General features: G+C 37.8%; 5 protein-coding genes across 8 annotated transcripts in view; 3 read left to right on the top strand and 2 right to left on the bottom strand.

The window, feature by feature from the left end:
- Positions 1–281: 281 nt before the first annotated feature.
- LOC140940686 (uncharacterized) lies at positions 282–2,396 on the bottom strand. Its single transcript, XM_073389668.1, has one exon. It carries the CDS (start codon positions 2,280–2,282, stop codon positions 921–923), a length of 1,362 nt encoding a protein of 453 aa, XP_073245769.1. The 5' UTR covers positions 2,283–2,396; the 3' UTR covers positions 282–920.
- A 7,450-nt stretch (positions 2,397–9,846) lies between these two features.
- Positions 9,847–26,479, top strand: LOC140923612 (moesin-like). Its single transcript, XM_073373688.1, has 17 exons — positions 9,847–9,981; positions 10,320–10,425; positions 10,593–10,676; positions 10,826–10,921; positions 14,610–14,714; positions 15,402–15,491; positions 16,293–16,372; positions 16,663–16,740; positions 18,565–18,711; positions 18,942–19,038; positions 19,160–19,323; positions 20,414–20,523; positions 21,489–21,649; positions 21,749–21,841; positions 22,565–22,774; positions 23,498–23,689; positions 25,528–26,479. Exons 2-16 carry the CDS (start codon positions 10,414–10,416, stop codon positions 23,654–23,656), a joined length of 1,686 nt encoding a protein of 561 aa, XP_073229789.1. The 5' UTR covers positions 9,847–9,981; positions 10,320–10,413; the 3' UTR covers positions 23,657–23,689; positions 25,528–26,479.
- Positions 26,480–34,081: 7,602 nt separating this feature from the next.
- On the top strand, positions 34,082–46,924 carry LOC140923602 (eukaryotic translation initiation factor 2 subunit 3, Y-linked). The gene is made up of 14 exons (XM_073373678.1): positions 34,082–34,258; positions 34,372–34,435; positions 34,559–34,620; positions 35,325–35,390; positions 36,076–36,197; positions 38,457–38,551; positions 39,445–39,603; positions 40,706–40,840; positions 41,266–41,360; positions 42,012–42,156; positions 43,212–43,267; positions 43,785–43,898; positions 44,505–44,677; positions 46,024–46,924. Exons 1-14 carry the CDS (start codon positions 34,184–34,186, stop codon positions 46,076–46,078), a joined length of 1,416 nt encoding a protein of 471 aa, XP_073229779.1. The 5' UTR covers positions 34,082–34,183; the 3' UTR covers positions 46,079–46,924.
- Positions 46,925–50,370: 3,446 nt separating this feature from the next.
- LOC140923580 (uncharacterized) lies at positions 50,371–65,256 on the top strand. Its single transcript, XM_073373659.1, has 21 exons — positions 50,371–50,563; positions 50,635–50,707; positions 50,791–50,926; positions 51,036–51,054; positions 51,199–51,401; positions 52,687–52,969; positions 53,339–53,506; positions 54,490–54,609; positions 55,605–55,702; positions 56,742–56,783; positions 56,936–57,001; positions 57,704–57,910; positions 58,616–58,652; positions 59,248–59,274; positions 59,714–59,775; positions 60,144–60,243; positions 61,547–61,591; positions 62,144–62,173; positions 62,566–63,486; positions 63,823–63,980; positions 64,391–65,256. Exons 1-21 carry the CDS (start codon positions 50,507–50,509, stop codon positions 64,812–64,814), a joined length of 3,276 nt encoding a protein of 1,091 aa, XP_073229760.1. The 5' UTR covers positions 50,371–50,506; the 3' UTR covers positions 64,815–65,256.
- Positions 65,257–67,547: 2,291 nt separating this feature from the next.
- Positions 67,548–67,751, bottom strand: part of LOC140923550 (uncharacterized) — a 64,804-nt gene continuing 64,600 nt past the window's right edge. For all 4 annotated transcript variants that reach the window (XM_073373634.1, XM_073373627.1, XM_073373649.1 and 1 more), the window contains one exon: positions 67,548–67,751. This exon is cut by the window's right edge and continues 1,972 nt beyond it. In XM_073373634.1, coding sequence (XP_073229735.1) covers positions 67,683–67,751 — 69 coding nt within the window. In that variant the 3' untranslated portion in view covers positions 67,548–67,682.

Here is a 67,751-nt window from a genome sequence, read left to right as displayed (position 1 = left end):
ATTGTATTCCAATCAATATTTGGTAATCAAAAAAGGACTTGAATTCAGAATATGATTTGAGAAATCACTCACATTACAGCGACAGCTGGTTCGAAACTCCTGAAACGCTGCGGGGCACAGAACAGAAAAAATATTACTGAACCCTTTCCTTTCGGACATTCGGTTAAATATACTGAAATGATTATGTCATAACTCCCAGAAAAGCTTCTTTTCCGGGAAAACCGGCGGTGACCCTTGTTCCAAAAATAGTTTCAGTGACACACATGTGGCTTGTTAGGTTTTCTTTCTTTAGCGTAACAGTAGTATGGCATGTAAAACAACATCATTCTCAGTACAAGATTTGTTATGAGAGGACACAACATTTATCAAAAGCACTTCCAACGTACACCCGGAAACCGAATTAAGCTTTTCACTCACGTTCAGGTTCTCCAAGATTGGATTAACCGATAGAAAAAGACAGAAAGTGTACATGATTTTAAGGGAATTAACATTTCAAAGTTTGGCGTTATTTTCATTTTAACTTTTTCACTTTTTATGAAACACACGTGGAATACCTCAAATCACACAAATTCCTCTCCTACTTGATTCTGCACGACAATCATCACAGAAAATGATACTTTCGATCGTTCGTCACTGGCAACACCGTTCTTTTATTAGCAAACTGCATCAGTGAAGATAATTAACATGTGGATGATCCGGTTTTCATTGACTTGAATCTTGACCATACAAAGATTATAAAAAAGGGACTTTGTCTAGCCCCAGCCTTTATGTATGTTACTGATGTACTCTGATATCAAAATTTCCTTTCTTAACTTTAAATCGTTTGCACTAGTATTACATAGCCCCATTGGGTACATATTTCTCACTAACTATAAAAAGAGGAAAATTATAGTTCAGTTCAGTGCCACTCGTATATCGAACTAAAAAATATTCTGACCGTTTGTAAACCTGTACAGCAGTGTGGCAGTCTGTATTCTCTTAATTTTCGAAAGGAAGTTGTCGATATGTTTGTCTAGCTTTTGTCGTGCGCTCTCTTGGTATTCTGGTAATTCAATGTCGGCAAATTCAGCAAGTTTCGTCCAACTTTCTTGTGACATAGCAATAACTTCAATACCAGAAGAAAGCAAGGTTTTCAGGCCCAGTTGAGCATTTATGATGTCTTGTGCAAGAGAAAATTCATGTGGTACGTCCATGTCGACTTTGTACAACTGGCATAGATAGATCTGCAATTTTATGCTGCTAGTCGAGCAATAAACATTAAAGAAGTTAATTAATTCCTGTGCACAGTCTTTTACCTTAAGTGCTATTTTCCCATGACTTGTTGACATACTGCAAGGTTGTTTGTTCATATACATGGTAATATTTCCTCCCATACGACCTCTTAGGAATTTAACAGCTTGTCTGAACTCTTCATCAACCAGCATAAAATATTCAGCATGGGCTGTGTTTGCCATTGGACCTTCGTAACAGTTGCCATATCTTGCATGAAATATCAATCGCCCATTTTTGTCTGTTACTCTCACATAAATGACCACCGTCGCAGCAAATTTTTTCTTATCGCCTCGGTTTCCAATCTTGCACTCCGGTCTGTCAAGACACAGAAATCCAGCATGATTCGTCTCTGTGACGTGATAGAACATGCCACAGAACTGAGCTTTAGTAATAACAAGTGGATTGAAGCCTCCAACCTTATGGTTATCCTTGTGATCTTGAACTGCGCTTACATTGTCACACATTAAACTTTTGCTATACTGCACAAAGCGCCAGTCCATAGGAGAACAGATTTGAGAGCAACCTACCGGGCTCATCTTATTCCAGTTCATATTAATGAGAACAATATCCGTACCACATGTGACAAACAGCTGCGATAGTGGTGCGGGACCTACGACAACATTTTTGGGGATTCGAATGCTGAGACCCCAAAGTAGCCTTGTAGATAATTCCATGTTCATACCATTTATATCCTGTACAAACAAATGACGGTAAGGGTCTTGGCCAATGATCATATGACTTACTTTTTTCGCGTCCCCCTCTAAATTGAAAATCTTGATGGCGTGATCGCCTATGTCTGAAACAACAAGATGGTTATTTGGCGCAAAAAAAACGTCGTAAGGAACAACAAGACCCCTGTAAAGCCTTCTATGCATCCATTGTTGCTCGGGGTTTTCCGTTTCTCCTTTGCCATATATCTCAATGCAATTTTCAGGTTTTTTCAACACAGCCACTTTTCCTTGATCAGACATTGCAATTCTTTTCTCCAGACTCATGATGGCTGGTAACATCCTTGCTGCCACGATTTACAATTCCCCGACGGACACGTTTTCCTAAATATAATGCAACTCTCTCAAAGACGAAATAAACAAAAGCTGGCCTGAGATTTTTGTAAATAGAAATCGAAAAAACTGTTCGATTCAACTTTCTTTTCGTCAAAGTTATAAATAACATTCAGATATTAGATCTATAAAAACATATAGAGGAAATTGCGGTTATTCTCGGAAAATAAGGTTGGTTTCCAAGAATAGATACGTGACGTGACTGGTGTTAATCACCATATAGTGTTTCCGAGCGATGAAAAAATAAATCTATAACAGTTCGAAAATTAGGCAAACCATTGCTCTGGAGGAGCCCATTCACTTAGGATCCTTACAAACTTTCCAGGCAGTTCTCTTATGTTCAATATCAGAAATGGGAGCAGGTACCAGGACTCCTCGGAGACTGCGACTCTCGTTGTCACGTCATGATCTGGAGAGCATATTCTCAGTTTGTCGCATGATTCAGATTGTTTGCATTTGATTTATTGCACTTCCACTGATAAAATATGCAAAAATAGCTTGGAAAACATTCATGCTTAATTTTTGTGACTCATCTGTGTTTTGTTATGTAAAGACTGGTAGATGAATAGACCTTGTCACGGTTTTCGAGGCCATCTTCTGCATCTTGACGAGTAAGCAAACGTGTGAGGAATTACAGCGTTTGTATGAGAATCTAATGTCGAATATTTTCCGTAAAATGGCTGTTCTGAACAAAATATCAATTGTAAACTAAAGCTACAAAGCAAAGGATTGTCCTAAAAAAATTGGGCGGCGTACCTGTACTTAAATTTCTCCAGAGGCTTTCTTTAGATTTTCCATATATTTGTCCGTAATAGACCTTGTCACGGTTTTCGACGCCATCTTGACGAGTAGGCAAACGCGTTAGAAATTACAGTGTTTGTATGAAAATCTAATTTCGAATAATTTCCGCAGAACGGCTGTTCTGAAAAAAAAAAAAGATTTATAAACCAAAGCTTCACTCCTAAGGATTCTACTGAAAAAATTTGAGGGCGTTACATTCTCTAGAAGACCTAGAACCACTTTTTAAATTTCTTATACATTTGTCTGTAAGAAAGTCCCGGGAAAATTACAGACAAATATATGGAAAATCTAAAGTAAGCCTCTGGAGAAATTTAAGCACAGGTAAGCCTCCAAATTTTTTTCGGAGGATCCTTTGCTTTGTAGCTTTAGTTTATAATTGATGTTTTTTTCAGAACAGCCGTCTTAAGGAAATTATTCGACACTAGATTCTCACACAAACACTGTAATTTCTCACGCGTTTGCCTACTCGTCAAGATGGCGTCGAAAACCGTGACAAGGTCTATTGTTCCGGGCTTTTCTTACAGACAAATCTATAGAAAATTTTAAAAAGTGGTTCTAGGTCTTCTAGTACATGTAACGCCCTCAAATTTTTTCAGGAGAATGCTTAGGAGTGAAGTTTTAGTTTACAAATCATTTTTTTTTTCAGAACAGCCGTTCTACGGAAATTATTCGGCATTAGATTCTCACTGACAATCACAATCACTATCACTGTAATTTCTCACGCGCTTGCCTACTCATCAAGATGGCGTCGAAAACCGTGACAAGGTCTATTGATAGTCAGGTATATGTCGGTTGACCGTGAAGTATATCGGTGGCAATCTTATGGTAAGAGAAATCCGAACAAATTATTAGCAGTGATTACCAATATGTCTTTAAGAAAAATCTGCTCCGTGTTTTGGTCACGTGGCTAAATATACCTGATGGGAATTTTGTCATCCATATTTGCTTCTAATGGCCGTCTTTACTTCGTCACCCATCTGGCAATTTACATTCTGAGAAGTTAACCTGCGATCAGATGGTCCTTCTTCCCTTTTTGTTTGGAAGATTATATACCTGCCAACTCTCACGCCGGCGGGTTGAAAACTTCGCTCTCACGCCGGCTCACCCTTGCGGGCCAATTTCTCACGCCTGATTGAAAAATGTGAGTTGTTGCCGTCTTGCTTGACACAATTTCCAAAAATATGTTAACTCAGACCCATGTAAGGAACGAAAACCATGTGTAAAATGAATAAATGACAATACCTTCCTCGCGACCTCTGATTTTTGAAGTGAAAAGCACTGGGAGCGAGCTCGCGTTCATAAGCGTCCTAAGACTCGGACTGGGATAACTTCGATAACTTCGTCTTCGGCAGACTTCGGACGTCTTTGGAAGACTTCGGGCTTTTTCGGGAGACTTCGGAATTCTTCGGGAATCTTCGGAAATGATCGTGTCGTCTTCAAAAATCCCAGCACTCCCAGGATAAAAATCTCACGCTTATATCTCAGAAAAAGGTGGCAGGTATAAGATTAGCCTGCGAATTTAGCCGTTTCTCCTTGCTCCTCGCTGCTTGGGACGTTTCGCCAGGAGAAACGTCTTCCCCTCAGCGACAGAATTCCATATACTGTATACACCGAGACGCGCCGTTCACCGACCCTGTGCTGGATAGTTGTTTTAGTATTTACCAAATGAGTTGGATGAAAATGAAAAAAGTAACATTTTGTAAATTAAAAACGTCACTTAGTATGAACTTTGTTCTCAATTTAAAAACATTTCGTGGATTTTGTCAAGTGCATTAATATGATTTTGTTGCTGATTCAGCAGTAAATAATGACAAGCCAAAGTTCGTCGCTTTCTTGGTATTTGTTTGTACGACTGCTTCAAATTTTCGCTCAAATTTTATCTTTCGAAAATGTCTCGAAACGAGACGCCATCTTGGCTCCGGTCCCCGAAACAGTGAATATCCAAGGATATTCCGAGTTACGGGAGCCAATCAAAACCCGCCAAATTTGCTATTCACTGATTTGGTAAACTGTACTAATTCTAACTGTCAGAATTGCTATTTATGCTGCTCTTAAGCTATTTTTAGTGCTTGTATTCTTCTACATAGCGATCTTATCATACATTTTATAGGTCTAAGTTACACCACTGTATTTATAATCTTAAGCATTTTTTCTGTTTGTTTTTGTTGTGTCTCCAGTTAGCTTGTCAGCTAAATATCCGACACGTAAATAAATCATCATCATCATCATCATTATTATTATTATTGTTATTATTATTATTATCATTATCATTATTATCATTATTATTATTATAGTTTTTTCTTTTTTTCAAGCGAATTAATTGTAAATAGGATTTTAATAGTTAGCATTGTTGTCAATAAAATTAAAAAATATATTATTATTATTATTATTTTTATTATTATCTGATTAAAGAATGCCTACTCCTCCGTCACTATCTTTTTGGATGGGCTTTTCAACAACCACTATGTCAGCCACATTGTTGCTGCCCAGCCTGGTGAGATTCTGAGGAACTAGCCAGGCCATCAAGGTCCTAGATATAGATTCTAGTCTACCACGCTTGGTCATACTAGGTGAATATCAAGGCTTTTCTTAGCTTCTCGATGGCTATCGAGCGACAGGTCACTAAGATTGGTCGGTTAAGAAAATCCAACCCTCTTCTGCTCCAGCAACTGTTCCATAATGTTGCAGTACTGTAATTACTTTTTTAGCGCCTACTTATTTATCGTCTCTCATTTCTCTTAGGCTCCCATCTAAATATAATCTAAGGAATTCTAGTGATAACCTTTTACTTAGTTATCCGCATTTTAAATCGAAAGCTACAGTAGGAGATCGTTCTTTTACCTGTGCTGCACCGAAACCGTGGAATGCGTTACCATTTGACATAAGAAGCGCCAGCACAGTTATTATTTTTAAAGCCAAGCTAAAAACTCACCTTTTCTGTCATGCATTGTTATCATAGTTGTTTTTATTATTGTGAGTTTACTTTTAATTCTAATTTTAGCTTTTTAAATCATTGTAAGTTTACCCTTAATTGTAATTTTAGCTTTTTAGCCTTTTTATTTCCTTGTTAATCTTGTCATGCGTATTTGAACATTTTATGGAATTTGCGCATTATAGATGTTTATTATTATTATTATTATTATTATTATTACTTATCGTCACGCAAATAAAGAGTTTGTTGTTGTAGTTGTTTGTGTGGTGCTGGTCTTGTTGTTTCGAGGTGTGTTTCTTTCGCAAGGGCCACCTTCAATGATTGCCGACTCCGGCCGGGGCTAATGCATCCTCAGCTTGTCCTTCATACGTCACAACACTTCTAAACACTTTGTCGACGATCAAGCCTATTTTGCACAGTAAGTGGACTGACCCAATGTCCCAGACGTTGAAAAAATTTCTCACTAAAAAATTTCATAACGAGCACCGTGCTCTTCCTCAGTTTAGGGACATTGGTGGAAAGACGGCAGACGTAAAAAGAATGAAGTGCTAAAGGACGGATAGGGGCTTTTGATTGGAGGGGAGTATGATACACTTGAATTTACACCCGCGCCGCCGGTGAAGCAGGGTTTTTTTTAAGCCCCTAAAGAAGGTTTGTTTTCAAACCGAAATATTGGGCAATTTGTTTAAACATATATTCTTTGTTTTATTCTTTTGTTTACTTTATCATCGCCTTGCCGCAAGGATCAATTTGCCGCTTCATATTTTTCTACAAGTTTTAATAATTGTACTGATCCCATCCTCGGAGACCCAGGGGTAGTCAGTCGGGTCGGGAGAAAAGGCGCGACGAAAGCCGTTTCAAGTACGGGCGCCCCTTTTATCCCAACCCGACTGACTGCCCCTGGGTCTCCGAGGATGTACTGATCCAGGTCTACAACTGGGAGATCCGGTACCACTCATTGGTTTGTTGCTGTGGACTTGCTGATATTTTATATAACCGGTAATTGCTTGGTTCCCAGGGGACTCTCCTCTCCCTCCCTAGATACACCCCCACTACCTCAGGGTCCAATTGTACCAAACGTCGATTAGCTGGGTAAATTTCTAATCCGGGTTTCTTTTTTCTCTTATAATTTTCTCTATTCTTCTTAGAATCATCAAATTGTAGACAAAAATAATTAAACTAAATTTGATTTTTAAACTTTCATATCTGAAGTCAAATTCCTCTTCTGGGTTATCTTAAGCCAGCTTCGAACAACCCGGCCCTGGCTAAGAATTGATAACAATCGTCGTAATAAACATTTTATCATAGAACGTAGACCAAAACATTATTGTAGCTAATATAACTTCTACAAGGAGGTTCTTCTGTATTCTCTTGCCCGGCTTCAATTGTTCTAGAAGTCTTCTTTTCTCAAATTTTTGTCGCCTGAGTGGCTGGCAGGATTAAAGGTCGCTGTAGTTCTTTGGTGGGCGGCGGAGCCGCGAGAAGGTTGGGAGCTAAACGTCATATTTAAAAAACCTCTCGCTTCGCGTCGGATCGCCGGTATAACAATCCTGAGCAATCCCATTAGGGCCAACTTCGCAGACTATAGTTATTACGGACCGCGGCATGCAGTTCATTAGTGGTTGTCGGTCAAATTGAAAGTTTTCTGTTTAAAAAAATATAACAAAGTGACAACGCTCACCATTCGTTTGTTTGGATAAATAATACAGGTGATTTTCACAAAGAAAGTGCACATTATGCATCAGTCAATTCCAGCTGCGCCCAGCCCTCCCCCCCGGGCATTAACATTTTTTTTACCTTGGATGGCAAATTCCCGGGGATGGGGACTCTTGAGCTGTGAAATCCTCTAGGGTGGGGACGAAAAAAGTGGGTAAATTCACCGTCCCCCTTCAACACTGCAACAATTTTCATTGGTCGCACGGTGGGGTAGTGTTTTAAGCATTTTAATGTGCGATTTTGGGTTAAAATTAACTTCTGCCTTTGTAATGGCGCTATTCTAATTTAGACTCCACGCCGCGAAGACACCAGTTTATTGTTTTAGTGTTGTTATAAATTACTGACATTAAAATTAATAGTGTGATTTAAAGTTATCTGCTCAGAATAGTTTTATAAATATGAAAGTATGGTTCTTTAAATAATATCAACAGAAGTTTGACTCAATAACCATAAAAACGTTGATTCACGTCAATAGCTTCCGATTTCGCTTTGTCATTTTGGCTTGATAAGCAGTGAATAAATGCATGCATAAAATCGAGAATATGTTTTCACAACCCTTTACAATTTTTCCCGTCCTTGACAGATGAGCCAATCTGCTTGCTTCTCCGGTAAACTCCTCTGAGTAGTTATATTCGGATAGGAAACCGCGTGCGTGTCAAAAGCTCGGGAGTGGCCCCGGTGTTGGCAAATGCCCGGACCCCGGGAAGCGCAAAATTTGCTAATGCCCCACTCCCGGGACTGACAAGGCGGGCAAATGCCGCAGTAGCCCGGGCGGGCTACATATACTTATGCAATCTTTGTCTGCATTTGTACTTTAAACGGCTGATTAGCTGTTTGCTCGTGTAGCTGCTGCCTAAGCCTGTCTCAACTTTTATCTAAAGGAATGTCCTGAAATTTTCTGTTTGTAAACTTTAATTGCTAAAGGATGACTTCAAATGTAAGACATTTAAAATATGTCGCCCACAGGTGCTATTAAATTCTAGTTTCATCTGCTATCGTCATGGTATCTTCCAATTGTTTATATTTCTTTTCAATGCAAAATAATATATAATTAAGATGACGTCACGGTTGTTATCTTTTTCCTTTAAATTCCAATCTTTGCACTAACACAACACGGGTACTTTTCCTTCGTCGCTTTCTTTCGCAATTTTCTCATTTAAAAATTGAAACTCTACTTTGCCTTCTTTAAAAAAGCACCTCTGCGTTTGAAGACCTTTACGGCCCGGTAAGTTTCCTTTCTGTTAATATATACGACGACCACAACAAATGAAAGTATAAGTATAGCAGATCAATATATTTATAACTTTAGTGTCTCTTGTTGGCTAGTTGTTTTTTTAAAATTTGTTGCTTTTAGCTTTCGTACAAAATAATATAAACCAGTATAAAGTAAAACAAAGTAAATAAACCGTGACGCTGATTTATGCAAGAATTTTCAACTTAAGTTTGCATGAAAACTGTTGAAATTTTAAAGTTTATGTTTCTTGAAATTATTTTAAGTCAAAAGATTTTTTCGTTTATTATGAAATTGATCATGTTTTTAAAATCGTGAAGTTAAGTTTTCTCAACAGACATGCCATCTTGGTCACGCAACAAGCATGAACATGACTCTTTCGCGAATTTTACGGGCTAATGATTATTAAAAAACACTTTTCTTCTGAAAATTTATCTTTTAGGAGGTTGTATCAGTTGCCGCGATTTCCATTCTTTTACAAAGAAAATAGAACAAAACAGAAACTCTTTTCCTGTTGGCTTAGAAATCATCTCGTGCTTTTAACAATACCACCAATGTATCAAACCCGGCGGGGGTATCAAATCAGAATTCACATAACCACTTGGGGTAGAGGGGAAGCCCTTGGAAAATGCTAGAAAGGCTGTCAGATGTACCATAGGTTGTAGAATCTCCTCATCAACACAAAGTTGTCGATTTTGTGGAGAATTTTCCCATTAGGATCAAATACTTCAAGAAGATTTAGAATTTCTCCAAATTAATGTATTTCCTGTTGGACTGAGACAGCCGGAAATAGAACCCAGTTTTCTTCGCGCGAATAAAGCCAAGAGGGGGTACCAATGTATTGGTCCAATGCAAACATGTTCTAGCGCCCTCAAGTTACGCCCATCCTTACTTTTAGCTGAGTGGTGAGAATCTTGGCGAAATTTGGGTTTATTTCTCCAGCGTTTCCTTTCATTTCGTCACCAGAGGTTAGTGAAGTTGATCAGACAAGCAGTTCGCATTGTCAGATTTATTTTGACTCTTTTGGCATCATTTTTGGCTCAGAAACTCGTGATACTTCATAAGCTTGTCTCCTGGAATATAGCTAAACTGTAGCAGAAATTATAATGCATCGTCGTGGAACGTTGTTTTGTGCATTACCAGTCTATTAAAACGAACTAAGAAACTTTCTTTTCACATAGTCCTTCTCTTGTCATATTTGATGGCAATTCTGTGGGACGGCAGTAGATATCTTCGGCGAGCGTGACTTCTAAAATTATGTAGCTCATTGCCTGGTTAATCTTAATTTTTTGTTCTTCAATTACAGATCGAGGCAAAATAAACCTTTTCCTGTTGGTTAGGATATTTCACCAGTTTGTGTTTAAAGATTTATTTGTAGTGGAAACAGAAAAGGAATCAAAATGCCTAAAGTGGTAAGTTCACTCGAGAATTACTGACGTTGGTTAAGTTTTTAAGCAAGAAACTGAAACTTCGAGCTCAATCTGGATTTCTTGTTTCCTTGCAAGGAATTCGAAAGTACGAATTTGTGTACTTTAGTTTTCGATTTGTTATGAATTAACAAGCTCAAAATATCTCTTAGGTCAACGTTCGAGTAACTACTATGGATGCGGAGTTAGAATTTGCTATTCAACCAAGCACGACTGGAAAGCAACTATTTGACCAGGTTTGTATAATCATAGTATTTATCTTTCTATTCACATGCATATTTTAATTAACCGTGCAATTTGTCAATTCAAGCAGTGTTCAATTCATTTCCCACGAGAAAAGAATCGCTGTAGCATAAATTATCTGTGTATTTTGTGCTTTGCCAAGGTCGTGAAGACGATAGGACTGCGAGAAATCTGGTTCTTTGGTCTCCAGTACACGGATACCAAAGGCTTTGTAACGTGGCTGAAGTTGAACAAGAAGGTAGGCCGGCCTATATTTTTGCCATGTAAAGATTATTTTGACAAAACCCATGATTCAGATAATTTCTATGATCGATGTACTATAAGCTTGCTTTTTTTAGTCTACCCATCTTCATGTACTGTCATGATGAGAGATTTAATATTCATTGTGTGGCTTGGTAATAGAGTCTGACAGGAAGTGTGCAAAATCAATTTAGAAAACTTCCATTGTCTTTTAAGTATTCCATAGTTTGGCAGTCAACTGTGGAAAAAAACTACAAAAGTTTACTATATAATTGCCTGAAGAGGCAAAGCACAGATTTGTTATATGCATGCTTATGTGAGACTAACAAGTTTTGATGGGGCGTTACTTTCTGGGCTGCCTATTGGGTAGTTTTGTGACAAGACAACCTATTTGTTTTTGAAGTGTATGGCTTGATTGTTTTGATCAGTTTGTTTGCCAAGATTAAAAAACAAAACAAAACATGAGTCAGATAAGCACTTGCGATTAATGAAATTTTCATGTCACTTAAATTGCAGTATAGCTGCATGTTCCTCTATGTGATTTATAATTGGAACTGTTGTTTTAAGTTTTCTGCATGCTCCTTTTCACTCATGAATCTATTTACCACGTTATGATGAGCACTATAATTTGGTCAGTCGTTCTATTGGTCCAGAGTTGTAAACTTTTATTGTATGCAAGTGAGTCTCATGATGAGCATGTGCTTGATTTTTGGCGATGATTGAAATGTTGCGCTATTTTAATCATGTTTTGGCACATTGCAAGTGATGTAATTTCCCTTGAGTCGAGGCCCTTGATTTCGTTTATTTATTCAGGCATACTTATTGGTTCAGAGGTGAAGGTTACCATTCTATAGTTTAGTCTAAGAGGTGCAGTAAATACCCTGAAGAACACACAACCATCAGTAAAGCAGAACATGAAAAACTTAAATATAATTATACAGTTAAAATGGACGGCTGAGAAACGGCAGGCAAATGGATATCTAGAGCTTTAATATGGTTTCCCAGGCTTATCGAACTGTTAAGCTAAATTTTCTAGTGTATGGGCTAAAGCATTTTAATGTCAAAGCAAACTGTTAAAACAACTAAGGAAAAGCCAGTTAAATGGATGGTTATTAAAGAATGATTTAATGGCTTTAAACCATACAGCTGCCGTTTTAAATGCTTTCTGAAATCAACTAAATGGTCCAGGATCATGTTTGTCGTTTAAACTGCTTATTAAATTAATCTAACAGATGGGGATTACCGTTTTAACAGAATGGGTTGAAATGAAAATGGTTTGTGTAATGGGTTAACGGTTTGATAAAATGTCTAAATGGATAAAAAACCGATAGCCGTTAGTGTACGTTTTCCCATGCGAGGTCACATATCGGGGAAATCCTGTCAGTGTAGGAGGCCACATTTTTATATATGAAGGCAAAGAGTTTGAAGACCATGCCTTTCTCATATTTGAAGCAATTCGTGGAATTCTACAATGAAACAGATTTAATTGTTCTTTGCAAATGCCCTTTGTTATAGTTATTTATTATTAATGTAAGTCTAAAATGTTTTCGACCATTTTTATCCCTTAACCCTTTTACTGCCAAATTTACCCAAAAGCAAATTTTGACAAAATTTCATCTTGTGAAATTTTCAAAAAACAACTAGCCCCATGTGTAAGTACAGGCAGAGAGATTTTATTTGAATAGTCACATCATAGGATTTGGTCCACAGACTCAAAAGATAGAGTCACCTTACAAAACTCCATCAGGCACTCTGGCAGTGAAAGAGTTAATAAAATCTCCACATCAATTATGCTTAGCACTATCAATTCAGCCCTTATACGACTACAATGAAGACATTGACTACATTTACACTTAAAAAGGGGCAATCTGCTTATTGATCCATGTCGGGTGTATAATCGCGGGTCCCTTGACTATTTGTGTGCTCACAATGGATGCCAACGCATCCTTTGACTCTCTGACTTAGCCTTTGACTCTCTGACTGAAATGTAACTTAAGAAAAGCGATAATTCGAAGCTTCCGCACTACTTTCCTTTATATTAGCAATTGCAATCACTCAACGTGTAAATTATTTTGACTTATATAAAATATTTTAAGGTGTTAAGCCAGGAGAATGTATAGAATGCTAGAAAAACAAATATGAAGTCGAGCAGTTTTGAATTGCGCTCAAAGTTGTTTTCATCTGTATGCAAATTACCTGTCGTTTCCATCAAACTGAATTATCCTGGCTTTTTTACGACTTTTCAATTTGCTCTGTTTCATTTTATATTGTTTTTGTGAAACGGTAATTCTTTCATGTGAATTTATGCTTTCAAAAGGAAAAAAAACTTTGAGGAAATGTTGCGTTTACAGACCCGGAGATACAAGTGTATTTTGCTTCACGTACACTTATATAAAAAATTACCCTTCTTTTGGCAGATTTTGCTGGAGATAAAAATATTGCCTTTGATTTCTCAGATGCTTGCCTTTTTGGGCACCCTGTTTATTTTGACTATCAGGATTTTTTAGGCTTTGCCTCAGACTAATCATTCCAAAGTTTTAATGCAGGAAAGTTATGATAAATGCTGTTACTGAATAAAGTCATGCAACTCATTTTAAGACTGCATAAATTGATCTTTCTGCTATCTTTTGTTTTTCTATTGTCTCCAAAACAATCAAGATGTTTCACCAGTTTTCACTTACAAATAACAGGAGACGTTTGATTGCCCGAAAAATTTGTATTTACTTTCAACACATTTCAATAGGTGCAATTTCATAATGTGTTGGTTACAAGAACAGGTTTACAAAATTGGCTCCACCAATTTCTCAACTAGGAAAGAATTAGTGACTACTGGTGTTAAAAAAAAAGTAAAATGTCTGAGAGCTTTTGAATCATTAAATGTAACGCAGTGCATAAGCGAAAAGTGATTTATAATGCTAGGTACTTTTCACTTTGTCGTGATTGGGCGAGCTGCTTTGGGTTCTTATTAACCCATAGAACTTACCTCTGGAACTGTCACAAGAAGTTCTATTGTTCTTTTTTTTTGCGTATCCATGGAAATTTCCCCCAGGCAATTTTGGGGAAGTTGGTTTCACACAAAAAGTCGCTTCCCCACGGGCAACAGCCATTTGCCAAGAGGGAAAACAGGTTGTATAACTGCACCTATTAAGTATGATCATTTCACTTTGTCAGATCACCTGGAAAAATAGCTTTCAATCCACGTGAATTATTAGGAATTTAATCAATTTGTCTGACAGTGTTTCTTTGATCTACAATTTCCCAAAAAACTTCACTTGCCTGTCAGGCAAGTTATTAGTTAAGAATGCATAAAAATCAACTAGCCCTGGGCGATCAGACATGACTTCCACATTTCCTTGTCACCCAAAGGAAAAAATCACCTTCAGCCACCAGCCCAGGTGCTGCTATACCAGATCCCTTTTGTTTTTTGATTTTCTATGCTCTGTTAAAGTTCTTTTTTCTGTCAGTGCCATAAAGCCTGCCGTGTTGTCTTGTCATATTTTGTTTAAAGTAGACAGTGTGTTAAAGCTGTTGTTAGGGTAGTGTATATTAGAGCCTCACCCTTAACATGACATTTACAGCAGCATCAATATCAGTGTTAATTTTAAGTGAAACTGTATGAAATTGATCTACTGACAAGAATTTTATTAAATTTACTTTGACAATTTCTCAATTTTCTTTTTTATTAGGTTAATAGCCAAGATGTTAAGAAAGAGTCACCACTTCAGTTTAAGTTTCGAGCAAAATTCTACCCAGAAGATGTTTCTGAGGAACTCATTCAGGAAGTCACAAGGGTATGTATATGATTGTTAAGGGCGAGGTACATGGCTTTTAAAAAGCCTGAACCATGACAGATAAGGCCACAGTTAAATGATGAATTATGCATATTATGACTATAAATTATTTAAATAAATTTTTAGAATTATGATGCCATATTTTGACAGCACACTATGAAATGAGTTCAAATGAAGATTTTCCATTTTCGCACCTACATTCTGTGCTGCAATTGGGTCAGTGTCACAACAAACATTAAGAGCAGCAGTTTACAGTCAATTCCCTCTATAGCGGACACCATGGGGACCTCAAGTTAGCAAGAGTCCATAATAATTTTGTGTTTAATTCAGCCAAACGTCTGTAATTTATTTTTGGGCCGGGATTTAGCTGCTGTCCATATTAAGGGACTCTAGCTTAATATACTTGTTTAATTTATATTTTGGAAATTGCTTTTTGAGGAAATACATTTTTGAAAATGACACGTTTATAGCAGGTCTAACACCTTAAGAAGATATTGCACATGTGGAGAGTTATATAGGACAAAGTGTTTGTCTTTGCATTTTCCCATCTTGTATTAAAGTATATTCATTTTAAGATTTTAATAACAACAGTGTCAGAAATTATTAACAGTGACAAAAAGTGTAATTCTTCTTGTTAATTTCATCACTATCTTTCTTTGTGAAAGTTGAAACTGTCTGTTTTTGTAGAGGCTGTTCTTCTTACAAGTTAAGGAAGACATTTTGACGGAAAGAACATATTGTCCTCCAGAAACTGCTGTTTTGCTGGCCTCTTTTGCTGTAAGTTAAAATGATCAGATTTTAATGATTTAATACTAGCTAATTGGGCTGATCATGGAGACAGCACAGGGTAACTGTGCTATCTTATCCTGAGGGTTCGAAGTTAAAAAATCCTCAGGTTGCTTTTTGGTGACCAACTGGAGAAATATAGCCAACAGATGCAAATTGTTAGTTTCCAGTTTGTATAATTTAAATGATGTAGCTTATAGTATGGCGCGATCCATCAGATTTGATTGTTTGAAAATATTTTGGACAGAAGTCAGTATAAATTTGGAGGTAAACTGTCTTTGCTTATGCGATTTGGCACATTTTTTGTGACGAAAGCAAAGAAAAATAAGATAAAATGTTTGTTTTAACTTTATTCTTTGAATTTAAATCTAAATCATAGATAAATCTCGTCGACTAAACCAGAATTTTTAGTCGCCAAGGAGAAAATGTTAGTCACATTGGTGGCCATATCAGTCACAATTTGGTCAGACAAAATAGGTCATCATAATTTGGCCTTGCTTTGAAATGGAGCCTGGGGCAACCTTGGAAATGGCGTATTGAGATCGTGGTTACAGAATGATATCCGGCAGGAGTTGAACCCGACAGTTTTCTGAATATCGATCTATTTTCATATCTGAGCAGTCCTGATCACAAATTAGGCACTTAAGTGCAAAATTAAGGATGTTACCTTCTTCATCAAGGAATAAAAAAGACCAAGACAAGCCACTAAAATAACAGCGTGATTACCCTAGTGGGGCAAAGAGATGGCTGAGAATTCAGACTATAACTATGTGGCTGTTTCCTTATGTACAGTTGCAAGCTAAGCATGGAACAAGAAGTCCAGAGGTGCACAATCAGGAGTTTTTAAAAGCTGAAAGATTATTGGCTGAAAGGTAGAATTTAATTCTTTATTCAATTATTGTTCTTTGATTTTAGTGTTAAAAAATTCTCACTTGTTTTACCCTCTAACAAGCATTCCTAGGAAGATTGAAGATTTGCATTTGACCACCCCCCTTCCCCCCACCTCCTCACCCCCTCCTTACTATTTTGTTTTCACCCCAACAGTCATGACCTACTTAAATAAGACTGTCTTTAATGGGAATGCTTGTTTTGCAGGCTTGCTTTGTCATTTATAGTTTATCTTATGTGCTTTAAAGTTGTTTCTTATATCTTATGCTTGCAGAGTAATGCAAACCCATGCAAAAGACAATCTTCCAGAAAAAGTAGCACAATGGTGGTCTGAACATGCCATGTTGTCAAGGTGAATCATGTAATAGGACATTTTAACCCTTTATATATGTTCCAAGAGTCATGTCTGACTCAAAACATAATCATGTGAAAACAAGGCTACTAATGAGAAAGAGGAAATGCGTCCGTCTTTTATCAAATTCTCCATTTATGTCCAGAAATGCACACAATGGCGGATCTGGCAAAAAATCTCCAGAACGCTGGCAAAAATTTAATTTCAATGTTAAGCCCTAGGGTAGAGGGGCTGGGTATCCCTGGGGAATTTGACTGTATTTCCTTTCCCCTGGGTGGGGAATAATTAAAGATTTGATGTGATGCAAGATCTTGAGGGTGGGGGTGTTTGGCAAGATCTCGCAAATGCCTGGAAATTAGCCTCAGCCTACCATCTTGAAAACATTACCCAGAGTTCCTTGGGATTGCTGTTTTGCGCCTGCTTACCATTTTGGAAGTTGCTTCTCATTGCCCATTCATTGTTGAATATTAATTTGTATGACTAAACAGATTTAAAAGGTGCTTGATTTAAGGAGAAATGCCTCTGTACAAAGCGTGGGACATAACTAGATGGAAATATGCATTGAAATTTATAACCTCTTAAATCAAACAACATTTACTGCCAGGGAAGGGGTATGAGTATGGCCAGCCCACCCTACAATTACTGGTGCATAAATGAGATTACGAGAGGTGCTCCCTGTAAAGTAGAGAAGTTGACGAAAATGGCGAATCTGACGTGAACGGCAAATCTGGCAAAAATTCTCCATGGGTTTGGTGAATATTCAATTTGGATGCAAAACATGGCCCCTTAGAGATTGGCGATTATGACAAAAATGGCGAATGACGAAGACAGTGAAAGCTGGCCAGCAATGGCAAATCCAGTGAAAAAAACACCAGGGCCCAGTTGTTCGAAGGCCGATTAGCGCTTAACCCGGGGTTAACTTTAACCCCTTGGTTTCTTTTTCTTGTGTTCAAAAGCATTTGCTCGGATAATTTTCTCTCTTATTTTTAGAGCTTCCAATTATCAACTTGTGGACAAAAAGAATTAAAACTGAATTGCTTTTTAAGCTTTCAAATCTGAATTCAAATCTCACACTAACCCTGGGTTATCTTAACTCAGCTTTGAACAACTTGGCCCAGAGGGTTGAGAGGGCTATTTTGGCAAAGATGGCATATTTGGCAAAAATGGCAAATATGGCAAACACCCACCAAAGTCTTAGCAAAAATTTAAATGAAATGGCAAAGGGGCCTTTTGAAAGAAAGGGGCAATTTTGAGAAAAAAAAAAATGAAAATGGCTAATATGGCGAAAATTTGTCAAAGCCTTAACTGCATGTCAAATAGGATGGCATAGGGGTCCCTTGAAAAGTTGCGATTTTGTAGAAAATGGCAAAAATGGTGAACGTGGTGAAAATTTCCCCAATTCTCCCAACTAAATTTCTTGTAATAGAAGATCCAAACACATGTGATCAAATTGAGTTCTATGTGTTCCACTTGTGCTTACTGGAAGTGCTAAAGAGTGCTGGCTACATACCAGTACCTTTTGTGTATGTTTTATATCAACCTGGAGATTAGGGTACTAACAGGCTCCTCTGGTCGCCCGCAATTAAGATCACCAAACAAAGTGGCTAAGTGAATTAAAGCAGAGTCCAAATGTCATATTAAAATGTTTGAGTGAAACCAAAGAATTAGCTAAAGTGGTATCGTAAAATAATTTTGTTTCTGGGACCAGAAGGATTTGATTCTACTTGCACTGTGGAAGACTAGCATCTTGAGTTATTTTGAGCCCCAAGGAAGCAGAAGCATTTGATAATCATTAATGCCTGAGAGGTTGTTTTGTTCTTATAGGGAAGATGCTATGATTGAGTATCTTAAGACTGCTCAGGATTTAGAAATGTATGGTGTCAATTACTTTGACATCAAAAACAAGAAAGGGACAGAGCTAAACCTTGGTGTAGATGCATTGGGTTTGAATATTTATGAAAAACAAGACAAGTAAGTTTTAATTTGGTATTAGAACCATTTGAATAGGGTTCAATAGTATTAAAATGATTATTGATGTTATGATCTAGTGCATCCCAGTGAAAATTTTTAATACTGTTGGAGTTTACTAGCGATGGTAAATTCTCCCATTACATATAACATGTCAGCAAAAGAGATATGTTGACTTCTGGCTGTGAAATGTAAAATGGAAATTTTTAATTTTTTTTTTTATCCATTACCAGGCTAACACCAAAGATTGGATTTCCTTGGAGTGAAATAAGAAATATCTCTTTTAATGACAAAAAATTTATCATCAAACCCATAGACAAAAAGGCACCGGTAAGTCATGTTGCTATTTTAATTAAAGAAATCATGTGGAATATGATAATGATTAAGTCTTTTTTGTCTAAGAGAATATTTTATGCAGCCATTAAACTTATTGTTAATTTCGTAATTTTAGGATTTTGTTTTCTATGCATCACGGTTGAGGATAAACAAACGAATTTTGGCCCTTTGCATGGGAAACCATGAACTTTATATGAGGCGCAGGAAGCCAGACACCATTGAAGTTCAACAGATGAAAGCTCAAGCTCTGGAAGAAAGACAAGCAAAATTGAAAGAAAGGTAAGCTTTCTTATCAGTGACTATGTTAATGAAATGTGTGTTGAAAGATTCATTACAGAGAAATTGCCTACACCTTGTACTCATTTACTATAACCAATTTGCCGCTATATCTTGCACTGTAAAATGATGTTCAAAGCAACCTAAGCCATTTAGCGGCCACCAGAGGAAAAGACCTAATCTGCAAACTATGGTTGCTTTCATTCCCATTTCAGATTCCCTCTATTTGACTACTAAACAACCAGATTCACTGAAGTACTTAGGGTGCTTTTTTTTTGGGAGAGTTCCAAAACAGATTTGTTATCTCAGATCATATGGATTCTTCACTTAACCAAAAAAAATTGAATCGGAAAAAGGATCGTTTACCATGACAACGGCATTTCCTCATGCTCCTCGTGATGAGAAAAATAGGGGAAAAAACAACAAACTGATCCTTGTGGCGAAGACAAGAAGGAGAAACAACTTAAGCTATTTATGAATATACAAAATGTATATATTTCAGTTTGAACCCAAATGTCTCTAGAATTCACCGAATTTTGGGGCAGTTCAGGTGTAAGTGGGCTGATACTGTCCTTGATTGGGTGTCCTGTGATGAGAGATCACAGTGGTAGATTGTAGAGTGCAGTGTGTAATAAGACCCTGCTTTTTTATGCCAGTCTCATTCTGACTGCAGCTTGATGTAAAATCCAACTTTGTCCATCACTGATATGAGCTTCTTCAGCTTGTTGTTCAAGGACTATGTGGTGCTTCTCAGACATTCAGCTCCAAAGTTGCTTTGTTTTGCTCTTCCCTTTGACAGTTATTTTCTACTTAGTTGGTTTTTTTTGCTTTTCGTACATTGATCATGACTTCTCTTCGAATAATCGTTTATTTAAATCCAGAATATGCAGAAATAGGTGTAATTCTAAGTGCTGTTGAAGCTATTTTGCCTTTGTGTTGTTGTTGTTGTTGTTAGTTTTTTTAACTCTGTGTTGTATGATCATTGTGATTGCACAGCATGACCATGAAACTGCTATGGACTTGAAAAATTGCCATCTAGGCTATGATAAAATTCTTATCCCATAGTTGACGTTGCATTCTTGTTCTATTTTAGGCAAAAACTGGAGCAAGAAAAGGTGGCCCGCGAGAAAGCTGAAGCAGAAAGAAAGAGATTAGAGGAAGAAATAGCTCAACTTAAGGCTTCACAGGAAAAACAAGCAAGAGGTTGTCATAACCTGTGCAGTTTATTGTTGAGTTTCATGATTATGTTCTGTGCATCATACAGCAATTTACAACTTTAAATATCTCTTCTCCGAACTGCGGTTTTTTAAAGGATAAATTTTGCCAGTTTACAAGGTCAGGAACTTCAGCGTTAATGGGCTGTCTGTATTAAGTGTGTCGTGTTACTTAAGTCAAAATGAACTTTTCATTAAGTGAAACAAAATAAGATAATGTTATTGTCAAAGTATATGAAGTTTTCTACACAAATGTAAGTGAAAAAAGACCAAACTTTGGTCCATTGTCACCATTTCAAGAAGGAATGGGCAAAATTAGTCATCAGAGCAACAAGTTATTTACTTCTTATGGGTTTGTAATGCGGAAAAAATTATCAATATACATTATGATGCAGTTAGATTTAGCAACACTCTACATGAGCAATTTTTTTCTCTTGTGCAGCTGGTTAATTGTGAAATTTCTTTCATTTGGATAGCAGTATTGTGAAAACAAGTAGATGATTCAACTGTTTACCTCAGTTGCATAATGCATTTGCATAAATATTTCTGTTATTTTTGCTGCTTTTGTTTAACTTTTTTCAATTAATACTATTTCAAAAAGAAAAATGCATTATTTAGCAATACTATTGAGATGATATACTCTGGGGAAGCTGTTCAAAGCACTAACCCATGATAAATCACTGCTGTTTGTGTTTTAAACATCACTTAGAGCTGAGATGACAAGGAAGTGTCTATTAGTGAATTGAAAAACAAAACGTAAAAAAAAGTGGGTGTTGTCAGACTTAAAATATGTCTGTATAATGGGGTTGAATTTAGAGAAAATATTAGGGCTATCCCCAAGGACAAAGAAAACTGTCTGTTATAAGTTGCCTGTATTCCCATAAAGCACTGGGTTGACTTTAATCAGTGGTTGTATTATAATTATTTATTGAAATTCTGTGATTTTATCCATAGAAAAGAGAGAGGCAGAGGAGAAAGCTGCAGAGTTGGCCAGGAAAAAAGAAGAACTAGAACAAGAAACCAGAAGGAAAGAAGAAGAGAGCAGAATGCATTTAGCTGAAATAGAGGAAATCAGGAAGAAAAAAGCTGAGGATGAGGAGGAAAAGGAGAAATTGGTATGTCTAGACTGCGAACAACAAGTCAGGACTGTTATTTGTTTTTTGTCTTGTAGTCAACTTTTTGGCTTGATCTGGTTTCTTACTTTTGTCTGCCAGGCAAGAGAGCTGCAGGAAAAGGAAGAAAGATTTACAAAGTTAGAGGAAGAGGAGAAAAGAGTAAAAGAGGAACAGGAACGAATTCAGCAAGAGGTAACAATCACAGAAAAAAAAATTGCTAACTAAATTATTGATGTTTCCAATCCAGTGCCTGCCTTGTTTCTCCTAAATCTAGGGTTTTTAGAACAGTGAATATCACTGAAAATAGAAGGTCAAGTGTTAATGTTTGACTGAGACATGCACACAGCTTGTTCACTTCATTGAAGTTGAATTGTTTCCTTCAAGAAAGTTTCATACTTTGGCCAAACCACTAAATAGATTAAGGTGGTTTTGTCAGAGGGAGCATTCAGTTACCTAGGTAACCACTATTGGAAAACATTTTGGCATCAGAAATCTTTCATATCTTATGGGAAAAGTAGACTATGAGTAGTCCCCCATTTTTCCTCAGGGACAGTAGAGTGAGCAAAACGCAAACGCGCGTGAAAATCACCGCACTTGAGAAAAGGCGGCACGGGGCGGGGATTTTCTCGCGTGGGATGATTTTCCGTGTTTCACTCGCTCTACTATCCCTGAGGAAAAATGGGGGACCACTCGTAGTCTATGGGAAAAGGTCAAGGGTGTTTATTTTGTTAGGCCAAATTATTACAGATGATTGATTGGTTGCTAGGCAATCATCTAGAGAATTTTAGAAGTGCAAACATTAACAAGAAAAAGAACTGTTTCAAGTTTTGCTGAATTTATGAGATTGATGAGAAGATTTCAGGAAAATCACGGTGGGATGTGTTGTTTATCCTTTTTTTAAATGTTGTTTATTAGCTTGAGGCACAAATAGAAGAGAACAAGAAACTTCAGGAGCAAGCCACTGCATTGCAAGAACAGGTTATGGTGCAGGAGAAAGTTGAAATGGAGGAACAACAGACATCCCTGGAAGCTGAGCTCACCATTGAAAATATACAAGGGGACAGGTCAGAAGAGGATCGACTGACAGAGGCGGAAAAGAATGAACGCCAGAGAAAGATGCTTCAGGTATGATACATGAACTATGCAAATTCAGTGACACGTCAAGCGTCATATATAGAGTTTTTCCTTGCTGGCGAATTTGAGGTGTACGATCTTGCCCTTCTCAGGGCGCGAAAAGGGTCTTGTCTGGTCTTCCAGGGCAATTAGATTTTCTTGGTGGGCAAGTAGCTTTTAAAGCTTACTTGCCCAAAGGCCGAAGGTCCAGGCAAGTCATGGTCTAACAAAATCATTAGCTAAGACAAGTAATTGGTGGCCCCAGGCAAGCAAAATGGGACATCTGCTTGGTCAAAGGACAAGCTGGAATTCAATTTTTGTTTTCGAGCTCTGCTTCTACAACATTCCCATCAAGATTTGGTATGGTTTTCAGTATGGAATTTTACGGTATTGTGTGGAACTGTTCGGTGATTCTTCCAAGACTTATACACTCTACCTTTTGAAGTCTACAAGTTTTGGTTAATTAACTCCTTGTTATCTGGCTAAAAATGAACCAAATTCACCACATTTTTTAAAAACAATTATATCTTTGCAGGTATTTAGAGCAGCTTAAAAACCTATACCTCTTTTGAAAGGGCAAAAGATAATCTTTCAGGAAAAAAATATTCACGTTCTGAAACCCATAATATTTCACACAAAAAATAGCAAGATTGGGTGAATACTAATTTGCATACCAGAATTTGACACCTGGAGTAAATAGCTGTAGTTTTCAAATGTTAATATCTTTTCTTGTAGCAACTGCAAGAAGATTTGCAGAAAGAAGAGAAGAACTATTCTAGTTATGATAAGCTTCATATGCAAAACCAGAAAGAAGGACGAGACAAGTACAAAACCCTTAAACAGATAAGACAAGGGAACACTAAACAGAGAGTTGACGAGTTTGAAGCTATGTAAAAACATTATTAGGGAATGCCATGGTAAACAAAGGTGAGAGTCTTTATCTTGTCACTTCCTAAGATTATTTATGGCTGGAGTAAAGTAATTTTACCAATAGCATTGTAAGGACTGTTGGCCAGAATAGTTAGCACTAGACTTGCCTGACATGTAAAGTGCAAAAATTGTACAGCCATCTCCTTTTACGAAAATTAATTAAAGGTTTAGATCCTAAAGAAACGTACGTGGTACATCAGTTTAGACGTAAAAACTGACAATTTGAGTGCCAACCCTTAGAACAATAGGTCATACTTGGCTCTGAGGCTAGTGAAGGGAATACTTAAAGCAAAAGAAATGGCATTAGTATTCAGGGATGAATTGTTCATTACCCCTTGGCCTTAGATATAAATGTTGGGTATTGATTCTGGCCATGGCTGACAGTTGTTACCAGTCCCCTTTATAGTGGCCTGTTCGCGTTCAGTTATGAACTTCTCTACTTTGGAGACATTTTACAGAATTGTCAGTTTTCAAATCAGTTGTGGCTGCACAGAAGCTGTACATGCTGAAATTTGCATGCATTAGCAAAGCCTACTCTTTAGGTACAGTCGAACCGCCCCTTACAGACAACTTTCTATGGCGTCCTCACTGTCCGGGGTATGAACAAAATGCTCTTATGTGCAGAAATGCATGCAGTGGCGAAAATGGCAAATCTAGCAAAAATTCACCCGAGGGTTGGCAAAAATTCAAAGGTGATGTTAAGAGGTGCTACCTGTAAAGTTGCGAATTGACGAAAATTGCAAAAAAGGTGGTCATTTGTCAGAGGGTTGGTGAAAATGCAAATGAGATGTCAAAAGGTGCCCCTTGTAAAGTTGCGGATTTGATGAAAATGGCGAATTTGACAAAAATGGAAAATTTGGCGAACAGTTGTACGTCCTGAACGTCAACAATAACAAGTGGAAGTACATCTTTTCTCTCTTTTACTGGTCTGACTCAATAACATAACAATACAGGAGTAGAAACTAAAGTTTCAAATTTGGTTGTGTGCAACTGAAGCGTTTCATCAAAATCAGAAGAAAACTTCGCCTTCCAGTCTTGACGTCCAAGACGTCAGCGTTCTCGTTGCTCGTCATTAGGGACTTTAAGATTCAACGACGCGGACGGCAACGAGAACGTCCAAAAAACAATAGGTTTTATAAGCAAAACAACAACTTTGCACGTGTATCACGCTTTTTGGTAAAATTCTAAGCCCGTTTTTGCACGACTATGACGTGAAAATGCCTAATTTCGCGTTTTATGAAAGATATAAACAAGCAACGACGAAATTTTATTTCTCTTTTTGAACTTGGATATTGGCCCTAGGATTTCAATTCCAGGAGGGTTCGCCTATATTTGACAAAGTGAGTGGGTAGGAATAATTGCGATAAAGACTGAAAGAACGCAAATTCACTTTTTAAGCAACGTTCTCGTTGACGTCATGTCGTTGGATCTTAAAGTCCCTAATATCTCAAAATGTTGTCCTCCTCTCTCTTTTTTTAGCTTTTCCATACATCTGTAATGTGTTACTGTTGTGTAATTTCTCAACTGTTTCTCAATTTTTTTTTGTCTTATTCTTCCACCTCAATTAGTATTATATGTTTCCTTAGACGATGAACTTTACTCCACTTTGTCTCTCTTGACCAAGGTGTCTAAATGGGTACCAGCCACATACTCCTGGGGGGTAAACCTACGATGGACTACCATCCCGTTAAGGGGGAGTAGCAATACTCCTGGGCGTACTTCATGCCAAGGAAACCGGGATAAGCTCCAGCCATTTATACCTTTGCTTTTGTTACCTTTATCAGTAGTGACAGAGTACCTTGTATGATTCATGCATTCTTTTTTGCCTTTTTTAGATGCTGATACTGTGTCTTTGATATGGGACCATGTCAGTTAGCGTGAATGAGCTGCTGCATTCACTGCTTACTACACTGTTATCCGCTATGGGAACATGATTATTTTGCACATTCGAAAATTTGATATGAGCATATTATTATTAATTAATTATTAGATTTTGTAAGGTTAGGGTATAATAAACGTTAGTAAGATTTTGAATATAAGCACTGCTTATTATTATAGTTACAAACCGTAGACACTATAATCTCTCCTGAAAATAACCCCGGTTGTAAGAGACAAATCCTTTCAGTTATAAACAAACAGTACAAGGTGTTTTTAATCAATGGACAGTATGTTAAAGACCATTTGTACTGTGGAAAGTAAGCACGCTGCCCATTTTATTTTGTTTTGCAATGTTTTTTTTCTTTTAGTTACTTAAAATGCATAGAAAAAATTCCCGGTAGTATAAGTGAATTAACAGGAGTGCGGAGCTTGTATTCGAAATTGTACATTTTGTGTATTCCTGGTTCTTTTCTGGTCCTGTTCCATAGTCTTGAGGCCGCTAAATGGACCTTTGAAATCTCCCTTGATTCTATACCCATGACAAGTTTGGTAGGACCAGTGTCAACTTCAGGTTTGGATTGTGATTTGCCTCAGTTGATGCAAGGTCGATAATTATTTTGTTGATGTAATTCTAAAGTTTACTAAATCTCTTATTATACTATGTATTTCAAGAGTCTTGATTCCTAATGTCACAGACAAGTCAAAAGAAATCAGCAGACGACCTGTAGTTTCATGCAGGTTTTGCCGTTGTTATATTATAATCACATTTTGTTAGTAAATAGTTAGAAGCTATTTTTCTGCATTGGTATAATAAAACAAAGCCCTTTCTCACGGATATGGACTGGAGAACTGCCTTAGTCTTGGCTTCATGGTAAAGGTAATAGACCTTAATAAAATGGAAAAAACTGATCACACTGCCTCTTCTCTTTTAACTCCTTTGCAGAGTTTTTCTGTTTAAAGTTTTTTATAAACAGTCTTGACCAAGTAAATTGGTCTATGAAAAAGATGAAAGGCTAATTGGCTAGTTACCGAGATCATCACGCTACAGTTACCACTAGGGAGGGAAATTTTTCGACGTCTTGAAGTGTTTTATGTATATTTTATAATCCAGTCAAAATGTAACGTTTTTTTAGAAATAGCGGTATTGTGTAGTAGTCGGGTGAGATTTGGCGGCGAAGCCGTCACGAGCGGCATAAGCTAGGGTCTGCCGGATTATGCCGGCATAATTTTGAGCATAATACTATATCTGGAGCATCAGGCATAATGCTGGCATAATACTAATATTTTTGGAGCATAATGCCTCTGTTTCTGAAAACTGTGAGAGGTGTATGCAAATCTTGTCAGCAACTCGCTCTTAGCGACGCTCTAGAATGTACAAAGTTGATAAAAGTGGGAATATTTTAACTTGATACGTTAGACTCGTACCCAGTGCATTTTGCTATAATCCAAGTTCATTGGAGAAAGAAATATAGTAAGCCTTTCAATGCCTCACAATTTCCGTCCTTTTGCTTGCTCATCAAATGTTTAACTGAATAATTATTGTCTAACAATTCTTTCAAAAATGAAAGACTAGGAATGTTTGTTAATAGATACAGGCCTATGGGGGGGGGGGGGGGGGTGGTGGGGTGGAAGTGTCATTTTAGTCCGGCATAATTTGAGTATAATACCTCCAGTCGAGCATAATTTTGAGCATAATACCCTAGTTTCACGGGTGACGCCCGAAAGCATAATACTCTATTTTTCGAGCATAATCCGGCAGACCCTAGCATAAGCCGCGAGATTCAAACGCTTCGTCTCCACTCCCTTTTTTGGATCATGGCTCCGCCTCCAAAATTTTAATCGCTCACTGCCGCCATCTACGCAGGCTAGAAATAGCTTTACAATTTCAAGGTCTTTTAAAAATATTTGCACCAATGTGCCTCCAAAACAATTTGGATTTTAAATGTAAAGAGAATAAAAACGAAAGTAAGTTTTGGCGACTTGAGAACCTATAAAGACAAATAGGCGAAGTAAACTTATAAACGGTTGAAAAGCCCCGTCATACCCAGACTGCCCCTGGGTCTCCGAGGATGCGTCACACCCTGTCCCAGAGGTTCTTTTAGGGTTTTTTTGCTTCCGATTCGTTTTCACCTCTTCCTGAGAAAACTGCCGACATTTCGAGACGCCACCGGTGATTTCCCGCAAATCGACGTCTAAGAGACGAGCGCAAGAAATTCCATGCTGATTTCCCTTCACTATTCAGATCTTGGTAGTGCTTAGAAGTTTGCTTAATCCAATCAGGAGCACTATCCAGATCTGGGTTTTGTCATCCTACCGGTAGCCTCCCACGCAAGCGTTTTTAGGGGAGCTCGTTTTTCATGTGGGGAGGCATGAAAAACGAGCTCCCCTAAAAACGCCTGCGTGGGAGGCTACCCCGCCGGTGGCGTCACGAAGTCGGTTATTGTCTCGGGCTTCCCTTAGCGCGGCTCGTTCTCTCTCACGTGGAGAAAATTTCAAGAAAAACCTTTAGGACCAGGAGAGATCCGTCCACACGTATCCGGATATTTGTGAAAATTTCCTCCAGCCTAGTCCCTAGGCGTTCTCTCTTGACCCGTTTTTCCGCGCGATGTTTGACGGTACAGGGTCCGAAATTAACTTTTTAATACGGGCGCCAACTGGCGATCAAGTATAAATTTTTGGTCGCCAGAGGGCAAATTGTGGTCGCCAAAAATCCCCCCTCCCTTTTTTTTTTAAATAAAAGTTTTAACACGAATAAAAAATGCATGGTATGGACGTTTTTATGATCAAAAATTGCACTACTTTCGCTCCCAATACCACAGGCGGCCAAGACGTAGTATGTGTCACTGAATGAATATATTAATATCCACATGGACAAATTAATGCGATGAGTCGTCGAAACTCCCATGGACTAAAATAGTCTAAAAGTCAAAATATAACAAAACAAAGCTAAGATACCTTCAACTGAACGTATCCTTGTCTTTCCTGGCCGGTTTAAGTGGCATTTTGTTGAGTTTTGAAATTATAGGTACTATCCACTAAAGAAGAATTAAAGGCTGGCTACAAAACAAACAGACCATCTCCACGCGCCTTCACACGAAGCGCTATAAATTCGAGAATAATCGACGAATCCGCTCCAAATAACCATCGGCTAATCTGCAGGTAACGTGTGCTCCTGCTTCTGGCTCGCTTGCTCCACAAAACCCATCACAACTGCACAATAATTGCTCGCTCATCAACAACCACTGTTGACCTTTACGCTTCGATATGACCGCATACGACCAGGTTTAATACGCGACGTGAATATTCAAGCTCAGCGACCGCGTTCGCGCAACAATGCAGCACTTGCTATGGGAGGGATGGTACTATTGCTTCCAGGTCAATCGACTGACCGAAGGTTCGCTGCGTTAGTTTTGACCAGAAAACAAAAGGCGATCGCGGGACCGTCCGTAAGTTTTCAACAGGGCAGCCCTGGTTTTCATGTTCGAATTCTTCTAACGTTCGCTGTCTCAGCTGCTGTCACATTGTTCGTCCAGCCGCTTGCATAGGTTCTTGACTCTACCAGACTTATTTGCTTAGATTAACAACGTCTTACTCCATAATATGTTGTCCAAACTGGTGAAGGAGGAGGAGAATTTTCCGCCCAGGAAAAAGGCAAAATCTGGCCCCCCGCTATGCAGCTGAATAGAAGATACAGCTGAAGATATCGTAAGGTAAAATTTATGTGCGCGATATCTTTTATTATTATTATTATTATTCTCAAAACTCAGGGGCACCCAACGATGATTTCCCCCTAAATGCATTGAAAACACATTTAAGGCTGTCCAGAGTACTTTTGATCGAAAAATGTATTCTAAACAGCGCTTACATAAATTTAGTCAGGAGGGCTAAAAGCGAAGCTAATGATTTATAGTTTACTCATACTAAATATAAAATATATCGTGTAATGCTAAGCGGAGAAGGCAACGAGACAGGGCCACTCAACGACTGTTTCCTCAAATACTTTCAATTGAAAACACTTCTGTAGCTATTCATAAAGTACTTTTAGCTCTATAGAAATGCATTCTAAGTGGCGCTATAAAATTTGCATCTCAGTGTTCGGCCATTCTAGAGGAACTTGAGTCTTTTCGAAATTACGAGGAATTCAGAATTATTTTCCCGAAAATTTTAGATGCAATTTAACGTATTACGAAGGAGATAATTTTTCAGATACCTTCTTTCATCACATTTTTGAATCCGAAAATTTTAGGATTCCATTTTACTCTCTAAGAAAAATAGCCTAACCCGGTGAGTGAAATGTGAAAAATTAAAAGTTGGATGCCCTTGACCAGAACTGTGAAAAACAACAATAGGTCTAATTGCAGCACACTTTCTTGTACATTTCCTTGCCGTTGATTTGCATGACTGCAACGTGAAACGTCCAGAAAACTTCCTGGTTTTCACTTTTTATGGAGAAAATGTGGTACATGTTCTTATTCACTTTTTCCACTGCCGCTCATTTTTTTTTAGCTCCGCTATAAGATTCGTATCTGTTCGGTGCTCCTTGGGCAAATTGGATCTTTTTAAAAAATGACAAGGGCATCAATATTATTTTCCCGATTGATTGACCTGGAAGCAATAGTACCATCCCTCCCATAGCAAGTGCTGCATTGTTGCGCGAACGCGGTCGCTAAGCTTGAATATTCACGTCGCGTATTAAACCTGGTCGTATGCGGTCATATCGAAGCGTAAAGGTCAACAGTGGTTGTTGATGAGCGAGCAATTATTGTGCAGTTGTGATGGGTTTTGTGGAGCAAGCGAGCCAGAAGCAGGAGCACACGTTACCTGCAGATTAGCCGATGGTTATTTGGAGCGGATTCGTCGATTATTCTCGAATTTATAGCGCTTCGTGTGAAGGCGCGTGGAGATGGTCTGTTTGTTTTGTAGCCAGCCTTTAATTCTTCTTTAGTGGATAGTACCTACAATTTCAAAACTCAACAAAATGCCACTTAAACCGGCCAGGAAAGACAAGGATACGTTCAGTTGAAGGTATCTTAGCTTTGTTTTGTTATATTTTGACTTTTAGACTATTTTAGTCCATGGGAGTTTCGACGACTCATCGCATTAATTTGTCCATGTGGATATTAATACATTCATTCAGTAACACATACTACGTCTGGGCAGCCTGTGCCAATACCAGAAAGCAACCGTACGTGTACGAGTGAAGTCTTATTTTTTCCATAAATTACTTTTTGGAGATATAAAGCTATCTGACCTAGAGCGTAGGAACAGAAAGCTGTCTGCCCATGACTGCACTGATCATGTCAAAACTCTATTTTCTTCCGATAACTATCAAGAAACGTAAACCCGAGTCAAGCCGCCATGTTGCTCCTACCAGGCCACGACCATCACTCGTACCAGTCCACAAAGTGCATAACGTACTTTAACTTACCGTTTTTCAGCTGAAAACATCATGGCGGCTTGGAAATCAACTCGTATTGATCGTAGCTGTTGTAGAGGTATTATTACAGGAAGGTTCGTTTCACTTTGAGTTAAAAAATATCAGCAGGACAAAAAGGAAGACACCTGTTTGCAAATAGCTTCGAGGATTCAATTCTTTATCAGTTTCTCCGAACGTTAAAGTCCACAATAAGGGCAGCACTAAAACATGGAATCCGGAATCCGGAATCCGGAAACGGAATCACGGAAACGGAAACGGAAACAGAATACGGAATCAAATATCAATGATAGAAAATTAAAGAATTTCACATCACACAATTTAGTACAATCCAGAGAGAATTTGTCGTAGTTTTCTTGGCAGTTTCCTTAAATATATTATTGTTATTGTGTCTTGATAAGGTTTGCCGTAGTGTGGGTTACTGCACTGCAAGGCCGATGAAAGTAATTTTACGAGTAATTTTTATTCACAAATTCATGGGTTGAATAATACAGTTAAATATGACTTTTGTAGCTAATTGTCAAGAATAGTAGTAGTTAGCCTCAGACTACACCACGTGATTGTCCCCAAACTGAATACTCCACACATGACCGACCGGTGACGTGACCACAGTTCCGGTGTTTTAGTAATAAGTTCAACTTTTTCGCCAAGCTGAATGCTGATGGAATACTGGTGTACCGGTAATTGAGTTTACGTGGACGTCCGTATTTTTGTTGAAGAGGCTTATTAAACATGGCGCATTATTTTGTTTTAATCGGTTGCGGAATGAAGCAAATGCATGCACAATTCTCTCTTCTCTTTGGACTCCACAATGTCATGGTTCTCTTGAGTACGTTGTCTTGATAAATAAAACTGAACACTGTTGAAGACAACCCAGAAAAGACACTGAGAAAAACTTGACGGCGACGCCTTTCAGTTATGTAAACGACGCCTCTGACGATTCAAACGAAGTCTGTCTCCATATAACTTACCTTTTTCTTAAGGCACTAGTTTTTGTCAGTAACGTTTTTCTCCTCGCTTTGCTGTCCAATGAGAATTGCATTCATTGCCGATAGCGGTATCAAGCGTCTTTTCACCGGAATCGACTCCTCTAGTGATATAGCAGGTCTCCTCCCCTCTACTCAGCTAATTTATTCATTTGTGTCTTTTTTTATCTGTTTATTTATTTCATTGTCATTGCTAATATTCTTTTTTTCAAATCGGTCGCTTGGAACCTTCTTTCACAGATTCCGTATTCCGTTTCCGTTTCCGTTTCCGTTTCCACGATTCCGTTTCCGTTTCTGGATTCCGGATTCCATGTTTTAGTGCTGCCGCCACAATAACAACCAGCTTTACAAGTTGCGAGCTGGCGACCAGCTATGAACTTCTGGTCGCCAGGACTACATTTTTAGTCGCATTGGCGACCAGGAAGGCGCAATTTCGGACCCTGCGGTAGAGTCCATGATTGACCTCGCCGAGGTCATTATGTAGCAGGCTTTTTGATAACATTGTCAGTGATCCAAACCATAAATTGAAGGTGCTCCTTCCACCAGACTATGACAACTCACGCTTTAACCTAAGACGATAGCGCCTTTTTAATATGCCAAAGCTTTGCACGAACAGAACAAGTAATACTTTTATATATGCGATGTCGAAACAGTCCGGACTGTAGTTTTATCCCACTTATATTCATGCTTTATATTTTAACATATTTCAATATGAACATGTTATATAGAATTTTTAATATTATCTTAAAAATCAGTTTTCGACTTATTATCTAGGATTCATTTGTAATTTTCAAGTATTGTAAAGTTTTTGTAAATAATTGCGTAATTCAGCCTTTGGCTGCGATGCAGTTTTAATAAACTAACTATCTATCTATCTATCTATCTATCTATCTATCTATCTATCTATCTATCTATCTATCTATCTATCTATCTATCTATCTATCTATCTATCTATCTATCTATCTATCTATCTATCTATCTATCTATCTATCTATCTATCTATCTATCTATCTATCTATCAATCAATCAATCAATCAAACAAGAACGTCAGGGGACTAGGCTGCCTTTCATCCACACACACATTCTCTTTCCTAGAGCCCCCCTGGGGGCCTGAGCATGAGGACCAGGAAGCTCTGGTGACGCATACGGTATTATAAAGGGGACACAGGATTTGGAGTCCTAGACTATTAAGACTTCCGGTCATTTCTGATTTGTCTACAACATTTCTAAAAGCGTTTACTTGCTCTTGCCGAAGTGTCAATGACTGTAAATTTAGGTGATTCAAAGCTTTTAAAAGAGGATCCTCCAAGTTACTTTTGAATCGGAAACGAGCGGAAGTCCTAAAATCTAGGACTTTAAATCCTGTGTCTCCAGAGCCTCGTGGTCCTCATGCTCACGCCCCAAGGAGGCTCCGCGGCCGAGAATGCGCCACAAAAAAATGCTTTTGGGGGCACCAAAACACAGGTTTTTTGGAAACGGTCCTCTGAGTGCATATTTTTTAAAACGCCGGATTGTCGTTTTTCGTGTGGACGAACGAAAACGGATCGAGGTTTTCGAAATATGAGTCGTACATAATATGGCGGACGCTGTAACCTGTGAACAGTCCTTCGGTAGAGGGGCGAACTCTTTCCCCAAACAGAGAGCCTGTTCACAGGCTAGGACACTGTCGTATTTGCAACGTTTTAGCGTTTTACGTAGTCTCCCTTGGAGCCGTTTTTTGGATTTCACGTTACGTTATATCCAAAAAGGCGGCTTCGAGGGAGACTACGTTTTCAAGGGATGCGCGAAAACGATTTGAATACGATGAGTATTTTTTTGAAAACGGAGAAAAAAAATCTCCGTTTTTAAAAATATCCGGAAAATACCCCGTACCCTGTGCACCTGTGAAGAGATGCGCGACAAGCGCGCGCCTTGGGTCAATCTCGTTCTCAGAGGCCGCGATCCTTTTGGTCGGCGACGGGTCCCGATTTTTCCAGCGCATGACAAAAGGGACCCCTGGGGACGAGGTTGCACTAGGGTAGGGTTTAGGGTTAACCTGAGGGTTTAGGGTAACTAATCATTTTGTACCGTAGACCTCAGTCCTCCTCTTGTATGTTGCATCATCCGTCGCCATTTTATCAATGGATTTGTGAAAAAAGCTGGAAGGAAAATCTCAGTGTTCTGGTTTAATTTATCACAAGGGGCCACTCAGCAATGGCTACAGACAGTGTTTCTTCACAAATTACCATAGGACAACCGCATTTGGCCAAGCAGGATATATCTAAATTGGTAAATAAGAAATTTTAAGGCGACTTTTTCAATCACGTGTTGTTTCTCCAATATGGCGGAATCGTGAGTTTTTTTATTACAGTTAGTTATAATATGTCCGTTTTCTGTTTTAGGATATATCAGAGTTAAATCCTCTCACTCCGGAGGTTATAAGTCGACAGGCAACCATAAATATAGGTGAGTTCAGTGAATTTGTGTCACAGCGATGCTAGAATGGATAGATGTCACCATCAATTTCCACCCTTTCTCAGTTTGTTGCTATACTTCGGTATTAACGAATGGTTGGAATACTGTTTTCAGGAACAATTGGTCATGTGGCCCACGGAAAATCGACTGTTGTCAAAGCTTTGTCAGGAGTACAGGTGGGCAATAAAGGTCGCATTTTTCAATAACAATAAATAATATATTTGAAGATGAAATAATTAAGACATGGTAAAAGCTGCTGCAGCTAAACTACATAATACAAGGCCATCTTAAACCATCCACTTATCCTGCATATCAAATGGACATTTGCCAGCTATTATACATAGGTACTATTTAGAAAAGGGTGGCTGTGGTCCACTCAGACCACCCTTACATGTAAGTCCGTGAGTTAGTTGAGAAAGTTGGAACAAGTGCAAGAAAAGGGAGAAAGCGCAAGGGTGAGGGGAAAATGGAACAAAAATGCCCTCAAAAGTGGTGTGCCGAACATTGATTATAATCGATCATTGATTGAAAACTTAAAGCGGCCCAATAATTGATTATGGGTTGTGTTTAATTGGTTATTGGGATGAAAAAGGAATTCTTGTTGAAAAATAAATGTAAAACCAGATAGAGATTTATCCAATGGATAGCGTTAATCACTTCTTGAACAACTGGGGTCAGAGCTATATAAAATGTAGGTTTAGGCAAAATAATGCCAGCTTAAGTTTAAAATCAATTGAGAAAGTATGGGAAGTACTTGCACAAGGGATGCATTATGCCAGGACAGTCTCTAACAGGCTGTAATAATTATTCTGGTAGCGTTCTCAATTTTCATGATTTTACAAGACAAACCATAAAATGGTCATTCTTTTCCTTTCATCAGACTGTCAGGTTCAAGAATGAACTGGAGCGAAATATCACTATCAAGCTAGGTTATGCAAATGCTAAGGTAAGTCTGTGCTAAAAATCCCTTGAGGGCTACTGGGCCCCAACATTGGGCATGGCTTGGACCTCAGAAGATCATTGTCACCAGAGTGTTCATTAGCAAGCCTGCAAATAATAGCCAGTCATCGGTCAGATGACCGATAAAGCTTGGCCTGGTCTGTTACTCTCCCTTCCTTTTTTCCTTTTTTTGACCTACCAGACTGGTGTCTTGACTCGCAAAACCTGGTCCTTGTCCGGTCAAATGACCACCCTACAGCCAAAAGTTATTTGCAGGCTTGCATTAGGCATCGGAGTTGGGAGAATTCCATGTTTACTGTGCAGATTTCTCTGTCTAATGTTCGATAGCCTATGACTTATTTTTTTATTCAGGCGTGGAGCCTCTTAAGAGATATTCTCCTGTAGCGTTAAACCTTTCTCCTGTCCCTGGAATTCTCAATAAAAACCCTGTGTAACTCTGTGCCACAAAATGTGCCCCCAGATTGGCCAATGTTCTTTGTTTTGGTAATCAGGATGTTTAACTGGGTGGGCATGTGTGCAATACCTAACTTAGAAGGGCATGGCTGTTTCTTTTACACCTTAAGGGGATCTTTCACGTTTAGTATCCCACACTTCTTTGTCGTTTGAATAAAAACTAAGATAATTATTGTGATACCGCTCTCTTTAAGATGGCTGATGTGTGTGTTTTGTAGATTTACAGGTGTGATGGGAGTTCCTGTCCCAGGCCTGGCTGCTATCGTTCTGCTGGTAGCGCCAGAGAAGATGTGATTCCATGTGACAGAATGGGATGTAATGGCAAGTTCAGACTTGTTAGGTAAGGAAACCTGCATCCAGACAGATTCAACTAATCTGATTTCAAGATACATGTAATGGATTATTCAAGCAATGACAGAGACAGTAAGAATTGTGTTTCAAGCAGTTAAACTCATCAACAATAGATGAGGCACCTGAAAGGGAGGGAGGGGTGGGGAAGAAATCAGCACAAGTTCAGTTAAGCTGCAAAACACTCTTTAAATTGTTGTGCAATGAAACTCGGCAATTTGGTTCCTAAAGACTTTAAGCCCTTTGACTTACCTGAGCTTTCCTGGCAGATTGTGAGCTGCTACAATAGAAACTGCTGGGCAGTTTTTTACATTTTAAGTTTGACTTTGCCTAAATTGTATTTAGCCACAGTTAAAACAGCAAGGAAAATAAATGAAGTGACTGTTACTTGCAGTTGTTCTCTGAGGACCAGCAAAAATCACTGTCTAGTTGTGAGGGAAGTGCCGGCTACTCGCAGAAAATAACTTTTGAGTGAGATTATGATAATAAATCTGTTGAACTTATCTCACAAAACATTTGTTCAAGAAAAACAAACATGATATGAAAGAAAAGAAATGAAGATAAGTACTAGCCTCCTGACTGACTGACACTGACTGTGAGGAGTCTGAGGATAAGAAAAGGAGAAAACATTGTGGTGGAGTTGCCTGCCAAAAATCTAAGAGTGTGGATGGCCTCCTTCACCCTTGTGGACCAGTTACTGGACCTGGGTGTTTTCATCAGACAAATTATTACAAGTCCAGTCCCCTAAGAAAATTCCCACAAGGAGACAAGTGAGCGCCCTGTAAGGACTGCAATCTTGCGTTTTTGCACTGTGTATTCAAAATTTTTGCTCTGTGTGTTATTCTGTTTCCATGTTTGCTGTCTGAAATATCTAGGTTCTGTCGTTTTTCATTCAGATTATTACCTCACTAGTTTTCTACTTGTCTGATTTTATTTAGCTTACAAGTTAGAATAAACAACATGACTTACCGTGCAGCCGTCGACTATCATCATTTTTCTTTTCTTTGTTTATATGCTTTCATTTCTTACCAACATTGCCTTCTATTATTCAAATCCAATTCAGCCGACCTTAAGATTCCTGTCTTAAAATATGACTCTTTAAAAAACTTCCATACTGTGCAGAATTGATCCCGCACGACTGCATTAACTTAATTATTTGCTGACTGAGAAAATCTTTACAACAAAATTATTTTTTTATGTGGCTTTCTCAATTAAGTTTGCAGATTCTCTTATCCTTGTTTGACACAAAAAAGATCATGATTTGTCTGCCAAGAAACATAAGTCTTCTTATACATACTGAAGAAAGCTTAATGCTTGATAATATAAGCTTAAGTCTTAAATGTTACTAAGTTTAGTTTTGGTTTTGCATAATTCGATCATGCAATACATCAACATCAACATAAACTTAAGCTTTAACACATAAATTGGGTGCTGCGGTAAAATTTTCTGACAATTTTAAGAGTAGAAAAAAATTAAATGCAAATGCTTTAATGTTTAATTCAAAACGCTAAGATTCGTATGTGAAAATAGTTCTTTTTCAAATCCTTCTTGCACTATTGAATTAATCATCATTGCCAAAGAAAAACTTCGAGAGAATTTTTTTTGTTTGCGTATTCTTTTATCCTTGTATGACACAAAACCCGCTCATAAGTTTTCTACCAAGATACATATACTTACATCAACACGTATTTAATTTTATGAGTAGGAAAAATATAGATACGTTATTTAATTTCACGAGTAGGATAATATAGATACATTACTTGCTGGTCCAGGAGGATTCAGATGAAGGAATATCTTAGATAAGTTTTTCTAACACCATTTTCCTTTTGACAAATGAGCAAACTATTGTAGGTCCCAGTAAGAGGGTTTTTGTCTCTCAAAATTCCCCCATTATAAAGTACACAAATTAGATTTTTATGCATGAGCCAACATGCCAGAAGGTCTTCAACCCTGTTGATATTTGGCAGGCATCACTGTCACTTTCCATTCTCTCCCCATCCTCTCACTCATTCTCTACAACAGGACAGTGAAGCCTCCAGAAGAGGCTAGATAAGTACATAAAGTTGCTATCCCCGTGGCTAAAATTCTTTCCCTGGTTGTTCAAAATGCACTGAAATACATTTTTCAGGGTGCTGCCCCCGGGAAAAGTTTTATTTTTACCTGGGGTTTATAGATCTATAATCCAATACTGCATCTTTTTCATTTAACATAGTAGGGAATGTTTGTTTCACTGTAAATGATTTGTTTTCAGGCACGTATCATTTGTGGACTGTCCTGGTCACGACATTCTTATGGCAACCATGCTGAATGGTGCAGCTGTTATGGATGCTGCTCTTTTACTTGTAGGTTAGTGTTGTTGTAGAGAGTTGGTAAAGATAATCAATCTATCAACACCACTGAAAAAAGCACCTTGGTATCAGTAAAGTTACAAAGTTTGACAGTAATAGGTTGGGAACCTTCAAAGATCTGGCATCATAAAGTCATGGAACAAAAATAATAGTTTTGGTCGAAGTTTCACAATTTTGCAGAGCTCTAACTTTGCTTATGAATTTAAGAGATACCACTATAATTATACTTCATAAGTTTGCTATTATTTTAAGGTGCCCTTTCTAGCACTTTCATTGGATTTTCTCGAACAGGTTGTTGTCAGAGGCAAAACAGTCCCACACTTGCTGATCTTTAAACTAAAATTTGCATGTAATCAATCAACATTCTAAAGCTAGTTATGCCTATTTTGTGACAATGTTATATTTAATTTTGTGATCTGACGTGGATAATTTTGTGGAAATGAGGCCTTCTACATGCAAACAGTTGTCTATACTAAAGATGAAAGCTAATGCCCAAAAGTTGGTAATTAGTCTCGCTTGCATAGGCAGCCAGACTGAAAATCTGCAACCCTTTTGTCTTCATATTTATGACACAAAAGGGGGGTCATTGTGCCAGGCATTCCTAGCGGAGACTGTGGAAATTGGGAATATGAATTGTTGCGTGACCGAAGCCATGCATGTTTTGCGAAGAAAGCTTAGGGAAGATTAAATTTAGCTTTTGAATTGAGTTGAAAAGTTGATCTGTTTTTTAAAAAATTGTCACACTTCAGGGACATGTTTTGAAAAGTAATCTTCATTTGTTGTTCATCTCTTTATTAACATTCCACTAAAGATGCACCACTGTGTCTTTTGTTAACTGGGCATTTCCACTGTGCCCACAATTTATTATTATAAATTTTACTTTCTTTGTAGCTGGAAATGAATCTTGTCCTCAGCCACAAACTTCCGAACATCTGGCAGCCATTGAAATAATGAAGCTCAAACATATAATTATTCTACAAAACAAGATAGACCTGGTCAAAGAGAGCCAAGCAAAAGAACAGTATGATCAGATCCTCAAGTTTGTGCAAGGTGATAAAATAGCTTGAATCTGCTCATTCTTAAACTCACACTTCAAGTAACACAAACTGAAAGTATGGAGATTCCCAATTTTTTCTGTTGCAAGGGTTTAAGTTGATTGGCATAGGATATCATTGACATAATCGCAAGTTAGTTTAGAACAAATCTGAAAAAACTTCATAATGGATCATTGGTTTAAAAGGGTCAACATTCTTTCTATATAACTATTAACTGCTTCCCATAAATCCTCAGTTAAGCCACCCCCTTTCCAGGGTTAGAAAGCTATTTGTTTTGTTCCATGTTTTGCGTAAGCACAAGCTACAACCAGTTGCAAAAGTACCTGAGACACTGTACTATATTTTGGCTTAAATAGCCTGCCCGTGATCTTGAGCTTGTAATCCCCCCTCCAACCTATATCAAAGTTGCTATCAATACATGACCACTCTCAAAACTTGGAGGAACAACTTTGAATGAAAGGGAGGATGGAGGTCAGTATTATATCTCACAGATGTGTGACAAGCAGCTATTTGAAGTAGGAAAGGTCAGTTTTTCGTGGAAGTGTTTTCGACATTTTTGCAAGTGGTTGTAGCTCAGCTCACCCAGCAAAGAAAATGAAGAGGCAAAAGAATAATTATTTTGCACACATTTTCCTTATGTTAAAATTCCCCTCTCTATTTATAACCCCCCCCCCCCCCCTCCCCACCCATTATTTCTTAATGACTGTATTATTTTTGAATCAAGACTGCAACACTTTATGTGTTTTGATCTGGTAGGGTCTATTTATGTGCTGGAAGTGTGTTATTACTAATGTTTTGATCTTTGGCTGCATGGCCTCCAAGTTCATGTGCTTGAGCTTTTCCACTTTGCATTCTACAGATGTAGCTTTTATGGAGAATTTATACCATCATGTTTGATAAATTAAGTAACAGGGTTTGTACACTAAGGTCATGGAAAACCTGGAAAGTCGTGAAATGTAAGAATTTCACTTTCTCATTCATAAACTAGAGGTTCTAACTGTAGTGATTGACCAGGAAAATTTTGGTGGTTCAGTGGCCATGCCTATGAGAGGTGGTTACTCATGGACATTCAACTGAATATTTGTTTCTTTCCCTAGGCACAATTGCTGAGGGAGCTCCTGTTGTTCCAATTTCAGCTCAGCTGAAATACAACATTGAAGTTATTTGTGAATTTATCTGCAAAAAGATTCCAGTTCCTGTCAGAGATTTTACATCCAGTGCTAGACTTATAGGTAGGTATTTCCACTGGGTATTCTAAGAAAATTTAAAACAAGCAGTACCTGTTGAAAGCGCTTGATATCTTTTATTATTATTATTATTATTTGTGTGATCTCATCTGTCTACTAAGTGTTACAATCAGTCCATAACCTTAAGAAAAAGAACTGCTAAATATTATATATTCTTCATGTTTAAAGTTCAATGTGATTATGACTGTTCCTAGGATTTCATACACTAATGCCTTGTTGAAAATTAGAGCATTTAATCGCAGTCCATTTCTGTTTAAATTGACAAAACAACAATATTTGGAGTTAAGAAAGGAGCTTATATGTCAGAGATTTTAGGGTGTATATAGGTAGCTGATACTTATTTGTGGTGCAGATATTGATGTAAAGTAGCCCACTTTTGAAGTAATGTTGGTTAATTGTTTGTTGTGTAGTTATCAGATCTTTTGATGTAAACAAGCCTGGTTGTGAAGTAGAAGAACTCAAAGGAGGAGTTGCTGGAGGAAGTATATTATGTGGTGTCCTGAGGGTATGTCTTACCTTGCTCTGATACCAGCTCCTACACATGTCCAAGATCTTGTTTGTTTAATTCTACTTTTATTGTAGTTTTAGACTCCAGGTATTTTGTTTTTGTCATGGTCTATTTGTATGTATTATCACCAAGCACATTTTTTACATTTTTCACCCTTGAACCCATATGTAACATTAATTTATTCTTTATTCATTGTACATTTGATTCCTTCTCTTTTTACCAGTCTCCCTATCACCCTGTCAGATTTACTTTCAGCAACTAAATATTCACCATTTCATCTTCATCTTCCCGGGTATTATTACAAACCAGATTAGTGACCATTTCCCAGTTGGCTTACTAGCTCAGTTGGTCAGGCCGTGCAGCACTGTTATCACAGAGGTCACTACGGTTCAAACCCCGGCAAGCCTGACTTTTTTCAGCCTTTCTTTTCGTAACTGCGTAAGTTGCATCTTTAACTGCGATGACCTTTGAATTTATTTAAAGGCATTGTGCTTGTTGAGTAGACCATTGTGGAGGGACTTATTTTCGTCTAAGGGAAAATGACTTGATCACCTACAACCAAAATTTGGTTGATGAGTCAAATCTGTGAAACATACTTCATAAGGTCATGATACTGAAAGCCTTCAATCGTTTGTATCCTTTTCACAGGTGAATCAAGAAATTGAAGTAAGACCTGGTATCGTATCCAAGGATAGTGAAGGAAAGCTTCAGTGTCGTGCTATTTATTCTCGTATTGTATCATTGTTTGCTGAACAGAATGACCTTCAATTTGCTGTTCCTGGTGGACTTATCGGTAAGAGTAATAGCTGTTCCCCCCTTTAACCTCCAGTAGTTAAGGCAGTGTGTGTAGCTTATTGTCTCATAACCCAGATTTCTTGTTGACAAAGCCGAAGGTGAGATCTGGTACAATCTGATTTGTGCTCGTCATTGCCTCTCGGGAAAGTGACGGGCAATAAAACTGAACATGCTTGAAATAAATCCTCAAAATGGCGGCCGTGTTAAGCAACGACTTTGATAGAGCCACAAATTTCAAACTGACAAAATGTGGTTAAATGCACTGCTTGAAGCCCCGTGCAAACGGACACAACATAGTTGGATGTTACATATTGCATCCATTTGCACACCCTGTTGTTGGAAGTTGTTTTGCAAAGTTTGAAATTGGTCAAGTTTTTAGCTAGGTGCAAACAAACGCAACAACTCCCAACAGTGTTGGCCAAAAATGTTGGGAGTTGTTGCGTTCGTTTGCACCTAGCTTAAGTTGTTGTTGTTGTTGCTTTTTTGTAACATCAAATTCAACAAGGCAGTTACTTTAAATTTTTGAGCTATCATAGTGCACGCTCAAAGCTTAAAGTAGTACGCGTCAACTTCTATACAACAGTTTTTTTACCATATCCTCTTCAAAAGTAATCTTAATACCAAGAGAAAATTTTAAGTCTTTTTGATAAAAAGGGTTTAGAGGCTATATTCAGGCTAATTCATAAAAAATATATATTTGTTGTGAACAAACTGAGGTCTTCGCAAATAATGAATTGTACATGCCATAGCACGGGCAGGTAACAACACTCATGTCAGTAGCTCACAGCATTTAAATATGATCAAATGCGCCAATCAGAAAAACTGAATTTTCTTATTTGACCAGATCTCAACGACAAGAGATCTGCATACAAGATTATGTAGCTTAAAATAAGTAATTTCTTACAAGAGGATTTCATGGGTTTAGAGTTTTGGAACTCTCTACAAGATTGTGCGAGCATTGTTCTGGTGCTGGTAGTTGGCATGTGTAAAAGTACAATGTATTGGCTGTGTTCTGTTCAATCTTCTCACTTGTAACTGTGCTTTTCATTGAAGGTGTTGGAACAAAAATTGATCCTACATTATGCAGAGCTGACAGGATGGTAGGACAGGTATTGAATGCATTTTTCATACATTGCACACTTACACCAGCTGTTGCCCTCCAACACCAAAGTTCCTCCCACTAGTCCACTTGTCATTCATTCGTTCTCCATGAATCTCTACCTTATAAGCCACCTTGTCTTTTATTTTCATGTGCTGCATGCAGTTAACTGATAACCAATAAGATGTGGTTTTTTTCTTGTACATAAAAAAAGTTGATGCCTTTAGTGAGGGTTTGTATTTGGTGGTTTCTTGACTAAGTGCCTGGCTTAGTTCTTCATAGTCACTCTTTAATAAGTAGTTTTCTCTCTTTTTTTTACTATTGTAAAGACAATAATTATTAGTATTGGAAACCACTGATAGATCAGAGAATAATTTTATTTTTGCAAACAAACCATCCACCATCTTTCAAGAAAGCAATTATTTGCTGCTGCTGCTGCTGCTGTAGTGTTCTTACCTATTGTGATACTTGTAATGGCTGTTGTGATACTTTGATATTTGATATTTTTGATATTTTGCTCATGGCAGGTACTGGGTGCTGTTGGTACACTTCCTGAGATTTACACAGAGTTGGAAATTAGTTACTTCTTGTTGAGAAGACTGCTGGGAGTTAGAACTGAGGGCGATAAAAAGGGAGCCAAGGTGAGCAGCAGTGATGTCCACCTTGTCAACCAAGTGTCAAATTGTGTGTAACTGTTAAATTGCTTTGTATGAACTCACCTGATATTGTGCAATGTTGCAGCAAGCAATAAGAGTCTCCTCCTACACCAAAATTACATGCATAGGTGTGACCCACATTCCGTATTAACATTTCATGGCAGACCTGCCCAAAGTCGACCTCTCGTAAGTTCTTGATTGAGAGCAGTCTCTAAAACCAGCCTTAATGAGGTCCCACGTAGGCCAAGTAATTTAATAAAGTGGCCAACCAACCAGCAAAAAATTAAGGACTTTGGGAAGGGAAGGTTGTCCGTCTTATGCATGCACATAGACTTAGTGGTTCAATTTTATTCTTGGTGCAAATTTCATTTTCTTTTTCTTTCAATTTCGTTATTGCACACTAAGAACTGATGACCACACCCAAAACAGAGTAAATTAAAATTTACGCAAATTTACGCCAAGGATAAAGTTGAACCGCAACACTATAGGAACAAACAATCAGATGCACAATTATAGAGGTTTGATAGAATATTTTATTCTGTTAAAGCAAAGAGATGTTTTTTATTTTGCAATCTATAATTTGTTTTTCAGGTGCAAAAATTATCCAAAAATGAAGTGTTGATGGTAAACATTGGTTCGTTGTCCACCGGCGGCCGTGTGTTAGCAGTCAAGGCAGATTTAGCAAAAATTGTACTCACTCAGCCAGTTTGTACAGAAACTGGTGAAAAAATTGCTCTCAGTAGGAGAGTTGAGAAACATTGGAGGTATGTGTATGTTTTGCTTTTGCGAGAACTGGCCTCTCAGGCCCCATACACTCAAATAGGGATAGATTCTTATGGAGGGGACCTTAATTGCTTTTGTGCAGTGCTGACTTACGCAGACAGTGAGACTTGGCTTCTTTTGCTACAATATACGGTAGTGTGCCAATTGTCTCCATTCCAGAAAGGTGCTGTTATTACAGTTTAAGAAAGTTTCGTTTTTATTTGGGCATTAAGTTAAACATTTATGGTTGTTTTGCAAAGCATGAATACAGTAATTTTTCTTAGTATGATTACATCTTAGAACCCCAAATGATAGTTGAAGTCTTGATGATCCTCTAGATGTGATCATCATCATCACTGATCACTGTTATTTTTATGACACTGCAATCCCATTTAACCATGGAGTGGTCATTTATGGTACAGTCAACTCTCTCTAAGACGGACACCCTTGGGACCGGCACTAAGTGTCCGTCATAGAGAGGTGTCCATCTTATAGAGAGTCAAATAAAAGGAGTAAAGAAAGGTAGGGACCAACTCTAAGTGTCCGTTTTACAGAGGTGTCCGTTAAGAGAGAGTCGGCTGTATGCTGTAAAGCCCATAGAACTGTAAATTCATAATTCAAATGTTTCTCGTGTTCTTTGGATACGATTTGCAATGAATCCCTTTCTTTGCAGGCAAATACTGCTCGTTAAACGTTTCTAGGATGTATTATATAATTATATTATTGTATTATGAGTGCAGTGGAATATGATGACAACCAAGAGACGGGCGGTCAGAAAAAAAGTTTACAATTTTGTGGACTTGGTGATGTTGATTGTCTCTTAGTTTCTGACACCGCGACTCATTTTTAGTACCATTCAATATCTAAATCTTATCATCGGTGCATTAACTACTGGACATGTCTCCCCAATCATTTAAGAAAACCCATGCCACGCAAAATTTTTAAGTGGGACATAAAGATGGTTTAATTGCAAAGTATTTTTAGTTTGTTATATTTTCATTTTAGCTTTTCAGTATTTTTATATTTGCGTAATAGCCAAGTCTTGAAGTTTGATTGTAATTAGTCAGTTTTAGTAATTTTGATATTGTTTATTTTAAGTGAGGACCTCCCTTCAAACTTCTGTAATTTATATACAAAACCCCGCGTTTATTTTAGAGCGGTTTTCACTTGACTGTCGTAAAACCAAAACCAAAGTAAATACACTAGCCAACCAAAGGGCGTAGTAAAACCAAAACCAAAACCAAAACCAATCCCTTTCGACAGTCAAGTGAAAACCGCTCTAACAGGATTTGTAATGTTTTCCTTGCATTACCCTTTTTGTCTGAACGTTTTGCTGGTTTTCTTACAGGTTAATTGGATGGGGCCAGATACGACGTGGAGTAACCATTAAACCAGAGTCATAACATAGCCTGCCTAACATATCAGCGGCTATCCCGCTATTATCTCAAGATTCCAAGTTTTATTTGTGTGTCATTACCAAGATGAAGTCTAATTTTCGTTTTTCTTGACCGGAAAAGATGTTCTTGAGAACAGCACGTTATTACTTTCTGATTCCATCCCAGCCCCTCCCCCCCCCCACCCCCAACCCCCCCGCCTAAAAAAAACAAAGGAAATACAGAAAACAAGAGCTCAGTAATTCCTTGCAATGTATTTTTAATACTATGACAAGTCAAGAATTCCCGAGAGAGAATGAGCGGCTTTTGTAGTTACCAATTAGTGCAGCTTTAGTACTGACATGGCTATTCTTAGGCATGTTAATAGAACCTGGTCAAAGCTTCGGTTTTGATTGGTCTAAACAAATATACATGTTACTTCGCGGTTAACAGATCCAAATATGTGGAATTTGTCTATTAGTTACCGCAAATAGAATCAAAAACAGACGTGTTGATCGCTAATCCTTTAATTGTATTAACTTCAGTGAGTTGTCAGTAACGCTAAACCGCTACATCTCAAATTCTCAATGTGACTTAAAGAACTCAGACCAGCCAAGAGAGGTGTAAGATGGGGGCATAGAATAATAGCAGCGCCAGCGCCCCAAATACTGGCATGATCTTTACAAGTCTTAAGCATCTTTCATTTCTGTTTGAAATGTTTTTTCTTGAGGACTCCAGGTAACCTATCAAAATACTCGGTATTAGAAGTCTTAACGAATACTCCGTTAGAAACAATTTTTGTTGCACCACTGCAGTCAAAACAAAGAATATTATTAAGATACATAAATATTTTAATAAAAGTCGTCTTGAATCCCAGCCACTCGCTTGGTTTCCTCTGTTTGTAATTTAGCAGTCTACTACTCACTTTCCTAAGTAAGTTTTCTGCCTCGCTTTTGTTAAAATTTAGAATGCAGTGCAGGAGACGCGGGCGAATGTATAAACACAATTTATAATCATCCCGAAATTAACTACGGGCAAATCGGTAAATTTTATTCCAAAAACGTTGCACAAATCAGTTCCATTTAGGCTTCGATAGATTGTGGTTGCAAAAGTACCATAATATGCTACGAGGAGTTAGATCTAAAATTATGCCAATAATTATGACAGTTTTTGTAATTATGCTCGTTTTAGCCAAAAAAATGTAGAATGTTTACTTTAAATCTGGTAAAAGCAATGCAACAGTCAAGTAACGGACACGGACGCCATCTTGGGTAACCAACCGAGATAGTTATGGGCATGCTGAGCCCTGTGGAAGAGTCCTTGCCTGGTCCCTGTACGGCGTCTTCCCAGGCCTTCTCGGTCAATGCACTTCGGTGACGTTCGACGACGAGCTCGCTCAGACCACGTGACCCGCAGACCTCGGCAAAAAGAGTCCTTGGTCACTTCCTGTTGGACCCAGGTCCGATGACTGTTCATAAGCAGAACTACAGTTGAACCGCTGTTAAGCGGCCATCCTTAGGGTACTGGCATGTAGCCGCTGAATAATGAACATAGAGGTTCGTTGTACAGTGTAAATAAGCAGAATTTAATCTTAAGTTGAAGCATCACTTTCTTTTGAAACAAGCACTCGATGGGAGGCGAGCGACCCAACTGCGAATTACTGGTCCACAACCAGTCATCACCTCTTATCTCGGACTGTATTTTCCTTCATCATAGAGCTTGAAATAAAGTCAAACTAAGCACTAAGTGTATCAAGCGCTTGATGGCCGCTTTTAACGAGAGTTCTCCAATTGAGAACTCTCCGTGGAACAACCAAAAGGTGGCAGCTCAATAGAGGGAGGTTTAAGGTCCTATTCTACAACTATTTCGGGACTTTGATTATGGGCCGCTTACTGTGTACAGGGTGGCACGCTTACTGTACAAATCAGGACAAATGATAGCCAATCAGGTTTGAGAATTTTGTTATTGTTATGATGCCAAAAATCATGCTAGCACAATCTATGAAATAATAGCAAACAGCAAACAATCTATGAATAATAGCCAACGCTCGATATATTAAAATGTGTTTTCTAACATGACTCCGAGGCTTTCAGGTTTTTTATCTGCATTTGTTTTGCCTCCTTTGTGCCCAAGTCTCCTCTGGGAATTGCGAGACAATGGAGTCGTAAAAAATTTGCAATTTCGGAGTCAAGTTAGAATTTTATCGAACGTGAGCTTTCCGATCAGAATTTGACGGCGTTCAATGACTGGCGGCAAAGAAATGAACATAAAAGCTGCCCCTCTTGCTAAATAACCTATCTTTTTTTACATTTTCGTTGCTGTCTGCCTGTCTCCTTCATGATTAAGACCATTGAAGAGCGACGCGCATAAATACAGTCGACCCTTTGTCGAGCCAAATAGTCTACTGATTTTACCTTATAAGGTAAATGAAAGTAAACAAAGAAAACACTAGGGTCGTATTTCACCTTCATGCATCTGTTCAAAGATTACAGGAAGGGAATTCTGTCCAATAAAGAAAGCAGTTTTCGTTAATTATATTAAAATTCACACTTGGCTTCGAGGCTTGGGAATAAAACAAAAGAAGCCACCTTGACGTGGTTCTGGGATGAATATTACATTTCTTTTGTTTCATCCCGGAGCCTCGGAGCCGAGCATAAATTTTAATATTATCGAAGTTGTTTATTCTAATCATAGCTCCCATTTTTTTTTTCGCCTTGGGGGATTAGAAACTTAATAGCTAGCGCGTGATGGTATTTCATCCTTTCCTGTACATCACCCTACAACCTCACAAGAGGGCTCTGGAACATTACCCAGATGTATTCACAGGGTGGCCGTGTTTATAATCTCAATCCTTATACCGCAACCAGCCCTGAGATCGAGAAGATATAGTAACATATGAAACCGATGAATTACTGGCTTTCCAACTGAATCCTGTATCATACCTGTTTTCCTCTCCTTGAGTCCCACTCTTGAGGTCAAGAGACTGTGAAAGAAATAGAACAAACAAAAGGATCTTTCTTCTTCAACCGGATTCAACCTGTTTATCGGAGGGACTTTAAAAAATTTGGAACAAAAACAAAGATTTGCTGTTTTAAATAAATTTGTGCTCATGTGTATGTGATTTTTCTTTTAATATCATTGCTTCGTTCGCATAAAAAAACAACTCCTTAAGGTGTGCTTGAGAAGTTTGGTTTAGAGTTTTACGCTTGAACTCATTAGGTTACGATTTATTTAGCATACTTCTATTAATAGATTATTTGCTCGACTGAACATTTATGAAATTCATGTCTTCTGAATAAAATACAGATGCGAGTATGATTCAGTTTTATACTTGTCGTTGTGTAATCAATGGACAATCCTCTGAAAGGAAAAGAGTCGTGATGAATTATATTTACGTCATCGTGTCCTCTTCCGCCAATGCAAAACATATTGACTGAGACCCAACCATTACCACAAGTTTGATTGAAAGGCTTGAAAAGAGCTTGTCAGTCAAGATCAGATAATTGATCGAAAGCAAAACCTGTCTGCTTGACTCTAGCCAATCATGTTCGACAAAACGTTTTCAATAATGCACGTAGGGTCAAAAACCAGACGAACAGGCGCCGGTTCAATAGCAAAGACAAAGGTTTCAACAAACAGGAAATTGACAAATCGCCACGCAAGCGCGTTTGATGTTTTTAACATTTTTTTGTAACCAAATAAGGCTATGACACTCTTGCATCATACTTTGCATGTAGCATGGCAGCTTTGCGACGATAAATGCCCTGTATGTTTTCACGTGCACATCACGTGAAAACTAAAGGTGTACACAGAGTCCACTTGCTATTCAACATCGTTATTGGTATTTATTAAGATTTTTTTATTCAAATAATTAGAGCAGTGTCACGGGAAATGTTTTTTCCGGTTTTAAACATACATTTCGGCACCAGAGGGAAAATAACCGATATACTGTGTTGTGATGTTTACTGTTTTGTGATGTTCCTCAAAATAAAAGGAACCTCTGTAAAACCATAAGTTCCAGTGCGCTTTCTCATCCGTTTGTCTTTGACGCATCCAATAATTTGTCGTTGTCGTTGTCGTTGGCAAGTCCTAACATGATTGGACACTGCGAACTTGTACTCTTCTTGAAATGATGAAAAATATTGCAACAAAGAGGGCAGACAATTTCTACTTCCCCTCCAAAAGCCGCCTTCACTACGATGAGCATGAATGCGCGCGCATTGCTACCCGGTGGCCAACAACTGATTGTTATTGGTTGGTAATCATAGAAGGACCTATCAATCAACTAAATAGAAGCAGCTGATTGGCTACATTTGACATTTCGCCTAATATGTCAATCTTTCTCCAGCCCACACCTTTCAAAATTTCGTGGCGAAAATTCGCATTCGCATAGTCTTGCGGGCCCTCAACGAATATCATATCAGCATGCGAAGTGGGTGTTGGGGATTTTAAAACAATATGGCTGCAGTTCTTCCTTCTTCCGATTCCGCAGATGCGGGAGTTCGTCTCAGCTCTGTAAGTCAGTGCCTTGTTTAACGCTGTCGAAGTCAGATGCATCCGAATACTAAAACTGGTTTATTTTTCAGCTGAGCCCGAAGTATTTGCATACGAATTCGACAAGTCACACTTGGCCTTTCAGCGCCATCGCGGAACTCATCGGTGAGCTTAAGTTTTGTGGATATTCGGCGCGAAATTGTTTAGTTTGGGTTCGTTAGATTTATCCCTGGTCTTGTTTTTTTTAGACAATGCCTACGATCCAGACGTAAATGCCAGCCAGTTGTGGATAGACGTAAAAAAATATAATAAACATCCTTACTGCTTAGTTTTCACTGACAACGGAGCCGGCATGGGTCCCGAGAAACTACATAAAATGCTTAGGTAAGCTTAGAATGTTTTCCTCCAGCTTCTCCGAATTTAAATAATGGCTCTTCATTCATTTTTTTAACTTTTGAATGCTCACATGGGGATTTCTTCTTTATTTTCCCAGCTTCGGGTTTTGCGATAAGGTAAGATCAAGATTGAGAGTTTTGCCCTATTTCGACGTTGCGTTACTTGGTACATTCTTTGCAATCGTTTACAGTTTGACTTGACTTGAGTAAATTTTGGCCGGGCGTAATCATCTTGTTATTTAAATATGATTATATTATCAGGTGGCTATGAAGGGACAGCATATGCCAGTCGGACACTATGGCAATGGATTTAAGTCAGGATCGATGCGGCTTGGCAAGGATGCAATTGTTTTCACTAAAAACGGTGCTACGCAAAGCGTGGGGTTTCTCTCGCAAACCTACTTAGAAGCCACAAAAGCGGAGACAATTGTAGTACCGATAGTAACTTGGGATTCAAATGGAAATATCCTTTAATAGAGAATGGAAAGTTTAAATTGAGTGTTCCGTAGATAGTTGTGAATGAGGATGGAAGCAATTGTGATCTGTTTGTTACTTCCGCCATGTTGGTGTTCGCGCGAAACTCGAATTTGGCGCCCTATATTATTTTCGACGGAAGTGATTATTTTGTGCAGTTTAGAGCTACGGTACTTGATGACTAGTGAGAGTGTCGTGATGCAGGATTTCGAACCTGTTGTGGTTTCCTACTTTTAAAGGTGAATATTTTTTTTAAATTCTTTGAAGGAAATCTATTTGCCAAATAGTAAGTTCAAGGGTGAATTGAAAGACTTAAAGATATTTTCCCACAGATATTTCACCTTAAAATTAAAAAGAAAAAACTTAAATATAATTTAATTAAAGATTGTTGATATTATCTATTTGTATAGAGATGAAATAGCAAATATGCATGTCATTGCTGCCCACACAGGGCAGCTACCTATTTTTGTCTTGAAAGCATCTAAGAACTCAATTTTTCAGGAAGGTTGTTTCCCTGTTTGTGAGCAGTTCCCAGTCCTTACCACGTAGCACCCTATGCAGTGAAGTAAAATGGCAGCCAAAATTTTATGTGAGAATTGTGTGAGTGCTTAGAAAGTGAAAGTCTGTGATTCTTTCGGAACACGCTTTAAAAGGAAATGGCGATAAACTTGTTATAGAGTTTCTTAGCAATCTTGAATCTGCAACCTCTTTGTTAGACCTTCGTAAGTGTTAGGTGTGAGGTTGAAGTCGAAAGTCAGACACAAGTGTGAGGGACAGTTTAATATTTTCTACAACGTAGCCAGTAAGTTACTCATTTGCTTTTCGTGTCACTGTTGTAAAGTTAGATACTTTGGGAAGGTAGTGAATGTTAAGGCGCGATTAAAGGGGAAGACAATGTTCTTTCCTGTGTTTCTCAGGACTGTCGTTCCATGAGCTCAGCCAGTTATCAGCTGTGGATCACAATCAACACAATCAACCAAATCTTGTCACAAGGAACACAATTTTAAAAGCATTGTAAACAATCAACTCAGCAGAATTGTTTTTAGCAGATAACCTTCCTAGTATGTTCACTACTTTTTCTAACAAGGTGAATGGAACAACAAGGCGAACAAAATGAAATACAATAATATTACTGAGGTCATAATTTGCCCTTGCAGTGAGGCGAATGAAACAAACAAATTGCTGACTGAGGTGTGTTATGTGCATCTTTGTCTTATTTATTATGATAAAGTATATTTATATTTATTTATTATAAATTCCTTGACTTATCATAAAAATTGAACCAAAGTCAGACAAGGATAAAGCTCTTCAAGACATCCTGACATACTCAATTTTTAAATACAAGGAGGAATTATTAGCTGAGTTTGCAGGAATTCAAAACCCCAGTGGTACCCGTATTATTATATTTAATGTTCGATCAACTCCTGATGGTAAACCAGAGTTTGATTTTAGCACATCTGATGACCTAAGAATTCCGGAAGACACTGACTTGGCCATTAGCAAACTGAAGAAGCAAGAGAGACAAAACCACATTCCAGAGTCTGATTACTCTTTACGGGTAAGTAATTTATTTAACAATTAGCAAATATTAATGAATAAGGTTCATGAATATGATGTGAAGAATTATACAGTCTATCCAGCAGGGTGTCGATCATCGGCAGATAACACCCTCCATAATCTGTAGAATTCTTCAGATCATACAAAAGCCAAATCCAAAAGTTTTTGTTTTATAATTCATTCACGATATTTCTTACTTTAAAAACATGCTTATGTCAGTCGATGTTAGTTCTTGTTGTCATTTGCTTGTTCTTCTTCAGAACAAGATATAAACAGATGTTTAATAGTTTAGTACTGAGATTTTCCTCAAATAGCAGTTGTCATCTGTTGATTTGTATTTTTGCCTCATCAATTGCATTTTGTTTTCTAGGCTTATTGTGCAATTCTTTACTTGCGTCCCAGGATGCAGATTATTTTGAGAGGTAAAAAGGTGCGCACCACAGTCATAACAAAGAGTTTGAGTAAAACAGAAGTGGATAACTATCGGCCTTCAGCTGCAGTACGTGAAGCTAACACAAGTACACTTAGTCTGGGATCTGTATCCTATTTGATATGTATATGAACTCAGGATCAGTACCGTCTTTGTTTATTTATTCATTATTAGTTTGTTTAAGTGAGCAATTTGGTACATGGACATGATTATCCTTTTGAAGTAAATTTTTTATTTTTATTTTATTTCTAACACACACACACATTACAATCTGTAGAGAAAAGAGAAATGGCGAAAAAGAAAAGAGACTATAAAAGCTCACGAGAGACTTGGTCTCCTTGAACTACAGACAGTAATGTTACATCAAGTGAAGCAGATGATGGGTAGAGAAAAGGTGGAAAAGATAAAAGATAATTTTTCAAAACTATTAAGTACAAGTCATAAACAAGGTGCTTTGAGCATTGCCAAAATTTGACAGTTTCAACAGGTGTCAGCCATTCACAAAACCTACATTATTTGTTTTTGTAATTTCTAGCCTGATGAATTTCTTCAAAAGATGGTTGTTATCTTCACTCCCAAGGGATGTATTCCAGTTATTTCATGTTATTTGTTGATAATCTGAGGGTCAGTAACAAAACATGTTTGTATAACCCAGGGCTGTTATGAAGGTTTTCAGTGGCTAAAATATCAGCCTGTCATTTATACCACAAACTACTGTAAGTAATTGGCTGATTTTACTGTAGTAGCCAGTTAAGAAAGCCAGTTGCCAGATACTAATGACAATAACCCTGAAGACCCGATGTTTTCACTTTAAAGAGTAAGGCCTTGATTTGAAGATCTCATATCCAATGTCAGAGGTTTTCCTTGGGGAAGGCATGTCCCATCCTCACACTGTCCTTATTCCTGGTTTTGAGGTTTTTGTAAACTTAACATTTTCTCTCCAAGAAAAAGGTCTTCCTTGATGATGGAGTGTGAGTTAATGACAATAATAATTATATAGGCCTGCCTCAGCTACAGTGAATTCAGTAATAAAGAGGTAAAAAGTCAAGTGGATTAAAGTTGTTTTCTTAACAAATGTGGCAACATGACAGGTCAATAAAGGAGTAAAAATAACATTTGGCTTCAGTCAGAACAGGAACCATTATGGTATCATGATGTACCACAGAAACCGGCTTATTAAACCCTATGTGCGTGTGGGCTACCAGTTACGGGTGAGTAAACACCATCTGGTACATATTCCTTGTCTTCAATTAGAATTTTGAGTACATTAAATGTTACACAACATTAACTTTATTACATAAAGTATGAATGTCACACCTGTATTAAGAAGCCACTTGTCAAAGCTCTGGAAATAGTTTCCCTTGATTGCTATAAAACTGACCTCTATTGGTCCTAAGCTTTCATACCTCACAAAATTGTACTTGGCAGAAGTGAAAGTCATTGATATTAGAAGCAAATTTTTGCTATTTGTTGTAACTTTATCAAGACAGAGTCAAATTGATTTCTTTCTATATAACTTACAAGTAATCAGTGATACTTTATTATTATGATTGTTGTTATTTTAATTAAAGTATTATAGTGAAACCTCTATTAAGCGAACTCCTTCGGGACCTTCCCAAGTGTACACTTAATAGAGGGTGTCCGCGTGATAGCAGTCGTAAAAATTGTGCAGTGTTTGTTAACAAACAAAATTTAATGGTTACTCTGTACTGTTATAAAGTTGCATGTTGTTAAATAAGCTATCCAAAGTTCAAGTTCATTACCTTTCATTACCAACTTTAATTAGATTGTAAATGCAAAAACATTAACTGACTTCAGTTCATATTTCAAGAACGTCAATCCAATAGTACTATTGTCAATTCAGTCCGGTATCTTCTTAATAGGGTTTTTTTTAACAATTAATAGAAATTAGCCAAGTACAACTTATTTTAGTGCCCTCATATATCGGCTTAATAGAGGTGTCCACTGAACAGGAGTTCATTATAAAGGGAAATATCAGACGTTCGTTTCAGGACCTGGCTTAGTGTCCGCTCAAAAGAGAGGTTGTCCTAGGGGAAGTTCACTTAGTTGGGGACCGCTTAATAGAGATTTCACTGTATATATTTTAGTTGAAAGTCCTTAGTGATATGTGTTATTTGTAAGTGTAAACATATAAGTTAAAGGAAATAGTTCTTTACATTGACTGACAATTTTTTTTTTCTGTCAGGCTAATAACTTTGGTGTTGGTGTAGTGGGTGTTATTGAATGTGATTTTCTTCAACCAACTCATAACAAACAGGACTTTGATTACACCAAAGCATACAGGTACTGTACTTACACACTACTTGTAGGCTTTTGTTGTATGACGTGTTAATTAATCAAGGATCAATACGTACAGTACATACATTTAGTGGAGATCCTAACAACTAGAATTAGAAGTTGCTTTACCATATGCCTGAGAATATGATGGAGATGAACAGAGAAACCAAAAGAGGACAAATTTTTATTTGTGAACATTAATTTTGTCTAACCTAGCAGTGGAATCAATGAGTGCAGTCATTTATCTTTGTGGTGACTGCAGGCCACTGAACGAGAAGCAGGGGTTCAATAATTGTTGAAGGGAGTATCCAAATAAGCTCATGTAGGGGGTGGTTTGCGATCAAGCTAGTAAGGATATCAGTTGATATTCAGTGAAAGAAAAGAGTGGTTTGCAGCAGAGAAACTCACTGGAGTTCATTTGCAGGTGCCAGGCCCTAGTTGTTCAAAAGGTGGATAGCATTATTTATCTAGTGGATAATGCAATAATTGCATTAATTATTGGTTTTCGGAACACTTATCCACTGGGTAGTGATTTTTCTGGTGGATAGCGCTATCCAACTTTTCAACAACTGGCCTGATCTTTATGAAAGCCTTGGAAAACATATTCATTTTGGATTTTTTTTATGGTTGTTTTCTTTGTTAAGATTTGTTTGATCATTTTCAAATCCTGTGACAGCCAATTGTCCAATGGCAGGGTTAAAACAACTGTGCTGTAAATCAAATGACTATAAAGGCCCTGTTAGTGTTAGATTCTGGCAAGTGTCATGGGCTTGAAACAGCGATGTAAGACAGATGAAATGGAGACAAAATAATGACATGAAGATCGGTTGAAACTGACAATCTCAAATATAATATGTAATTCTGAAAGCGACATTTACAAAATGACTGGTTTTGAAATTCAGACTAGGGACTTGTGGTCTCCCCACCATCACCCCACCCCACCCCCCTTAGAGCACCTCTTATCTAGACAAAGTATGACATGGGGCGTTTAAATGTACAGGAAAGTTGTGACTTAGTCTCTTCATGTTTTATTATCAATCTACAGAGCTTGTATTGCTGCTCTGGGTTCCAAGCTAAATGATTACTGGTAAGGTTACTAAATTTGGTATTTGTTGTCTTTGGTTAAATTATTTTAAAAAAGTGCTCATTCACACTGAAATTTTATGTTTTATTGCTTTTGTTTTGAAATGATAATTGACAATGACTTCCTGTTGCATTTATTTTTCTCTTATGAATTAGGAATGAAAAGAAGGGTGCACAGCGTCCCAATAGCAAAGATCCCATACCCGAGCCTGTGGAAGTTCAGTAAGTAACAAGTTTGAAATGATGAATATATCAATTTCAAAGATACATGTATGCAAAGTTACAAGCTTGTTTGTTGCGCTTCTGTTTGCTTTGTCACCATCATGAGATCATTAGTTGGGTAAGGGGTGCCCTCTGTTGATTTTAAGTGTGCTTTTGTCTGTGGTTACAGAAATTTTATTGTTGTCCTCGACTTTGTTCTTACTGTGTAGGCTTGGGCTGTGCAATGTTCAAAGGGTAGTATTCTACTATGAGAATCTTTAGGAAGGCTGTTAAAATGATATTGTTTACCTTTCAATAACAGTTTAGGGCCTCAGGGAATAATGCTACTTACCAAAATGTGTGGAGTGTTGTTTGTCAGCCGGTTGGCTTGCAGATTGTTACAATGGAGTTTACCCTAATTACCCTGAATTAATGTCTTATATTTCTCTTTACAACGAACCCCTATTCAGCGGACACCTCTATTAAGTGGACGCAGACACTAAAATAAGGTGTATTTGGCTAATTTCTATTTTTATAAACCTCTATTAAGCGGACACCGGGCTGAATTGACAATAGTAGTATTGGTTTACGTCCTTGAAATCAGACTGAAGTCAGTTAAGGTTTTTGCATTTACAAATTAAAGTTGGTAATGTAAGGTAACTTAAGCAGACACCCCCTATTAAGCGGACACTTGGGAAGGTTTCACTGTATGTTCATTTTTAGACTACTCCCAGACCAGATATGGGTGCAGTGTGACAACCCTGATTGTCTTAAGTGGCGCAAGTTACCTGATGGCACTGTTCCTGACAAACTGCCAGAAAAATGGTATTGTAAGGATAATCCCAATCCCAACATGAGATCATGTAATATTCCTGAAGAGAAGGAAGAGGAAATTGAACAGCCATATGTTAAAACACAAAAGAAACGCTTGTGAGTACTTTTTTCAATGTTTTTTTTTTTGGGAGGGGGGGGAGGGGAGGGAGGAAGGAGACCACTAGCTTTTGTATAGTTTTTTGGGTTTGAAAATATTAGCTTTAAAACTGCATTCAAGGCCAGAGCTCGATCAAACTATCCAGGTTTCAATGCATGACTTTGAGGTTTGTTTTCGGTGGGAATTTATTATTATGGAACTCAAACAGACATGTTTTTGAGTAATGCTTGTCAACCGGAAGTGAGCCTTTTTCTTGTTTAATATGCCTTGTTGCTACCAAATTTGTATTGCTAAGTATTTTTACTCTTTTAGAGATGGTTTGCCCAAATATTTGTCTCAAAATCACGGCTCAAGAGTACAAAAATTCCACGTCCAGTTTATCTGTGTCACTAATTATCACTAACCCTGATTATTTGACATGCTGATTAGGTTAATTTGGGTGGTTGAACCTGGATTCCAGGTTAGACAGTTTTTATTCAGTGGGGATTTTGTTTTAACGGAAATTTTTGTATCACCATCTAGCCAACCTTGTCACTTTTAGTCTAGATTACCCTCCCTTGGGACAAAAAACAGCTTAATAATAGAAACATTTTTAGTCAAACGAGATTACAGTGTTTTTATTTAGACTTTTACCTTGCTTGTGTACTTTGAAAGTTGGATTTCTTAAATTGATTAAAGATTAAATTGATGATATCTTACCACAGGGAAAAAGAGATGGAGGATAGAAAACGTAGAGAACGGGTAAGAAGAATATTAAATATAATTATTATCTATTATCTTGAACACTGAAAACTGCCTCCTCTCTTTTCTTTTTGATGACTTGATTAATACTGTTAACACTGGTTTGTTTGAACATTACTTGAAATGATTGCCTTTGGAGTTAACTTATGTAAAATTAATATTTTGTAAGGAGCAGCTCGTCTCTAACTATTTGTTTATTATTTTGTTGTTGTGCAATCCATGTACTATTATATATACATTTGTGAGACAAAGGTAGGCAGTTATTTTAAAAAGAACATGTTCCATTTATCCTGAGAAGAAAAATAATGTTAACATTTTGACTGTCAGAATAGACTTTCAAAGGACATGTCTATTTGTTTTTTGTTGTGCTGAAGTTTCACTGTTTACAGAAATGGATGTTGCCAACATAAAAATGAGAAATTCTTCTTTAAGTTTCAACCCTTGGTTGCACTACTCAACAAACAAATTATGTTCAAAAAGTGATGTTATGATTATTAGAACTTTTTTTTTAAAACTATTGAGACACACGTTATTTTCAACCTACAGTTACACTTTGATAGTAAAAGTTTGTTTTCATTTCTTTTCTTTTTACCAGGAAGCCAAATTAAAGCAAGAACAGGAGGTAGGGTTTACGAGGTTTTTTGTGATGTAAGACAAGTATGCCATCCATTAGAGATTTCCACAAATTATGTAGTTTAACTTCACTCCAACGTCATCCTTTCTTTGAACCCTGTTACACCCTTGGAAAATGCCGCTCATTTCTAAGTTTTTTTTTAATGCACTGGTTTCTCAGTATTTGTTGGAGATCAGACCTGCCTGCCTCCAGCACATGTGGAGGGGGTTTCAGACACAACCCACACTGAAGTGTCCAAAATAAAACTGTGGAACGTTTTTCTTGTACTTTGTACACGATAAATCTGTTTGCTAAAAAGTGATTCTAAATCACTCTTAATAATTAATTCATCAAGACCTCTAAAACTACAAGTGAAAATGTCACTAATCTGAGTTGATACTGGTATTTTCCGACTTGTTATTTTAACTTTCTTTGGTCCATGTTTCAGGCAAAAATGTTGCAGCAGCAGCAGCAAAAGGAGTTAGAGAAAAAAGAAGCAGAACTACAGAGGTATATGATGTTTGCTTTCCATCTAATGTCATTTTTCTTTACTTCACTAATTGAGTACCATAATAATATTTTATCCTTTATTTAAACTACTCTTGCTCCCACTTATTTTCTTCCATTTGGGGTTGTATATGTTATGGTATTTTGATCAGCTATATTAAGTTTACACAATGAAAAAAATGTTCAGAATTAGAGTACTGGTAATCCTCTTACTGTGCCAAATTCTTTGCATGTCAGGGAACCGAAAATGGGAAATTTGTCAGATTTTGTCTTTCACATGGTTTGTTGTTTTAACAGAACACATGATGTTCTTTTTTGATTGAGTCTCAGTGTTACTAATCTCAACAATCTTTTTCTTGTGTGTTTCTTAGATTAAGACAGCAGCTGGCCGAAATGGAATCTAACAATGAAACATCAATTCTTCAATCAATTGAACAAAACAGTGCCAAACAACAACAAGCCATCAGACAGGTTAGACTTTACAGAAAATAACTGATTAAATTTAAATACAACAAGTGAAATATTTTGTCACCTTTTTGTTTTTGATTTAGATACCCTTTTCAAGGGCTATAAACATGGTTTGTTTTAATGATTGGCCTTAACTAAATCTGTTATAACCCTTTACTGAGTACTTGCATGTTAACTAACATTTTTATCATGAGGAAATGTGCGGCCTTCTGCTGTATAATAAGCTGTAAAAGAGAAAAGTGCCAGGAAAAGCTAGGAAAAATGCCCAGAAGTTGTCAGTAGAAATTCATTTTTGTAACCTTTGACATGATCTCAGCACCCTGCACACAAGTGTTAAGAATACATACTTAGGCAGGTGAGAGTGCGTGTTTTTTTTGTTGTTGTTTGTAGACAAATAACAATAACTTAAAAATCTACTCATTAAAATATGATGAAATTAATTGGCAGAAATCCTGTTCATATTGCACTTCAGACATTCAAAGCCTCAAAATACATTTTGAAAAAACACGTTTTCTGACACAACCAGCTTTCTCATGAAAGCTATTTTCTTAAAAAATTCAATAGCTGATTGTTACAACAATTCTTCAAGTTTTTTTAAAAAAGGATGAGGGCTACTGATAAAACTGTGCAAATTTATAGGAAAATCTCATGACTGGTTTTTGCATAAAGCTAATGAATTCACAGTTTTAGGCTTCTTTTCAGTCATCCATGTTTCCATGGCAATGATCAAAATCTCACTCATAACCTCATAAGTTAATGTCATGTCTTTTAAATATTATTTTGTCCATGCCAAATTTGAGCTTGGAGTTCCAATAAGTCCTGAATAATTACACCCCACTGAATGTTAACGATCCCCAACCTATCAAACTGTTCAGCAACAACATGCAAACAGTTTTCAACAATCATGGTAATTTTATGCCAAAGTGCTCAGGACCGAGATTTATAAACATGTATTAAATGTTGATTTACATGCAGTGTATGTTGTATCTTCTTCATGATTAGAAGTTGTAACAAAGTTTCGTTAGTAACTAATGCTGATCATGTAACTAAAAAAATGCAACATTTCTGCAGCAATTTTCACATTACAGATAGTAGGTGTCTATTTCTGCTGGTGAAGTGAATGTACCAACTACTCAAAGGTTGTAGGTTTAACATCTCTCAGACTCAGAGACTGAACTCTTTATGCCTTGTATGCTGTGTCATGAGTAAAGATATCCTGATTTACTTTTTTTTTCCAGAAATACAAAATCCATCATCTGAATCTGGTGGAGTTAACAGTGTCTTTTATAATTTTTTTTTTTTGTAGCAGGTAAAAGGGGAGCAGAAGTCACCTCAACCTCTCCGAATAAAGGTACATTCAGTTTCTGATTTTACTGCTGCTGTAATCATCAAGGATTTATTTTCTGGCCAAAAGAAAATTTTATTTTTCTTTCAAAAACAAACCAGGAAATTCTGAACAGGCAAGATTACACTGTACAGGTTGGTATATAGGCCCCTGCTTGGGAAGCTTATCAGAATGTAGGATTCCATGAATCTTGCCTGCCGCCAGAGCCGGCCCATATATATTTTTTTATTTCAAAATTAACTCTATTTTGTGTATGTTGTGGTTCAGTTTTATCCTTGGTTTAAAATTTATTTTCTTTCGTTTTGGGCATGGTGATGTCGTATGATAGTGATTTTGAAACTAAAGAAAATACAATTTAGACCAAGGATAAAATTGAACCACAACATATACACTGATTTTAGTGAAAAGTTGCATTATTAACTTTATGTTGTGTTTTTGAGAACAAAATAGGGGAGGTTGTACCACTTGCTAGGGACTTTGTTCCCTACTCTTTTCAGTGGGTTCCTACAGGTGACATTTCCCTGTGAGTTCTTAACTTTTTTTTTCCTTCTGTTGAAGGTGGGGCCACCACATTCAAGTGGTTTTAAGGTAAATACTGCTTAAGGATTTTTCCATTTAAATTTTTGCTTCTTTTTGCACATTAAAGTTGTGGATATTTAGTAACATGGTTTAAATTCCATATCCAGTTACTGCTATTAACAACTGCTGATATCAGGGAATACATGGTTAGCAAAATAAAATTATAATGTACAGCTGTAATAAAAAGCTATCATACGATACTGAGTAAGAGTTACTTGTAAGTCCTATGACAGAAGTACATCCTGGATAACCTTTTTTTTTGGAAATGTACATTTTGAAAGTTTTCATGAACATTGTAAGTTAGTGTTTTTTATGCCCAAGAAGCTGGAACCATTATGAGAGAATTTGCTAAAATATGTGGAGCAATAGTAATTAAAATTATTTTCTTTTATCCATTGAAGTCAACTCCTGGAAGACCAATCTCACAGGCATCTCCACTTCGTACCACCATGGTGACGTCCCAAACATCAAATTCACCAGCAGTTTTAACACCAAACAGAACACAACCACAGCAGCAGCAGCAGCAACAACAACAACAACAACCAGCTATCAAGGTTGTTAAAGTATTTTCCTCCCGTCCTCCTCCAACAAGCCAGGCCCCAACTACTGGAAACAAACCACTGGTCCAGATAGTTCCGAGTCCCCATGGAAACATCCTACAGCAGAACAACACAGACACGACAACGCCCAAGGTAGTATCTGTACAGTCATTACAGTCGCCTGCAGCAGGCAAGACACGACTTGATCAATCTGGCCAAGTTACAGTTCAAAAATTAGTGTTATCATCAGGTCATAAAATTCATCTTCAAACACCAATTTCTCAGCATGTAACTCCTGTGTCTACCAATTCACCAAAATACCAGTTGAAAACTGTACCACTTCAACTGACACAGCCAGTGCAGCTACCAAGAACTCCTGCTGTCAGTACGCAAAATCAGCTCCCTGTGCGGCACGTTGGTACACCACTAACATCACCTGCTGTGCCGAGCAGTTACAAACCATTAGAATCATTAAAAGAAGTCAACAGACAAGCGACACAGGCATCAGCAGTAACATCACCAGTGTCAGCTGTCATCCCAGAGGTTACTTCTGCCACAAGAAAGTCACCCACTGACATCAGGAATCAAGTAACTGTTAGTGATAGATATCGATACATTGCTCCGTCACCTCAGACATCAGCCGGGGCAGCTGTAGCCGTAGCTGGTTCCACTACCCCAACGTCTGCACTGCCACCCCAGCAACATGTTCAGACTTCACCTGTCAAGTCGACTGCGCCTGTCATGGTGCAGTCTATTAACCCAGCACCGTCACAAGTATTGCAGGTATTAAAAATTACAATCACCACCCAAGATTCAACCACTTTTGTAATATATTATTTAAGTTAAATGTCAGGAGACAAGAATATTTCGCAATTGTAGCTACTGTAAGCACTGCACATGATTTTAAGATAAGTTGCTGTGGTGCATTGCTTAATGAAGGGTGCAATTTTCTAATCTTCCCATTAAATCAAGCCTGAGAATTTTCAGTATATTATGTTGGGCTCTCTCGGTGGAAGTGGAATTTGTTCTCAGGGACAATCCGTGATTGTTCTCTAGCTCAAGCGCTGTGTAGTTCATAATTGCAGCTCTTTTGATATACATATTGTTTTGTTACTGTAGGTGCTGCAGATTAAACAGGAACCAAAGCCTTCGGTTCCTGTTCCACCTTTACAACAAACACCTTCAAATATTCAGATCACCCAAGTGCATTCTGGGTCATCAGCAGTAGCGGCATCAACAGTAGCACCAGTTAACGTGAAGATGGAGAAAGTTGACACGTGAGTTAGAACTTAACAACATAAGCTTTTCCTAATTAACATCCAAATCTGCAAAAATTAGGTCACCTAGTAACAGGTAACAAGACAAAGCGGGTAGATGACAGAGGAAGAGTTTTTCTCCGGTGTAATTATTCCAAAGACTAATGAACTTTATTTATCAGCAATGACTTGGGGAGTTTAATTACAAGTGTCCGTTTAATACAGGTTGGCAACAATAGAAATGACCATTTCAGGTACTTTTTAGGTGTCCGCGTCTGCTTAATAAAGGTTTCATTTAAAGTAAATAAGGGAAATAAATATTTGGTGACTTCGGCATCGGCTACTGTCCGCTTAATAGAGGGTGTCCGCTTAATACAGGTTTCACTGTATGTTGTATGGTATTGTAACTAAGCTGTGTGGTATTGTTTCAGGCCTCTTGTAAATGGCATCAAGAGAATACGTAATGACAATGATGACGTCATTGAGCAACCGCCCAAACAGAAACCCCGGGTCGAGAAGGAAGTTATCATTATCGACGATCCAACCCCTCCCCCTCCACCAGAGGAAGAAAAAGTCGAACCGGAAATAAACCGTGATCTTGCTGTAGACGGTGTTGACAAAGACTTGATAATTAAACTAAGAAAATTGAGCCCAGAAGAACAGTGGATCAAACTTGCAAAATCTGCACAACAGTTAAGATATTTGCGGGATAATGTGTGCAAACTGTTACGAGTTCTTGTACCGGAAATAGACCTCGGAGACAGAACGGAAATACTTGACAACACAACTGTGGATGATCTCTTAAAGCAGGTTTTGGAGGCCAATATACAGCCGCCCAGTTCAACAAACTCGTGATCAACGTCTTCATCGACTGCTTTTTAACCTCGTTTCTGCTCCCACTTTTTGTGATGGATCCACCACTCGTGCACTTAATAGGAATGTTTGGTTGATGATTCATGTCAGTGGGATAACTTTGCAATAGTTCTGTCAAGGAATTTGTTTCTCCTCCGTTTTTAAAGCGTAATGATATCATGGACTCGGGGAAAGATACCTGAAAAACCTTGCTATAATAAGAGTGGCTCACACCAGATGCAAATAACAACATTTTAATAATATCGGTGGAGTGATTTTATATTTACTAGTCGTTATTTTCAATGATTTATATATTTGCGCTAGCTTTCAACAGAAAAATATTCTCTGTTGATTTTGTAAATATAAACTCTTCCAAAAAGGTTTTTAAAACAGTGCAGTAACTCGTATACGTAGTTAATTAAAGGCGTCAACACAAACAGTCGTGTGTCATTTCTCATTTTGACAGTTCAAGGGGTTTGGTATACCCTGCGGCGAGCAGAGGCCCTTCGAAACCGGCCAATATTTTGCTAGCGGCTATTGTTATTGTTGCTATATGGACAAGTTGCACCCCTCCCCTCTCTTGCCCGCTCCGCCCAAAAGTTTACCAAGCTTCACCTAACTGGACTTAACTTTCAAATGAAGTAAATCTTTCTAGTGATAAATGTACGAAGACCACACACGTGTTTCGAAAAAGAGATTAAAATGTGTTGTCGCGTGTTTAAACCAATATCTTTTGTTGACGATGTCACCGTGGCCGTTGCTCTCTTTTAGGAATAAATTATTTGTTGCTGGACTAAAATTCGTGCGTTTAGGCGTTCCCTTCATACGAAACCACCTTCCGTGTGAACAGAGCGAAAATATGGAACGGGCCTGTGTGAACGAAATGGTGTCTGGGCAAGTTTTAGCACAACCTCGTTCCCAGGGTCCTCCCCTTCCCGTCCCTACGGAGGAGGTAGGAGAGAGAACCTGGGAACGAGGTTGGTTTTAAAGCCGGTGGAAAAATCGTTCAGTACCGTGTAAAACCTTGTAAAGGTAGCCACTCAAGAACTTCGCACTCACTTTTGTGAAAAAAACTGTAGAGCTACTTTGATTTGAAATTTGGAAGGGACTATGAACATTTTCAAAATAAAATGAAAAGGGCAAAATCTGAATGAAAACCCCTTAAAACATCGTAGAAAGAAAACTTTTTACGTGACTGGCTTGAAAGATTACCATCTCTTACTCACCAAGGATTAGGCATATGTTTGGTGGCATAATTGATGAAGTCCTGTAACGTCTGTTTAGGAAGCGATGTTGAAGCCCTGAAGAGTTTAAAAAGTGCCGTGCTACATTCTATAAAACCACTTTGGTCAGTTTTACAGCAATAGTCACTTCCGCTAGAAAACAACAGAGTGAAGGATTCTTGTAGTTGTAGCAATGTGACGCCATGGTGATAAATGGTCCCTGTCTAAGATGCACCCCTCACGGTGACGTAAACAAATAAAACAAAGAAGTAAACAATATAATCTAGAAAAACAAAAGGGGCGAAACAAAGAAAAAGTTCACAGGTTCTTACACCGAGGTAAACCTAATTGATGTCATGGACACAGGATGCCAGGGGGACCTCATTTTGATCACGGTCTTGGTAATAGTAATTCACAAAAAATTCACATTTTGTTTTGTAAAATAATAGGAAGTAAATAATATCATGCAAGAGAAGTTTCATTTGAGTTGTAACACCACAGGACTTTATTCGCAGAGAGAAAAGTTAGAATGACAAATAATCTCGCCCTGATGTGTACTAGGAGTATTTGGGTTCTTTCCCTAGGTGATCGTGCAGGGCTTTTGACTGTCATGCGCAAAGAACGAAACTTGACCGGAATGAAAAATTTACGAAGTTGCAGGAGAGTGGATCTCGGCACAAACTATAAACAACGGGGTAACCACGCCTTTTTGACATGGGTTTATACTGCGTGTTACGAGTGACCGACATCAATTTCCTCATTTTTTTTTTTTCAAAATCAACACTTCAAGAAAAAGTTCATGAGATTTGATAAAATGATCACAAAGGCGGGAAAATGCTATGATTATCAAATTCTCTCAAATAATTCTTTAGGAAAGTCTACGGAGGTCAGTCTGGACAAATTGTATTGAGGCTTTAAGAGTTGACGGAGTTCAATAATTGTCTTTACCAAGCAACAGGGCCACAGGCCATCAAAGTTTTAACGACCATGCAGTGAGCTGATTCATCGTATCATTGAAGCTTCCAAAAGAGATATCTCAAAACTAGGGAGGAATGTTTCAGTAGAAGTACATTTTTTTAAGGTATGAGATCGCTAGCTGTTGGATAGTGAAAGGAAGCGACCTTCTACCGTCTTAGAAATAGAAAGAGCTCGTAAAGACGTAAAAATGGCACTGAAAGAGGGTATCGATTGAGCGAATTTTACTGTCTGTTCATAGACTAAAAGAATCCGACGAGCACGAGCGAGTGGCGATCATTGAATCCCCGTGGATCAAATTTTCGCTTACCCGCTCGACGATCTCTCAAGTCTGTGAACAGATTAAGCCAACTAACGAAAGAATAGTGTAAGTTTTAGCGGATTTGCTCTTGGCTTAAGGCGATTTCTTCAAAGATTTTTATCAAAAATTTTGCAACACGTTGTAAACGTCTGACAAGGGCCTTTTTTAAAAAATTCATCTTGACTTTTAGCTACTAACGCAACATTTATACCCACAGAACTCAATGACAAACACTGGTTTTTTTTTTTGCATATTTTAATTTATTTTAGTAGTACAAAATAAAATTGTCTTCAGAAAATCCCGTTTAATCAGTACTAATTACAGCTTATTGTTTCAGAGTAACCTTTGTACAATAAAAAATACAATTGAGCGCTAGACGTAAGATTCTTCTGTGGACAGAATTTTTTCGATATCATCATGAGAGGGGACTGTGTACGGTGT

This window comes from Porites lutea, chromosome 1 (assembly GCF_958299795.1).
Source record: "Porites lutea chromosome 1, jaPorLute2.1, whole genome shotgun sequence".
Classification (NCBI taxonomy): Eukaryota; Metazoa; Cnidaria; class Anthozoa; order Scleractinia; family Poritidae; genus Porites; species Porites lutea.
The sequence above is the reverse complement of the archived record's forward strand: the minus strand, read 5'-3'. Positions and strand labels throughout refer to the sequence as shown.

What these genes read in the sequence shown, in the direction of transcription:
- LOC140940686 (XM_073389668.1), bottom strand. Translation starts at nt 2,282, where the DNA reads ATGTTACCAGCCATCATGAGTCTGGAGAAAAGAATTGCAATGTCTGAT.
- LOC140923612 (XM_073373688.1), top strand. An exon ending in TTTTGCTGGCCTCTTTTGCT is followed by an intron (nt 15,492 to 16,292) that starts GTAAGTTAAAAT and finishes CCTTATGTACAG; the next exon opens with TTGCAAGCTAAGCATGGAAC. An exon ending in GAACATGCCATGTTGTCAAG is followed by an intron (nt 16,741 to 18,564) that starts GTGAATCATGTA and finishes TTGTTCTTATAG; the next exon opens with GGAAGATGCTATGATTGAGT.
- LOC140923602 (XM_073373678.1), top strand. Translation starts at nt 34,184, where the DNA reads ATGGCTACAGACAGTGTTTCTTCACAAATTACCATAGGACAACCGCAT. An exon ending in TGCTGCTCTTTTACTTGTAG is followed by an intron (nt 38,552 to 39,444) that starts GTTAGTGTTGTT and finishes CTTTCTTTGTAG; the next exon opens with CTGGAAATGAATCTTGTCCT. An exon ending in ATCCAGTGCTAGACTTATAG is followed by an intron (nt 40,841 to 41,265) that starts GTAGGTATTTCC and finishes TTTGTTGTGTAG; the next exon opens with TTATCAGATCTTTTGATGTA.
- LOC140923580 (XM_073373659.1), top strand. Translation starts at nt 50,507, where the DNA reads ATGGCTGCAGTTCTTCCTTCTTCCGATTCCGCAGATGCGGGAGTTCGT. An exon ending in CGCCATCGCGGAACTCATCG is followed by an intron (nt 50,708 to 50,790) that starts GTGAGCTTAAGT and finishes TGTTTTTTTTAG; the next exon opens with ACAATGCCTACGATCCAGAC. An exon ending in AAAGAAGCAGAACTACAGAG is followed by an intron (nt 59,776 to 60,143) that starts GTATATGATGTT and finishes TGTGTTTCTTAG; the next exon opens with ATTAAGACAGCAGCTGGCCG.